At 45.6% G+C, this 60,948-nt stretch overlaps 2 protein-coding genes across 2 annotated transcripts; one reads left to right on the top strand and one right to left on the bottom strand.

The window, feature by feature from the left end:
• Positions 1-275: 275 nt before the first annotated feature.
• Positions 276-17,139, bottom strand: cep170ab (centrosomal protein 170Ab). The gene is made up of 19 exons (XM_062386931.1): positions 17,035-17,139; positions 16,703-16,792; positions 14,876-15,018; positions 14,652-14,741; positions 13,450-13,528; positions 13,172-13,230; positions 12,559-12,721; positions 11,019-11,585; positions 10,522-10,877; positions 10,311-10,436; positions 9,986-10,118; positions 7,586-9,025; positions 7,069-7,312; positions 6,122-6,230; positions 5,782-5,931; positions 4,680-4,768; positions 4,182-4,275; positions 2,194-2,245; positions 276-2,092 (listed from the first exon to the last, which is right to left on the bottom strand). The coding sequence occupies exons 3-19, from the start codon at positions 14,978-14,980 to the stop codon at positions 1,836-1,838; spliced, it is 4,113 nt and encodes a 1,370-aa protein (XP_062242915.1). The 5' UTR covers positions 14,981-15,018; positions 16,703-16,792; positions 17,035-17,139; the 3' UTR covers positions 276-1,835.
• Positions 17,140-20,049: 2,910 nt separating this feature from the next.
• On the top strand, positions 20,050-53,205 carry LOC133953157 (B-cell lymphoma/leukemia 11A-like). The gene is made up of 3 exons (XM_062386944.1): positions 20,050-20,104; positions 22,861-23,253; positions 49,958-53,205. The coding sequence occupies exons 1-3, from the start codon at positions 20,050-20,052 to the stop codon at positions 51,928-51,930; spliced, it is 2,421 nt and encodes an 806-aa protein (XP_062242928.1). The 3' UTR covers positions 51,931-53,205.
• The last annotated feature ends 7,743 nt before the right edge of the window (positions 53,206-60,948 follow it).

The following is a 60,948-nucleotide window of genomic DNA, read 5'->3' as shown; positions in this document are numbered from 1 at the left end:
CAGGCAGGATGAAGGTCAAGTTTTTAAACTTCACACTACACCACAGACTGTTAATAAAAAGATCAGCATACAACATCCAGCACACAAACAATAAAATCTGTCCTTATATTATAGAACTGGTTGAGGAGGACTCACTAATAACCAGGAATCATCATGAAGTTGCTCCAGAGCATTAACACAGACAAAGAGAACAGAACATTCGATTGTGTACAAAAAAAGCAAAGAACAAATAGTCTAAGATTATCATGCATTTTATTGGAAATGAGACACAGGTATTGCAAGGTCAACATTGTTACAAAGAAAAAGGTTAATTAAATAAAAAGGAAATCAAATTCATACAAAACATCCAAACAATATTCTCCAAAAGGCTCAAACAAGATTTTAAGACAAAGTACAATAGGCGCAGAGCACAAAATGCAGTCATTAATCTTTATTAATAAAGTCGTTTTGGCTAAAATGTTTTCAACAGTTCTGATCAGGTTACATTCATGTGTAAACATCGGTATGAGGCAAGACATTGGAAAAACCTACAGTCATCACAGTCGCCCGTCCTTCCATTGCATCGGTTGGAGATAAAATGCAGCTGCAGGAGTTGGAGGCTCAGCTCCTGTCAATGCTGGTTCAAACACCACAGTTTGTTTGTGATCAGACAGAAACTGGACAAAACGCTCGTGGACAGACGGCTGGTTTTAAACCCTGCTTTGTTTTTGGTCGAGGACACCGACATGATAAAGGAGCGTCATGGGGGCACGTCATGTCCTATTCCCTCAGAGAGGAGATTAATGTACTAAATATCAGCTTTGAAATGTGCAAAGAAACAAGTTCCGCTCTCTCTCTCTCACTCTCACTCTCTATATATATACATCTCCTGTAGCGTCTCTTCTCTCTATTCTGATTGTTTTTTTCCAGGGCACTTGTGACAAAATACATTTGGAAGAGGAAAAGCATGTTTTTCTGGGAGCTACATTTGATTTGGTATCTACACACAGGGTCTCTTTGTCTTCACTTGATTTAAATGACATCACCAAAATTAAAAAAGGCATGGATGAGAGTTTTGAATTTAACTATAAGAAACATTTACACAGGTACATACTGTACACACCCAGTTCTTTTCCAACAAGCACTATGGCTTTTTAAAAATGGAAAATCATTACTGGGAACAGCTTGGGGGACGCATTTGCAACAGGCCAACAATATATATTTTCAATAAATAATTCTATGGCAGGATTAAAGAACGTTTTTCACACGAAGCTCTGCTGAATCCATTGCATCTTTCCATGCATTGGCCCAAGGACTACTGACTGACAAACTTTGACTTTGATATGAATCCTATGCGATGATTTGAAGGTAATTAATTGGCATGACTGAGTTTCACCTTTGGCAAAAGTCAGAGATGCTTTGATATATGAAGAAAACGCGGAAACTGGATCTAAGCAGGAATTTTCACGTCAACTTTTAACATCACGTCCTGTCATCTTCTACCGTTTTCTACATCCGTTATTTTTTCAAATGAGTTCAAGGATAATAAGGACTAGCTGCAACACAAAAACACAGATTGGTTAATGTATGTTATGTCGTAGCTTAGTCATGAGCCCCCATTAATGCTGACGTGTTTTCATACTGTGCATCTCACATCCTAAGAGCTGCTATTTAGGACTTTAACAGTAACATGATTCAGTTTGGCAGACAGATGACACTCAGTCTTTACCACATGATAAGCATCACCCTCCTGTCTGTTACTGGACATGAAACCGAGACAATAACCTCACACCAAGCTAAGCTCAGTGTACTGCCTAAAATAAAGGGTGCATTCTCTGAATTATGTCCATAGTGAGTCAGTTGAAGGATCTGGGGCTCTGCTGGGGGCCTGGGTCTCGCCCTGTCACCTCAGCGTGGTCTGAGGATATACGGGCTTCAGAGGTCACTCCTTCAGGCCTGGAGGATAAGTGGGAGAAGGACAAAGCTTCAGCTCCAGGGTGCGCCGCCTCCTGCTGAGAACCAGGGCTGAGCTTCTTGTCAGCCAGAGGACTGGTGATGCCCAGGGAGGTCAGGGCGTCCAGGGTGCCGTCCGGGTCCACCATCATGTCAATGACTGTTAAATAGAAGAAAAAAATTTAAAATGGTTGTGTTTGAATATCACTTTAGCCTTTCTATGTTAGGAACCTGTGAACACTAAAGAAAAGCCTCTATTACCTAGCAGCTGTCGTTCCACTCTCTTCAGGTCCTGAAGAATGTGTGAAATCTCCTGTTAGGAGAGCAGAAATGAAAAATGAAGGTCGGTCTATGATGTGATTGAGCGAATAAATTGCCTGGATTCAGCTCCTCGTTGCTGCAGGAATAAGTTTGGCGTCGTGCGCCCTCAGCCATGCTTTATGAGCCCTTTGACTTGTGCCGTGGGTAGACATATCTTTTCAGGGGTTCAAACGAGGCCATGCTGGGTTAAAGGCACGATTTATGAGCCTGCTCCGGGGCGAGGCAGACATTTTGTGGACTCTAACTTTTTACACCCTTAACAACTGCTCATAAGTCTTTTTCTTTTTCCAGCACTCTCTGTGATTGCTCAAGTAATTAATCACATATTGTCTGGTTTGTGAAGGATTTGAAACTGTATGGTATTATTCAATTCCTTTGAAAAGCTAATGAATTACTGGTGTAGATAAACTCTAGGGCAAAATGTGCAGAAAATGCATTTCCGCCAACGATTAGGCTGTCTAGACTTTCCTGATATTCCAGTATCTGATGACTGAATACAAATGCACTGGATGAGTTTCAAAATAGTGCAGTCGAAGAGCAGTCGATACATTTTGTTGTCCTTATTCTTCCTAAAACATCAGCACATTATGGTCAAATATACAGAAGAATATTGCTTTCATTTGAGGGGGGAAAACAGATGGCTGAAAATCCTTGTACTTCCCATCTGAACAATCCCAAACACTTATACTGACAAAGTAATACAATGATATCGATGTTATATGTCTCCGAGCCAGTAGGCAATTTGAAGAGGGATAAACCAAAATGACCAAAAATTCATCCTTTAAGATGTAACGGTCTTCGACAGTCAAGCAGCATAAACTCGGTAGGTACTTTTGCTGTGTGCCACAACAAGCACATAGTTCTATACTGCAGGGGTGTCCTCCCCCCACACACATATCCACACTGATCAACTCTAAAGGGGAATCATCTGGAGAGACACTCCCAAGTAATATTCACACAAAGTTTCGTGACAATCTATTAATGCTTTGTTGAGTTATTTTGTATGCATGCACGCACATGCACACACTCACACAAGCACACAAACACTTTATTACTTTACATTGGCATTGTTATTAGTTATTTTCTTTTGCACAGGCACCGCAGGACCTTGAGATTGTTCTGGTGGAAAGTGCACAATATTGATCTATCTTGTTATTATAGAGAAACAAAGCAGATTTTGAGCCTGCAGGGAAATCATTACCACACATTTTCTGAAACAAGACAGAAAAAAAAGCTAACTAATTAGCACTAAACATGGAGTAGAGTCAAGGCTTATGGGAATGTTAATAGTATTGTGCGGACAAAAAGTGGAAAAAGTGAGATTTAGACCTGATGGTGGTCTAAGTTAAGTGATTGTATCCCACAGTTGTTGAGACATCTATCTACTATTCCAGAAATCTTTGTCTCTGTCTGTCTGAGACTCGTATATCACGCAGACTGCTAATCCTATTGGCTTCACACTTGGCAGGAGTATCGCTGAGGGCCACAGAAAGTGCAGTGTCAAGTTTGGATCAACAATAAATTCAATATTAGCCACGTTTGAATAAATAGGTGACCAGTACCCTTCAGTGGTGGCGGCGGAGGCTGAGACTCATCAATGTGACTGACAGTTGATTACGTCAACTGTGTGTTCATGGCAACGTCAACCACAACTAATTTTCTAGTCCGGAATTTGCTAAGTCGGGTTTACACTGAACTAAACAGATTCAACACTGAATTTGGGGTTAATTTAAAACCCCAAATGTCAATATCATGGGAACACTCATGAAAAACCGAGGGGACCACATAAGAACTCATCCTGAACGGAACAAACCCCAGACTACTCAAAAACATTTGCTGCTAGTGTGGATGTAAATATTGCTGTAATGTCTACTTCAGAGTCCATTACTAGATAAAAGAGACGGTGTAAGGAGTTCACTTGCTGTCACCTTGTTGGAGGTCTTCTGGAGCAAGGAGTCGTGCTCCGCCTGCAGCTTGCTCTCAATCTCTTCCCATTTCCGCTCTCTATCCTTGAAGAGGATCCTGGAGGGCAGGCAGGTACCAAAATAGATGAAAGTAAAAGATGTGAAAGAAATGTTTAATATAGCTCTTGATTGTTGACTGCTCTTGTTATTGGACTGCTAAGGTGATTTAATTCAGGCAGTGTCTGCAGATTGTAGAATGAAAAAAAGGCCTTTGAGTTGTCATCCTGTGAGTTATAATAAGATAAGTGTGCGGTTGTCAGAGTAAACCTTTGTGATGTGCCACTCAAACTCTGCTTGTTATCCTAGTTCCAACATAAAACAGACAGGGAAATTCAAACAATATACAAAATGTTCGCTTTTGGCAAATCTACCTTGCATTTGCTGTTTTCTGAGTGTGGTGTGTATTAAATTCACAATGGTTTACAGTACAATAATTCCTTGTCCTGTCTGGTGGATGCTCACCTGATTTTGCAGCCTGTTTTGTCAACAGACTGACGTATCCTTGTCGACAGTTGAGTCACAGACGCTAGGAATAAACCGTCTAGCACCGCCTGATGGTTGATATAAAGAAACACAACTCTTATTTAACAGTGTGTAATGACTGCGTAACGTAGATGTGTAACATGAGTAAGAAACCACAGAAGCTGAATAAGCCAAATAAGAGCCATATTAAAAAAACTGTTTTATATCATCTCATGCTTTGATTTTTGTCCAATCAGAAGCCGAAGAGTTTTGTCTGCTAAGGAGGGAGTGAAGTTGGCATGTAGTAAGCTCCCTCTAGTGGCAGTCTTTTGCAACAAGAGTTCAGTTGATATCTTCTAACTGTGTACTACTGTCATAAGTAACCAAAGAATGGAGGTGAATTGAATGCCGGGCTACTTTAAACACTGTGCACACATCACAGTTGTGTGAACTAGGCTAATTTGTTTCCACTTTATAATAAATACAAACAATAAACTGTATTTGTAAGGAACAGTTTAGGCCTAAATGCAAAACTAAGTACTTAATGTGAAAGCAATGATGACATTTTAATAAAACAAAATAAGGATAAAATTAAATATAAATAGCAGGGTAAGCTAACATTGGCCAGGATAAAACAGCCATTGGGTAAAACGTTTCTTTAAGGAGTATGAGATAAAGCAACAAAAAAAACCAGCATGTCAGTAGAAGGCTATTGTGAAAAAGACGTGTCTTAAGGTTTCTTTTGAATCTGTCATCACATTTAGAGTCTAAGATGTGCAGAGAAAGTGCTCCATAGTTTAGGGGAGTAATTAATAAAGTCTGGCTCGCCGTGCTTTTTAGTTCTGACATCAGATACGACAAAAAGGTTTCAGTCAGAGGATCTCAGGGACCGAGAAGGCATAAGTTTTTTTTTAACATGTCTACAGGGTTAGATGAAGCAAAGCCATTCAGTAAACACACCAGACAGAGCAGTGTTACAGCAGTCCAGCCTGCTGGAGATAAAGGCATGTACATGTATTAGCGTGTCTGTGTCTTCCTGGGAGGGAAATGGTCTCACACTTTTAAAGATAGAGCTGTGCTGAATACTGAAGCCCAGACTCACATCCTCTCTGTTCCACGTCTGTCTGCGGATGGAGCGGGAGCTCTGTCCACGAGAAGCTCGGGGCCGCAGCTCCACGGAGCGCCCGTTGGGTCCAAGATCTGCGGAGGGACCAACAAGGTCCGAGCTGTCATCGAAAACACCCTCCTCCAACTAAATCAGAATCAAGACACATCCAAAAATTATATTGTGACATAACCTCTGGTATGAGAAATGTTTGTATCAATACATTTAATATGGGTGGCACAGGGTTAAGAAAAACAAATACATTCTATAATGATCAAGTGCAGCAGATAAATAAACTTCTGCTGATCTTTGGTTTTGTAGAATGTGTTGACTTTACCAAAGGTCCTGGATCAGTGGCTGCAGGGCTGACTGAGTCGATCTCTCCTGCCACATCGTGGATTTCTCTGGCGAGCATGGCAAGGTCTTGGGCAAGGTCCTGGCTGATCCTGATGAACAAATACAAATCATTGATGATACGCATGTAGGATATCTTTCTTCCTGGCTTTCTGTAATAGTTTCTCCAAGTTTTCTCAGAGATTTTCAAATAGAAAGCAGGATACAGGAAATCTTTCCTGAATTATTACAACAGCAGAAGCAGTATATTCTAGTACAGCTATCGTGACTCATCGCTGCTCTCCAGCTACATTTGAGTTCCTCTCACTTGTGTAGGGGAGAGCGGGGTAAGGTGAGACATCGGGTAATGTGAGACACCCCCTGTATCTAGGCAAAGGAACACATTTGACCATTATATTTTTAAACCCCTCCCATCCCCCCCTTGCCATGAAGGAGAAGTTGGTGCTGGTGCTGTGGTAAGTGGGTTTTTCAAAAAAAGTGTTTTTTGCTGTAAATAAAGTACATTTTCTTGTTTGAACTTAATCAACTGTTGTGTCAAAACATATTGAATCAGGTAGAAAAACGTATATCATAGATGTTGGTGAACTTCCAACATATAAAACCATGTGATCGATGCTAGCTGAAGATTAGCCCGAATTGCTAACAGATGTTTTTTCTAAAATGGTGGCTGTGGGGTAAAGTGAGACATCAAGCACAAGTGAAGTTTAGTCTTAAAACATATTTTAGTGTTATATTACATTATATATGTTTTATTTTTAATGTCATAAACATAAGAAAAGCCAAGAAACTATACACCAGGAAGACAACCTTTCCATTGATAGGAAACATCCTCAATTAATGGGAAATGTGTACATTTTATTGATATATAATTTTAGCTCACCTAGAGGGGAGCAAATGTAAAAACTGTCTCACTACCCCGCTCTCCCCTACCTGGCTATTTCCTCGCTGTGTGCTGTCCAGTCTCTCATGTACTCGTCCTGCTCTCTGGAGTGCTGCTTCAGGCCAGTCAGGCCGGCAGGATTGGGGGTAGCTGGAGCCGAACCCCCGAGCTGGGCCACTCGAGTTGACAGAAACGGCTGTGTGCTGCCCTGCTTGGAAACGTGGCGGTTCGAGCCGTAGTCGTCCTCTGAGGTTGAGGCGTACTCAACGGGCACGCGGCGCCATCGTGTGCCAGCTGAGGGAAGAATAGCATTTTCAATAGATAGATAGATTTATTCCCTTTATTGCAAGAGTATAACTTGATCAGTTTCAGCAGAACAATTATAAAAACCAAACATGGATATTATATATAGATAAATTATTGGTGTTAGGTAGAAGTTATTGCACTGGTATGGTGCTTGCAATCTTTTCTATCCCAAAAATTGCATATTTAAAAAAGAGAGTAATTTTAGAAAGTGGAAGCTTTCATTGTAATATTGACTGAGGAGATTTTCTTATAAACACTTACATGCAGGCGTGACATGTCCATACGTGGAGCCAGCTCTACTCTTGTCAGGAAGCTTGGAGGCGCTGTTTGCCCTGGCTCTTGGTCCAGACACTGACGCCGCATTGGGTCCTCTTAGTCCTTGTCTGATATTATAATCTCCTGCCACGCTGCGGGCCCCCAGACCTCTACTCCTTGTCACAGTGGCCTCTGAGTCGCTCTGGGCTGACGGGGAGCCCACCCTCGGCCTTCTCGGCTGTGCCAAAGCCTCTATCCTGGACATTCCCCTTCTTGCCATCCCTGTCCTGGATGTGGAACTAGCGGTGGAGGCCTCAGAGGCTATTGACATCCGGTCGATATCAGCCGGCTCGGTGTCAGATGAATCCCCCATCCGGGCTCGTCTCAGTAGGGACGACCTAGTGGGCCTTGGCTTGGGGGCACTGATGGTTTTACTCGTTGTAGAAGAGGCAGGGGTTTGGGAGACCTTAGCCCGACTGGACTTGGTGCTTGCCCCCACTGTTTGTGCCCTGGGATGTGAGTTCCTGTTGGGCTGGGAGTCTGAAGGGAGGGAGTTGGAGTTGACGTCATCGTCAGTGAGGTCCAAGGAAGTCCATGGGCGACTGCGTGGCGGAGGGCCAGATGTTCTAGTCTTGACCCTCCTGTCCTGACTGTCTCTGCCTCCTGTAGGCACCTTGCTGGATGAGCACACTACTGTTTTTTCCTTCTGCTGTCCAGCAAGGATCCTGCGTCTTTGGACAACTTTCCTCGCCCCATCAGCCTGGCTGACTGTGCTGGTGGTGTCCACGTCCGACTCTGGTGACATGGAGCCTTCGATGGACTGACTTGGTGGATCACCCTGGTCTGAAATAGTGGTCTCTAAAAAGGCTGCCACGGCCTCCGAGTCCTTCTGCACTGTGCCGCCATCGATGCCAGTCTCCCTACCCTGAGTTCTGCTGCCTGTCAGTCCATCAATACGTGGAATGAGCTCGTTGGGCACATTGGTGCTTGGTTTCTCCACAGTAAAACTCTCCTGCCTAAATAACGGTTTCCCGACACTCTCCCTCGCCTTCTCCTCCTCCTTTTTCCTCTTCCTCGCCTCCTCCATTCTCCTCTCGCCGCTGGTTAATGGACGAGGGGGAAGCTTAGTCAACACGCCTGACTGAGCCGATCTCCCACCGCCACTGTCCTGTGACTTGGCTGGTGAGGAGCGACTCGGGCTCCCGCTGTGACTACCCACGCCTCCACAGGGGTGATTTTTCCCCCTGACCATCTTCTCGTCTTGGTTTTCCTTCTCCTGTAGCTCTGTGTCCTGTTTCTCTCCCATGTCTGTACGCAGGCCTGACCCCGGAGTCCTTCTTCCCAGGGTGAGCTCCTCACCGGGCGGCTGGGGTAGGGTCCTCCTCTTACGCTCTGTGTAGCCTGAGGAGGCAAAGGAAGCTGAGTGGCTGGACTCACTTATTTCAGCTGAATGGAGAGAAAATCGATTATTAGTGGATTATCCTGAAACTGAAAAATATGGTTAAGGGTCATATACAAAAGCCTCAATGGGAATGTGTTCTTTCGTTCACTAATCTCAGAGAAGCGTAACATTACCTAAGGTAGTCCAGTCATAGCACTATGTAACAATACCTTAATGTAAACCTAGTTACATAGCAATTTATCCAAAGCTTGCTAACATTGGCCACAATAATCTACTGGTCTTTTGAATGATGAGTTTTTAGCTGCAGTGTGCATGAGTTCAAATTTCCATTTTTACAAGGAAGACTGTGTTATTTCTCCTGCAAATGTCAAACTGAATGGAAAAGTGACTCAATTCAATAGAATTGGAAACTTTTAGCTGATACAGGGTTTCTGCAGGTTTCAACAAGTTAAATTCAAGACTTTTTCAGACCAAAAAGAATAGAAATGAAGACCTATATCGAGTGCGATAGAAATGAAGGAATATCAGAGTCCCAGAATCACTCACACTGCCCCATAGCAGTAATATCCGAATTAACTCAACACCCCATGTTATGTCACAAACTAGAGGCAGAGACGGAAGATGTATATAGTCTTTCCCATAATCTACTGTTGAACGTACAGTAAGAGCATGGTATTTGTAGATGACCAGTTATCAGTTTAATATCGGTCACGTTTGTAGTTTTATTACATTGTGCTTATACGTGTATCTCTGAGAACCAAATATGTATGACATACTTTTAAAGCACAACCGAAGAGGCATTATCTAAACTTTAACATAATGAAGACCAACCTAAAAGTGTTGGTATGTAATAGTTAAACATACTTAAGTACTTAAGTTAAGTCTAAAATCTGATTATTTATTTCTCAGCTTTTCAGGACCCAATGGAAACCCTGTAATATTACAAATGAGTCGACCGACCAAAAAATCCTTCCCTGCTCAGATGAGCTGACGGTCCTACACACCTCTGTCCTCTGTCATCATGACGTGACTCTCCCCTCCCGACCCCTCAGGATCTGTCCTGATGTGACTGGCAGCCAAAGTAGCCCACTGTGAGACCCAGCGAGGACCACCCACCACCAGTTCCTCAGAGAGCACCTGGACAAAGACAGCACAAAAGATACCAGAGGGAAAATGTCAGCATTTAAACAGAGAAGCAGATCCTGTTTGTTATTCTTTCAATGGTTTATCTTGTCCCACACAGATTGCAGGTATACATTCAAAATAACATGAGACATAAATACACACAGCATTTGGACCGGGCTTTAAAATCACTGGGACTATGTGCACCTCTGCCTCCATGCGTCCAGGCTTCCCTCTCTCTCCCATCCCCCCAGCCCTCTGGGAGGTGACTCTCTCTCTTTGGCCTCCCGGCCTCGACACACACACAGCCTCCTGCTGATCCACACCAAACACCTGCGATACACACACACAAATTATTCCGTGACATAACAGAGGCAAACTCAACACTTCAGCATATTGCAACTTTCCTCTTCCTCACCTTGTCGATCATTTTCCTGGCCTCCTCCTCTTCCTGATCTCCATTCTCCAAGTCAATGGTATAGGTCCCTCTGTCGCTATAATCATCTCCATGCTGATGGTTCTCGTCATGTGCGCTCTGCTGGTGTGGTGCCGAACCGCATCGCCTCTCCAGGAATCCACCTGTGGCTTTGGAGGTTGAAGACTTGCGACGGCGCGCAGGACTGTCCTCCTCCGCAAAGAGCCCCTCTGGCACGTTAGCTCGACCCTCTCTGATCTTCATCCCTGCGCCGCCCCACAGGCCCCACGGACGATCCCTCCGCTGCTCTCCCAGTGCGTTCTCTGAGTCGCTCTGTGTGCCGTCCTCATGTTTACTACCTGGTACGGGAGAGAGAGGTTCATGGGTAAGAAAGAGACTAAACCTCATAAGCAGGAAAAAATATCATCCAGGCAAGTGATGTTCGGTCGCGATGGTGAGAGATGCTGCACACACACACACACACAAACACACACACCCACCTTTAAGACTCTTTAGCTGTACAGGAACATCACTCTTCACACTTTCCCCGTCGTCCTCTGCGACCGTCTCCTTGAGAGCCAGCGGCAGCTCGTTCTGGGCCAGCCAGTCAGCGACTTTGACCTCCGCCGCAACCATGGCCGTTTGCAGTGGACTCAGCTCCTCCCCGACAGGTCGTTTAGGACGGGGCCTGGTCTCTGGCCCTACCTTTGCAACTCGATCTTTGACGGGGACTTTAGCCAACGCCCCGGGGTCGAACTCGATGGTGAAGGAGGCGTGGCCATGAACAGGCTCCGCAGCAGCAGACGAGTCAGCCTCTGGTTCTCGTGAGGGGGACCCGCCACTCACCTTACCAGCTGAGGGAGTGTCCTTGGTTGGGATTTCAAAGTAGCTCGGCTCCTGACTGGAGGTCGTTTGCGAGGCGCAGTTTGAAAAATCTGGTTTTTCTCTCTTCTGCTCAGAGGCCTTGTCCTCAGGCCTCCCTGGTTGTTGGCCATTACGGTCTCCATCTCCCCACCAGGCAGGCTGGCCATAGAGGGGGGTGCCCCTTTGCAAAGCTGAAACATCCCCTGGCAAATACAACAAGTCGGTTGGTTTTACAAGGGAATGACATAACTGCATACATTTTTTATGCATGGATTCATTATTTCATTTTTGAATTGTTCGAAAACTGAAAAGTAACAATACAAACTTTCTGTAGCTCAAATTTAGGAATTGAAATGGGTTGGCCTGTCTGACTAACAGCATAAAATCAAGAAATTCACAGAAATTTACAAAGTTTTTGTCAGTTAATCTTCTGTCAGCTAACATCGCTAAAGGTGACCCTGCTTTGGCCTGCATGAGGAGATAAGCCTCACAGATTCTGTGACTTCTTTCAAATCACTTCTGAAAACCCATTTTACAGACTTGCCTTTATGTGATGACGTTCTTTCGTTATGATATGTTTTATATATGTTATGCTTTTTATTTGTATTTACTTGCTTTTATGTGGTGTCGTCTTCTTAAGCATTACCCCTGTTTTGTCTGCCGAAGCACTTTGAAATCCCTGTTTTTAAAGGTGCTAAATGGAGCAACGCCTAGTTCAGGCAGCTAACTCGAGCTTCGCTGCTCCAAATCATGTGACATACATCATGTGACATACCTCACTCTCAACAATCATCTATAATACACAAACACCTTATAAGGCGGTCTATTTAAGCAGAGAAAATCCCCCATCCCTCCCTTTGCTTGCCCCACTGCTGCGTCAGAATTGCTGCCAGTTGCTTCAGCCCCTACACCACCCCAGCATCCACCTGTAGGCTCCGACGGGGGCTTACAAGTATTTGCTCATCACTCCCATCATATCTATGTAATCATATAGGGGGGAGTGTTTAAGTTGCAGCCTAGACGCCATGTGTACGCATATGTAAAGATTCCTGCAGCTCAAGATTGTGATGTGCATTGACGTAGCTGTGGCCTGTAAAGGAAAGGTCAACACTATACCATTCATAAGTTGATGCAGTATTGTAACCAGGGACTGTGCAACCTGTCTTGGATGATCACCTGTGGTCTTGTCCTCCGTCCTGCTGGCCTCAGGGGGCTTAGCGGCGGTCGCCTCGCACACGGGTGCTGCCGCTGCTTCAGGAGGTTTCACCTCAGGTTTAGAGGCTACACCTTTTGGGGGCCTCTTCTGGTTCAGCTGAAGCTGGCTGCTGAATTTCTCGTGCTGACGGAGGAGACAAGGGCAAGGCGAGTTTAAACTGATGGAGGCAAATGCTGGATAATGTAGAATGGCAGAGCTACAACCAAGGGATATACAGAACATTCTTTTGTTTTTCGTTTTTGATCTTAGTAACAGAATATAACTGAAGAGATGTGCTGAATATTAACACTGATCACTATGTTGAGCTACTTGAAATTCTGTGTTGGCTGCAGCTTCCTGGGCAGTTCGCTGTGATGACACGGCAGAATCATAAATCATGATATTAACTTCTCCAGTTCAGCAGAGCTCTTTGTTCTCTTTGACAAAAATCCATCTCTCTGTTATTTCCACAAGGACAGAAGATATCCAGCTGTCCTGTTGTGAGCGGACACACTGTATTTACACTGTCAGTCAAGATCTAAACTTCAGATACAGGTTTTCTCACTGCATGCACTGTGGAGTGGAGCGTCTGACCTTCAGGGCTTCTTCGGGAATATGCATCTCTCCTCGTACCACAGTGAACAGGTTGGTATGTGAGGCAGGTTAAGAAAAGTAAAAGACAGCGAGCTCTACGCAGGGGTGAGAAACATGCACTGATCGCCTCATCTATTATACAGCAGCCCACAGAGCAGTTAGCATTCACAGCCATTCAAGAACATATACGGTTACGGTGTCGTCCGTGTTCACTGACCTTACGCAGTGACACCCACTGGGTTCTGACAGAGAAAAACACGAGCACGTTCAAAGGATATCGTATCCAAACCTCAGTTTGTCGTCGGTTTTCAGCGTGACGTAGATCTGCTCCTGAATTCTCACGTCATTGACGAATGTCTGCAAGAAAAAGATGAGTGTAGTTTAAGCTCAGGGTCTGCTGATGTATCTCACTAGTGTTTGTTCCTTAATTATTTAATGGAAGCTAACACAAAGTCCTTATCTAATTTACTTTAAACAGATATTTCATGATTCGAATTATAATGAACTCCACCATGGAGGTTAGGATTTCACCTGTCGGTTTGTTTCTTTGTTAGTTAGCTATATTACACGAAAGCAACAGAATGGATTTCCATGGAACTTGGTGGAAAGATGTGGTATGAGTCAGGGAAGAATCCATTAAAATATGTGTGGATCTGGACCAGGGGGCGGATCTATGGATTTTTTAAACTTTCTTTAACATTGTCACAAAGGATGTTTAAAAAAAAATGTACACTTTATTTTGACTGATCGTAGAAGTTACACATATTAGACCAAAGAAATAAGACACACTTAGCTATTTATTTTAAAAGGATAACATAGCTCTTGCTTATGATTACACTGAGAACATGATCCATAGTGATAGAGTGAAAGTTATTATTTAAATATAGATCTATCCAGTTTTGGAACAACAGGGGGTTGTAACCACCCAGTTGTAGTCTCACATGCACATACAGACACTGAGACGGTCTTTGTCCCTCTTCACCGTACTGACCTAAAAGGATCTCTCCCTAATTTGATTTGTCTGTAAGTGCTGGAAAACAAAATCCACACTCCTCACCTTGTGTGCACAATTACATTGAAAGGTTCAGGAGAAGCTACCCTGAGGTTTTGGAAAGTCTAAGTCAAAATAACATGAGGGTATCTTTCAGAGTTACGGTTCCATTTTCCTCTTTGTGCTGCCTTCCCTTCACCACAGCTCAGCATGGAAACACTGTCGGTGGAAACACAACTTCAGCTGACTTTCAGAATCTATTTCCCAGCAGAACGAGGCCTGTGGATTCTGTTCCCCAACCCTCAACTTTGAGAAAGGGCCAGTACAGACAGGGGGAATTATGTCAGCGGCCAAAATCCATTTCGATGTACCTATGGATATGTTTGTATATTAAGAATCAGTTTAATATACGTTATGGTGTCATGCTTTCTGAGCGGTGAGTAGATAAAGCAGTAAAGACACGCGGTGGTAGATGAACAACACACTCACCCCATTCAAGCTGCCCAGGTCCTTGACTTTGTGTTCGTCTGTGTTTGGCTCGTAGTTGACGACGGCATGCTGTTTGTCAACACTGCGGGACTAAACCACACAAAATCCAGTCAATCAAGGTAATCCATGCTAATCTGCACTGCTTCAGATCATCATCCGGGCGGATGATGGATGACAGCTCCCAAGCCGTGCGTCCAGTGCTGTTACAGATTACAGTCACCTACCTGCAGCATGAGCTCGCAGTCGTCCCTCCCCACAAAGATCATCTCCCTGGGTAGACGATGGCGCGTCCCCCCGCCGCTCACCAGGAACCAGGAAGTCAGACTCATTTCTGCCTCGTGAGCTCACCTTTGACCATTAATGCATCCTGCTGGAAACAGGAAGAGCGTCAGGACTGCCTAAGACCATCCATCCATCATCCATCCATCATCCATCCATCGTTAAAAAAGATATGCAAATACAACTTGTGAATGAGGCCTATAGCTTCATACAATTAGAGCATGCACATTACTTTAACATCTGTTTAATCGGTGCATGTGTGTGTGTGTGTGAATGTATGTGTGTGTGTGTGTGTGTGAGTGTGAGTGTCTTTGTGTGTGAGTGTGTTTGTGTGGGTGTATGTGTCATATGCACTGTAGCTATTTCAGGTATGACCCGAGGACACTGACGCGCTTATCTCGGCCTGTGTTATGGCTAACAACATGAAATGGGAACCATGAGTAAAAACCCACAGCTCGCAGAATTCCACACATCATTCTCCTTAACACACAAATCGAATTAACTCAGCGGAGTAGCCCCGGTCACCAACTCCGAGAGTAAAAAAACACACACAGAAAAGAGGAGGAGGAGCTCGATATTTCACAAGAAGGAAGGAGGGAGTGAGAATGACTAAGAAGAGAGAGATCAGAACACAGATAGCATTTCTGTGTTCTGATCAGTATACCCAGATGTGGGTCGTTGTAAAGTAGCAAATGTGGCCTAAAATAAATGTGGGCCTTTTCCGACAAACTCGTGGTGCTCTCTGCAAGGTGTGGTGTTGACGTGAGCCTTACGTGTCCCAATAACATCATAGCACAAAATACATTTGGGCCATCTTTGGTCATTTTGGTTGACGTGCGGTATTGCTATGGCTTACTTGTGGCCCAGATCTGGCAAACAGGAGCGGACCGCCCAGGTGACATAATTTGACGCTGTATGTGGACCGGATGACGGTGTGGCAGTATGGGCCAGATCTATGCCAAAACAATTTTGCTGTATGGAATTGATAATAATGAATAGAACAGCTAATTTGATGGGAGGCTGTGCAGAAACAGGCCCTCGCACTTGGACCAGAAAGAGGCAGTCGGTCGGGGAAACGAACCGAGAGGATACCAAAAACAATGTATTTCCTTTTTTTCATTATCTGATTTCCATGCAGTTGTGAGGTTCCTCCCTGCACGAAAAACTAGCACAACAGCTCTTTACACTGGGACACAGGGCCAGTCATCCCTTTCTTGGAGCACCATCTGCACACAGGGCCTTGCTGACTCATGCTCTAGAAGCAGCCATATAGGTGAATTAGCAGGATTTAATTACGCACACTTTGTCATATCTCCTGTATGTGCATCAGCTCAGTTCCAATGGGACCTGACAGCAGCTCCTCTCTCTCTCTCTCTCTCTCTCTCTCTCTCTCTCTCTCTCTCTCTCTCTGTGTGTGTGTGTGTGTGTGTGTGTGTGTGTGTGTCTGCCTGTGTGCATGCATGGCTGTAGCTGTGTGCTTAACCCTTTCTGTGGCCTGGGCTTCTGCTGTGGCCCAGATTTCCTCTTGGCCGCACACGGCCCAGCAGCATCACTCTCAGACATGAATCCTCCCTCTGCAAATGACAACCCATCAACTGTGCGTGCGAGGCTGCGGAGGCTAATGATGGGTTGGAGTCGGCCAATGAGAGAGGCTGGAAATTAGCCCGTGTTAGGCCACGTCTGAGTCCATTTGCTTAATAAAGATCCACTGCTGTGATGTAATGATATGGAGGATGCAAATAAACAATGCATATGGTTGTGAGAGTCGCTACCTTCGCTACAGTGGAGCCTGTCTGCTGTGGATGCTGATTAGCGACTTGCCATCCGACGCGTATTGATCCACAGGACATTCACGCACGTCTCTGTGAGACAAAAACACACATTTACAACGATCACCATCACGTATCGTTGAGGAACCAGGTTAAGAGGCTGATGTCTGTGCTTCGCCTGTCCTCTTTATGGTCGACACACAGCCTGGGCTTGTCGCGATGCTCATTTCTCCGTCTCCGCCGTCAGAACCGAGGAGGCAGTTGATTTCACCAGCACCGGCTCGTTAGAATAAACACACAAATAAAGACAAAGGTAAACAAACACAGGAGCTTACATGTCACTCAACGGGAGATCCACGGTCAAGCAGCATCCGATCTGTGGGAGGATTGTGGACAGAGCTCCTGCTGATGCCCAGCCCAGCTCCTCCAGCACTGATGCGTCTTGGCCTCACGGTGGCGCTGTGTGCTCGTGTAGGGAGGGGTGCATGAAGTTATGTAATAATGTATCGACAGCAAAGCATTAGAAAGTGAACGAGGGTCCTTAATTAGATGAGTGCTTGTAGATTTTGGTCTATTATACAAAAAATACTAACACTGTATACATTTGTAAAGTGCAATAATATTCAGTTTTTCATCATGTGTTCAATATCGTGTGCAATATTCCACATTGCGTATTCCAATTGTCATTTATACTTATTGCCATTTTTTAATGAATCTATTTTCTCATGCCACCTAGTTTATTATAACTTCTACTGTTATTTCTAGGCTCTAGTTCTGCATTATCCATATACACTTTCTATACATTTTGTTTACTTCCCATATAATACACAATATGCTTTTATTTTATTTTCACTTTAAGTTTTTGGACCTAATACACTATTGTTTTATACACCGTGTTTTATTATATATTTGATAATATGTAATCATAGAGCAGGATTGGACAATAATGTATCATTTATTACTAAATATTAACGCTTATATTACTTTGTTTTTTAAATGTATCATGTGCAATATTTCACATTACTACAATTATAATTTGCAATCTCTCGAGGTTTAATTTCTATTGCTATTTATATCAGGCATATACACTTAATATTTTCAATTTAAATTATAAAACACCTAATATTTTATTTTATCTTTGTAGACTCTTTTTATACAGCTCATCCTATCGTATCGTATGTTTTATTTTCTTACAAATACTGCCAACATCTGGCACGATGTTGAATTATAATATTATTATTAATAATCATTTTAATGATTGTAATCGTAATAATGATAATAACTGAATACATGCTGTGCTTCCATTGTGATTCATATTTAGAGTCAATCTCAAATTGAGACATTAGATGGCGCCAGCTGCTGATTCTGATCACTTACATGGCACCAACACTATTATTAACACTTCAGTCTAAATAAAGTATCAAAAAGGCCAAAGCATACTATAAAATACAGCAGTTATATATTTATTGGTTTATAGGTTATATATGAATAATATCCTATGCCAGTAACAGTTGATTGTTATTTACGGGCCCTCATCTGTGTTAAATTAAGCTTTTTTGGCTGAAGCCTACAGTGGACCATGTGACTAATCTGATTCAGCCTCAGTGTGGTATAGTCTTCACCATATGAAACCAAACCAAACAGGAACATTGGTTTAGATTATTTTCCACATTATGTAAATCTATAATTACAACAATGGGAGCTTGTGCAGGCGATGCACAATAGAAACCTGTGCTACCTCCAGGCTACAGCTGACTCCGACTGTAGCTGCATGGACGTTCCATTACACAGCCTATCATTTAAAGTGCAGACACACTTCATTGGTGCATTAATCCTCAGTGGTGCTGCTGAACCATGGAAACATTTTTTTTTTCTCCTTTGGCTTTAATGTAAAATAAACATTATGCTTTGTAGCTGCTGCCACCAAGTCAGTGAGACCGTGAGGGAGGAATTCAGCAATCTTTAAAAAATGTTCCAATGACTGTTGTCTTAATTAGGTACATTTCTGTTGTTTTTTACTGACATTATGAAATATTTCACTGATTGTAAGTCTGCAGGAAATCAGTGTCAGTGCTCATGTAGGCCGAGTAAAGGTTTAGCACTTCACAATGCAGCTATAAAACCTCACACTCAGCAGAATAAAACAGTACGGTTACTTTTCCACAGTGTGTTTTCAATCTGCCTCTCAACTGCTCTTATCTATCACACAGGATACCTGTTGAAGATGAAAAAAAAAGATAGCAGTTAAATACAGACTCAGGTGCATTGTTCACACAGATTCATTATCTTTAACACACTGTTATATCACATCCTTAATCAGAGGAGGTATGATTACGATACAGGTTGAAATCTATTTATACATTATTATTTTTTTCATCCTTTTTCTCTATCAATAGGTGAAAATCCAAGGCTCTGATCCACTTCTCTCCCCTTTCTTGCATTTAGAACAACACTCAAGGTGGAGAGAAGCCAAAGTTAGAAAATACAATCTGCAGCCAACAAAATAGAAATGAAGGAAACAGTCACTGTTCAGGAAGATAACACCACCACAAAACAAATCAAATAAACACGTGCCACCATGGCAGTGTAACAACCCTTATTAAAGAGTGGGTTCATTCAATTGAAATAAAAGCACCAACTCTGATTATCACGTCAAAATACAACCTCCCGTGTATTATTTACATAATCACTGCATACTCAAATCAGCTCTGATGGACGTGAATGTCACTTCATCCAGCACATCCCTGCTGCGTTACACTATGTTTTTACTGCTGCTCCACTTCCTTGGATCTCTCTCTCTCTCTCTCTCTCTCTCTCTCTCTCTCTCTCCCTCTCCCTTAGCCCAGCCCCCTTGATCCCCTCTGTCCATTGGTGTCTTCGGTGTCTCACCCCCCTCCTCCTCCTCCCCCACTCCTTCCATAGGTATAGTCCATAATCAGTGTCCATTGGTCTTTATTATGGCCTGTCCCCCCTCCCACTTGCCGGCTCATGGCCCTGCCCATGTTCACTGTGTCTCGCGGCTCGTCCATCTCCTGACGTTCAAGTTCGCAGGGACGTCACGTCCGCACTTGAACTTGCAGCTCGGGGGGGGCTTCGCTTCTCTTACCCCCCATCACTTCACTCCGTCTTTGCGAGAAAAGTCATGAGGAGCTCCGCACAGCGCGCCGCGCTCTCAGCCGCAGCCTCTGTATGATCCACAGCGCGTTCTCCTTCTTTTTTCTTTTTCTTTCCTTCCTCTCCTGTTCTCTCTGGATGTCAGACGCATCAATGAAGATATTTCATTTGGAGTCTATCTCGTAGGAACGGATTTCCCAATGTGAACTCAGCCGAACGGCCGCCACTGAACCAACATGTCTCGCCGAAAGCAAGGCAAACCCCAGCACTTGAGCAAACGGGAGTTTTCGCGTAAGTGGACATAGACACGCTTTCCCCTGTGTTTTCTTTTTAACAACCTCTCCCTCTCAGAGAGCCACCTCTTCTTCCCTTCCCTCCCCGTGTGCAGGGCAACTTCCTCGGGGAGTGTTGATATGTACGAGACGGCTGCGCGCACGGAGCCGCCGCTGTCCTGAGTGAATTTACCAAACGCACGCGTAGCCAAGACCACAGATTATTTCAGAAACGATAGTCCGGTGAAAGTTTAGCAACAAGCCGACAGGGAGCTTGAACTTGCGCCGGTGGAGGTGTTGAATAACGCAGCCTTCCAGGTTTCCTTCGCCATTAAAGGGCATGCATGGGCTTTATGGCCGGAGACCTTTGCCTATAAGAAGCCAGCCCCGCTGCTGCCGCCGCTGCCGAGAAGTTTCCAGCTGTCTCCTGCTGCGTTAAACCTGCTCCGCCACTCCAGCCTACCTGCCCTGTGGCTCGTAAGAATGTATTTACAGAGTTTGGTGCGGGGCTCGGAAACAGGGAAGTGGTGTTTACATACCCACTTGTCCACAGCGCAGCGCAGAGACCTCGTGTGTGCGTTACGGACGGAATATTGTGCCTGTGCCGCACATTCCTCGCAGCTCTCTGTTTAACGTCAGCGTGTGTTTAACGTGCGGAGCGTTGTCTTTATCATAAACAGATATGCGTTGTGTTATCCACAGGAATCTCTCCGCAGAAGTCGCTGTTTGGAGACCCGGGGAGAGGGAACGCAGGGAAGTCGTTTTTACGCGCGTGTCTGATTAAATTGCGGAGCTCTGGCTGACATTGTGCGATGTGTGTGCGCGTGTATGCTTGTTTTTCCACGTTGTCGTGATACATTTATGTTTGCAGGTGGGATTATTCCCCACCACGAGTGTTCATACCAGCAGGAACTGCTTCTTTACGCGCGCCACAGAACATGGAGACGTCTCCAAATCCCCAGATTGTTTTAATCTACCCTCTAGCTGCAGATCGGGAGCTTGTGTATACGCTGCTTTAATTATTTTTTCATCCTAAATGTTATCTCTGCATGCTGCTTCCTATACGGTTGAAACCAATTATGCTCTCGCAACATGTACTGTAGCCTATGCTTTCAGGGCAATTGTGGAAAGGTCTGCCAGTGGGGGGCGCAACGCGATTGTAGTCCTGTGGGCCACTTCTGAACTTGAACTTGATCCACTTAATCCCTGTGCTGCTTGGAAAAGCGCATGCAGAGGGTCGTTTTATAGTAGGAATGAGGGATTGTGGCATGTCCCTTGCATTGCTCATAGGCCTATATTAATGTAATAATTGATTAATCAAAAATATATAAAAAAAACAATGCAGAAGGAAAGTGTTCAAAGTCGAACCTGTGTTTCCATGGAACAGTTCACAAAATCAAAGATATATCAATACATCTTTTTAAAGGACTCATTCACTCTGCATTTGTGGCGTTGAGTTCAGTTTCATTTAGTTCGGCATCATGATTTTACATATTCATATTATTTATTTATCCTGTGGTGATCTTTCCTGGTGCCAACCGACAATAAATTGCACATTTATATGTGCAGAGAAGAAATGATCGCAATGTATATATCTATATATATCTATATATAGATATATATGAGGCATTTATTTTTTCCTGTGGATTTTTATCAATGCAAAGATTAGCAAAAATTCTGATTTTGCCCTTATTCTGCAAGTGCAATTGATGAAATTATTGATCCATGGAAAGTCATAATAGTCTAAAATGGCAAAGGAAGAGGTCTAATGATTTTCCTGATAGAGGAACACACCCACTCCTCTATCCCAGTGGGAAACGTTGGCCCGAAACTACTTTAAATTCTAGCGCAGTCGGATGTCTGAAAAAGGGTTATATTTTAGTTTCTAAAGTTATTCACATCACTCTTACTTGGCATCAAAATTAGATTATTTGGTTTGAAGGAAATCTCCCCACCTAACCCAGCCTCACACACCTCGCCTGTGTCCGCGGCATAAGCTGGTTGAGATAAGCTCCGGTAAAAATAGGGGCGAATTCCCTCATCTTTAATGCAGTCGAACATACAAGTAACGGGGGCCTATCTTGCATAGTCCCTCAGCACCTTCTCATCTGACCCGACACAGAATTAAAGGTTGAACTGGCGGCAAGAATTCATCACATCTTATCTCAACATCCCAGTCGGGGCGCCCGGTGTCGTTTACCGTGTGGCTAGATTACTTCTTTTTAAAATGCTCTCTCTCCTCTCTTCTCTCCCTCTCTCTTTCCTCTCCCTCCCCTCTCCCTCTCTCTCTCTCTCGCTGTCGGTACTTCAGGGACCTACTCCACATCCAACCCCTCAATGTCTAACCTTGGTTCACGAGATCCCAGCACTTTTAACGAAATGGGGTCCAATCATCTTGAACTCAAATTAGAATCTATTTTTTGATTCTCAGAGGTGTTAGGTTCATTAAAAAAGCGAGATTGGCAGCACAATAAAGAGGGTCAAGCAACTTAATCATTTGGCTGCTGCCTGCAAGCTGAATGTGTCAGTCCTTATCGAAGTCCCCTCTCTTTCTTTCTTTCTTTCTTTCTTTCTTTCTTTCTTACTTTCTTTCTGTTATGTTCTTCAAAGTATTGACCATAAAAAGCCCACCTGACCATTTTCCTGTTGATGTCTTCAATATTCAGGATTATAAGATCAGACACTCAGTGTTCTTCTCTGTTGCCTGCCTTGTTTACAAGCTCTACCTCTCTCTGTACAGTATCTCACATTCCTCTTTCTCTCCCGTCCATCCAGCTGAGCCGCTGTCAGGTGTTTTACCAGAAGACGACTCCCACGACTCCCCCAGGCTCGGAGTGGCCCCGGGCGATCTCCTCAAAGGGGACCAGGACCTTCTGACCTGCGGCCAGTGCCACTCCCGATTCCCCCTGGCTGACATCCTGCTATTCATTGAACACAAACGGAGGCAGTGCCACGGGAGCCTCTGCACGGACAAGCCCCTAGACAGGCCGCCGTCCTCCCCGCTCGCCTCCCCCCTCTCCACGTCCTCATCGCACTCGCGGAGCCACCACCAGCACTCGCGGAGGGCGTGCCACCCCGTGGAGGTGGCTGTTCAGGTGTCATCGCAGGATGAGGATTGTTTATCGGCTCCCTTGCAAGGAATAATCCCCAAAGTGGAGAACATCACAGGTAAACACAGTTGGAGATTAAAATGGCTGCCATGCAAGAGTAAAGACATAAGCGAGAAAAAAGTTTGGGGCAGGTCTTAAGGTGTGTGGAGTCGGTCACACTTCCCAGGGTTCACAGAGAGTTTACTTCAGAACGAGAACAATCACCCTCTCTGATTTCATGTGGGGTTTTGCCTCTGGTGGTGAAGATGTATCCAATCTGCACAACCAGGGTGTGAAATATCTGCTGCAGCATTTAGGAGCTGTGAATCTCACTCAGCTGAGCCATGAACCCGCACGGAGACAGGAAAATGATTGTGAGAAAGGGAAACTTTCGCAGACAGTAAAAAAGAGAAAAAAAAAGACGCACAGAGTACAAAGACAAAGATTATAAGAGAGAGAGAGAAAAAAGAGAGAGAGAGAGAGAGAGAGAGAGAGAAATGGATTTCTTTTGGTTTGTTGCTGCATCACAGATGTGCTCCGATCCTGTGGCCTCCACATTCGCTCTCATGTGGTGCTGAGAAATGCATCTCCATCCCTCCCTTGCCTTATTACACTGTCATATCTCCCTCTCCCTTAAACATGTGCCGTGTTATGATGCTAAAATTAAAAAAAAAAGAGACAGGAAAGAATGTAATTATGCTGATCTGTCAAGGAAGAAGCGTTTATTTGAGGGACCCAACAACCACTAATTGTCCGTTTTTTTTTTCTTCTTCTTGATTTGAGTAATTAAGGACTTCTTAAGGCGGCTGTTTGGTTTGTCGGTCGTCCGCTGGGGCTAAATGAGGCTGGAGTGAAAACATGAGTTGCTGTGCAAACAAGCATGAGTCCCTTATGACCGGTTTTACAGAGTGGGGTTTGATTTTCGACCAGCCTCTTTAAATGTTTATTCATTTCCTTTAATAGATCCGATATCTTGTGCCAGACTGAGCTGATGGTCCGGGCCGTTGTGATTTAATTTGAATCCAATTCAGGCTAAACAGCGGCGCTCAACAATCTGCAGCACTGTACATGTGTTAGCCGGGGCATCGTAAAGGGACTACTGTTATCTGTGGTTGGCCAGTTAGCCTTCTGTCAAACAGAATGACCACTGTTCATTAGTTGAGCAGTGTGTTCAACATCTGCGCACACACACACACACACACTCATAACTACACACATGCACGTCCAACATGCCTCTTGGCCCTGTCAGCTGTTTGAACATGTTTTTCTTTGCTCATTTAGTTCATCGTGCAGTGAAGTTCACATGATATCATAAGGTCACTAGCATTGTGAGCAGGGTTTTATTTATAGGAGCCATGTCTCGGAGCCTTGTGTAACGGGATTTATTTGGGTTAATAATGGATAGATTAGCTTGTGTGGCAGTGCGCGGAGTGCGGTTGTTGTGGCACCTCACCTGATTGTGTTATAACCTTGTTACAGTGTTTACAATGTGTTTAAAGGCTCTCCGTCTGACGATTAGGGGAAATGAGAAAACACAAGAGTGAGGTCAAACGTGGCAGATTGGGAGAAAGCAGCGAGAGGTTTTTGGGTCAAACAGGAGCTGCGGCCACTGTGCAGGACCGACCACACATTAGTCACACATGCATAAAAGTACCCCCCCCGCCCCCCCTCCACCTCTGTGTCCAAGATTGATTGGTCCGGACTGGCAGTGCCAGCACGCCATCCCATACTCCATATGCTAGCCGCCATGTTCTCTCACACCGCTCAGTTAGAGGCTGACACTGTGTTGAGGCATCTCAATACACACGCTGCATCTCTGCCATATACCAGGCCTCACTTCATTCCAGGGGAGTGTGTCATATGTTACACCCTTAAAGACGCTCGCCGTATGCGGCCCCCTCTGCCGCCGCTGCCCTCCCCACCTTCCTGCCAAAATGTCAATCGACGCAGATGGATTTCTCTACGGAACAGCAGCTTAAACAGGCACGGGCTTAGGTGGGGGGGGGGGGATAGGTGCAAGAGAAAAGAAGCTGCTGGGGTAAAAAAAAAAGAAGAAGGGAGCTGACACCCGCGATGGTTGAAAACCATGAGATGGAGGGGGGGGGGGGGGGCAGTTGTCTGTAATACACCGAGAGCTGGAGGTGAAGCTGTTGCCCCTCAGTCTCCGTCTACACGGGACAGCTGAGGCCGTCTGGGAGTCTCATGGCTGCAGCTGGGGCTGGGGTCTGGGGTCTGGGGCCGTTAGGAGAGGGGCAGAGCAGCCTGCGCGCCGTCATTTGCATGATAAACAATTTAAGATATGCATAGGGACACCGGAGCTTGTCTCCAGATTATGGATGGCCCAGAAAAACGAGCAGATGACAGTTTCTCACACAAACTAAGTGATTTGCGGAGTTGGTGTAAAACTGGATTTATTCCACGGCATATAATTACTATTAAAGGGGGCAAGGGGGTGGAGCCGATTCATAGTTTTTATTTGAATTCCCATTCATTATTGTGCGGGCTGAATGTTATCAGTGGGATAAATGATTGTTTGCTCTTCCAACATTGAGCAAGTGGAGCAAGATGCTTTTCATCGTTATGATTTAGGATGGGCTTCATCATGTCCCACATACTATAATTACTATTTTTACAAATTGTTTTTCTTCACTACATTTTATGAGCCCGGTGCCACATTCTCGTGCTCATATCGCTGCGGTGGCGTGACTGGTATTTATCCGTCCCAGCGTTAGCACCTCTCGTATTCTCGCCCCGTGTATGGCCGCTTGTGGTAATGAGGCCATTGAAGCCGCTCGAATCGACCACCATCTCACACTTCTGCCTCCTTCCAGCGCGCCGCCTCCATTGTAACCTGGACTGTGAATCGATACTGAGTTAATTATGCCAGCCACCTTTCCTCCTCCTCCTCCTCCTCCTCCTCCTCCCCCCCCCGTTGCCTCTATGAGAAAGAAAAACATTCGCGCAGCGGAGCGGTGATTCCTGTAACACCTCTCCGTGGCTGCATGTGTGTCTTCTTGCAGCAGCTTGCCTGTCCTGTTTCTCCCTGTGCGTTGTGGAGACAAAGGTATTTAGCAGGCTCCCTATTGGCATCGTGCCACCTTTCTCCAAACCAAACCACCAGCCCCCCCCCCTTCGCTCTCATAAGCACACATATACACACTCGGTAACTGTTAGGCAGAACTGGGGGCTGGGCTGTGTGTGTGTGCGTGTGTGTGTGTGTGGGGGGGGAAAGAGGCTCCCTGGTCGGGATGTCTTCCTCCCTGTGTCCACTGTGTGTGCATGGGTTGACATGCAAGTTCACATGTGGCGTGCGCCTTTGTTTCGGTGATCACTTTAATTGATAGTGAAAAGGCACAGGCGCATGCTATTGTAATTATTGGATGCCGGCTAATATTTTCAATATAAACTCCATTGTCTGTCCAAACTGACTTTAATTTGATCCTACAGCTGCTGTGGCCTCAGATAAAATCAGTCCTATTTCTGGCTGTGGGCTCCGCTAAGTCTTAATGGAGGTGAGCAGGAGTGGGGTTTTTAGGATGAATTTTTCATAGAGGACATTTTTGTATTCCGAAGCCAAGCTCCGAACACCCAGAAATGTTGTCGGCGGAGATTCGTCAGCCCTTGTTGTCGGGTTGAGTGTTAGTGGCTTTGGCTGCATTCAAGTGCTGAAGTCTCCTGGATGTTTACATCTTGAGTGTGGATGCAGTGTTCAGCTAATGTATGTGCATACGTGTGTGTGTGTGTGTGTGTATATGAGTGTGGTTTTTGACCACTTAAACTGTTTATAGCCCTCGGTGTGCGTGTGTGAGAGAGAGAGAAAGAGTGGGTGTAGGTGAGTGTGTGTGTGTGTGTGTGTGTGTGTGTGTGTGTGTTGTGTGTGTCGGGCTGTTTGTTAAAGCTTTACTACCCTGGGTGTGCAGGCTGAACATGAAAGGGTCTTTGACTTGGCAAGCCTCGCCTGAGGACACCCCTCTGTGGACCATGCCAGGCCAGACTTGGCACAGAGCGCTGGGCCTGAGGGACGGGCTGGGCCTAAATATCTGCGTGTGTGTGTGTGTGTGTGTGTGTTAAGAGTGAGGTAGAGGAGGTATATCTGTGTGTTAAAGCAATGTTTAGTGGGTTTATAGGAAGCAGGACTTATGGTGAGGTGGCGGCTCGGTGTGTGACTGACAGCGGGAGTGTATGTGTAGTTAAGGGTAGGTATGCAGTAGACTGTGGGTCTGTGTGTCTGTGTGTGTGTCTGTGTGTCTGTGTGTGTGCGCTGTCCTCAGGGCTCCTAGCTTGGGCTTCCTGTGTCTCTGTTTGTCTTCTAACAACCCCTGTACGACAGCCTCAGGCCATTCAGGTGGAGGCTAGTTGAAGTATGCACACACACACACACACACACACACACATTACTTGCACTCACACAAACACACACACACCTACACACAAAAAGAGGCTTTGACAAATGCACGCACCCACCCACAAATGTACACACACCTGTTATGAACACAACAATGTAACCCCCCCTTTACAGACATTGTCACACACACACACACACACACACACACACACACAAACACACACACACAGTGTAAATCCCCTCCTGTGTAACTGTTTTGTCTGTAATAAATGTGTTTTGGCAGAGGCCCCATGATGTGCTGTGAGTTGATGAGATGTGTCAGAAACATATGATCCTTATTTTAGCCCCCTCCCCTCCATATCCCCCCTCTCCCATTCTCTCTGTTGCTCTCTTTCTCTCCGTCCCCCTTCTCTGCGTCTCTCTATCTGGTTCTCTCACTTACGCTCTCTCTCTCCATGATTTGCTCCAGTAGTTTGTCTCGAGGGACTGGAAACTCTAAGTTTTGGCTACATTAGCGTGTCTGCACCTCTTAAAGGCTTCCAACATCCACTCTAGACCTCATTCTCACTCTCACAAATTTGGCTGCAGAGCAAGCCAGAAGACACAAACACACACACACACACACACACACACACACACACACACACACACACACACACAAACACCCGGCCTCTTTCTATCCCCTCCACCTACTGTCAAGCAAAGCTATACGACAGAAACAGCCTTGTTTGTTCACAGCAGCGTCACGCGGCATGAAAAAGTATCCTCAGAAATAAGCATGTCCTTCCACTGTCCTGTCAATAGCGTGGCAGGCAGTCACATCACAGGGTCAGGGGTCACCTGACAGCGTCAGGGCTTGTCACGCCAGCCGCCGGCTTCACCACCTGCAGGTTAATGACTTTATTTTTAGAAAGAACAGAAACCGAAAAGAAAAAGTGTCTTTGATACAGCTGAAGCCCAGGAACTGGTGAATGAGAGCAAAAAAGGACAGAAGTGGTTTGTTAGGCAGGGTGGTTCAATGTGAGAACAGGAACAGAGATTTAACAAGGTCATTTTTATTTTCACAAAAGTGACCTGTTTTTCCTTTTAAGCCTGATTTAGGTGGCTGATTAAAACGGATCTGGATTGTATTATTTGGTACTTTGTTCTGTATATTGCATTATCACAACCTGTATCACTGCTCAGCGTGTCACCTCAACCTCTCGGGTTTCTATCATGACTGTGTTGCTTATAGATGTGGAGCTGCCGGCCTGTTGCTTTGTCTTTCTCACACCCGTGGTGATAATGCTGAGGCCATGGGAGCGCCTCATGGACGAGGGCCTCATGTTAGTTTGAACCCAGTGAGTCTGGTCACTATCTGTCTCTCGTAGTGTTTCTTCCCCCCACTATCTGTCCCGCTGCAGCTCCCAGTTCTGGGCTTGGCCCGTCAGAGTGGTCGTGTCTGTGGGTGTGTGCAAGTCCATTTGTACCTTTTGTTTGTGGGTGGGTGGTCGTCTACAGCTGTGTCTGGCCAGTCTTATCTCCGCCAGAGAGATACGGCACAGAGAGGGCCCCTGCCCCTGACGTTAAACTTTTGAAAACCCACTGCCCCTTTGTTTGTGTGTCTGTTTGAGGGAGTCTTAGGAGTGTTTTGCACATGAGCATGCAAACCATGTCTGCTGCACCACGTTTTCATGAATGTATACTAATAGGTTGCTGTATTCCTCGGGGGGGGTATTCAAAAGCTCATTGCCTCCTAATAGCTCAAGTTAACTGTACATTTGATCTTAGATTCAAATCCCATGTCTTTTAAATGATGATCAGAAGATGGGGCCTTCATTCATTTTTTAAGAGAGTGTTAATTTGGTTATTAGAAGCACTCTAGGCTCCATGGTGCTTTTGCTTCTCTGCAGCTTTGCATGCAAAATGCATGCAGGCGCAAATTTGGCACACCAGTGAGACGGACACACACCTTCATCACGGATGCGTGCACACAAATACTCGCACCTCGGCTCCATCCCCCCACACCAAACTGACCCCCAACCCTCATCGCACAGCCACATCCCGCATACACACACATTCATAAATGCACACTCCTGTCCCTGGCAGCCTTTCCTTTTGCAGGCTGAATCTCACTGATAACATGCTGGCGCCCTCATTTAAATTTGAAGCGCTTCTTTAATCTTCAAAGGCCTGATTGCTTTATGAATATGCATGAACTGAGCTGACTCTCAGTTCATTACCTTGTTGTAAATTCTAATGACCATTAGGGCCCCGCGCGGTAATTGCCAATTGTTTTGCATTTTTGATTAGCCCATTACCGGAGCGCATTCTGAACATGTCTGCCCTGCCTGCCTGCCAGGCCACAGCAAGAAGCGGAGGGAGGGAGAGAGGGAGAGATGAGGAGGAGGAGGAGAGAAAAGAAAAAAAAAGTGTGAGGTGTGCTAGTGTGCGGGCATGGGAACATAGTTAAGGTGGCGCACATTTCGAGGCCTGGCTAGAAATGTTAGGAAGTAAAAAAAAAAAGGGGGGATGAAAGACACAAGGCAAGAAACGTGGATGTTTGGATGTTCCAGATAAACAAGCTCTGTCCAGGGTTGTTTCTGCTGGAGCTTGAGTGCAAGAGCATGTACCTGGCTGCATCTACGTCAGCCTGTGTGTTGACTGTGTGTGCGTGGATGTCCGCCTCGCTGTGTGTACATGTCCAAGTTTGCGTGCAGCTCGTGGAGCGCAGGGAGGGGTGGGTGGTGGAGGGAGGCTCTGGCAGTGCCTCCCAATCCACGCCGTGCCTGGGACTTATGAAAGATTAATGGCTCCTAGCAGAATGGCATCACCCTGCTACAACTTGATAACATCTAATGGATAATTTAGCACACTAAAACCGGCAGACTGGTCCCACTCTATGGAGCAGGCAGGAGAGGACAGCAGCTGCTGGGCTTTTGGGGCCGCCGCTGTGGCTGTTTGTCGGAGAGAGTGGCATGAAAGCGGGAGGAAGAGCGGGAGTGAAAGAGGCAGGAAGAGGGATGGAAAATGTGTGTGTGTGTGCGTGTGTGACGATGACACGAGTCCTCCATGGTCCCGCTCCCTTACCAGGAGTAAGACGGTGGTTTCGGGAGTTGATGAGCCGATTAGCCAGAAAACTGTCACTGTCTCTCTCTCTGTCCCCGTGCACCTTAACTTATAACTACTCCTGGTCAGTGTTCGGTTGGAACAGGACCTGGAGCTGTTGTTTCTTTGCGTAATGAAGCCACATGCGTGCATTGCACAAAAGAACACACTGTTCACCCAAGATATAAAAAGGTACCTCCCCTAACCTTTAAGAATATGACACAAACGGTAATAATGCAAAATGAACTGTTCATTTAATATACCTTCAGTTATGTAAATGGACTGGAATAAATATTAGAAACACCTCTCAGTATAACATGTTAGAACTCAGCAGCAGATTGACCATAAAGTTGACTCTGATTCTTTATTCTCAATTAGTTCAATTAGTATAATTGAATCCATAAATGCTGCAGGATCCTTTGTGTGAAAGGGGCTTCTGTCTGTTTGTTCACCTTCTCTCTCGCTCTTTCCCTGTCTCCCATGTAACGTTGAGAATCTCCATAGCCTCTACGCAGCTTGTAGCCCTGACTGTCAGTCTCTAATTCCCACACTATTAAGCTGTTGACAGTTTGGTTAATCGTCCCACAGTTTGACTTCAGGGGGAATCGGGAGCGGGGTCAGCGGAGTCCGTCTCCGAGGTGTGGAGAGAAAGCGGCCTGTACGTGTGCGTGCTGTTCCTCACTCGGTGGCGTGCCTTCGTGCCGCAAGTCTGTCTCGTTTTAACAGGAGAAGGGGGTGCGTTGGCAGAAGAGGAGGAGGAGGAAGAGGAGGAAGAGGAGGAGGGAGGGAGGGGGGGGGGGGGGGTTCTGACTTTGCTCTTGGTCTTGAAGGGGCCAGGAGGGGCAATGAACACAATGGGGAAATTGTCCAGCTTGGGATCAGATCGAGAAAGTTGCTGGTCTGGGTTTCGCAGCCTGGCCGGATGGTCTGTGTCCAGTCTGTGTGTTCACGCTCACACACATACAGACTGAGAGGGAGCGAGAGAGAGGGAGAGAGAGAGAGAGAGAGAGAGAGAGAGAGAGAGAGAGAGCAGGAGAGAGATGTAGCAGCAGCAGCAACAGAGTCTGCTATGGCCAAAGGAGTCTCAGGCAGACAGCATGATAGATGGCTTTGTTAAAGGGTCCCAGGGTGTCCCCTGAACTTGAAGCACTCTGTTTATCTTGAATGGGAGAAGCACAGAGTGTTGGGGGGCAGCGTGAAGGAGGAGGAGGAGGAGGAGGAGGAGGAGGAGGCGGAGGAGGAGGAGGTGGAGGGGAAGGAGGAGGAGGAGGAGGAGGTGGAGGGGGAGGAGGAGGAGAAGAAGAAAGGGAATGATATAGCTTTCAGGGGAAGGGAAAGAAAGGGAGTGGAGGAGGAGGAGGCGAGAGAGGGAGAGCGAGGGCCTGTATCTGGGCAGGCCTGGCTGGGGGTTGGGGAGGTTAAGGGCGGGTCGTGAGCAGGCACGGCTGCTGGAGACACAGAGCGGAGGGAGAGAGGGGGGATGGGGCAGCTCTCCTAGTAGCTGTCCATTAACAGATGAACTTGGCAATGGTCCAGGCCTCAAAGGTCTCGGGACACACACACACATACACACACATACATGTACATACACTCACATGCATGGATGCATACGTCCCTGGTACCTGCTGCCTGTGGATGGAATGCCACCACCCTTCTTTGTCCGGTGGCGAAAGAGGACACGTCTCTGGTTCACCTATGTCAGAACCAGTTCAGACCGGTTAGCCAGCCAGGCCGAAGGAGGCTAAGGGACAGGCCTTAGTTGCCTGGCCCTCCTCTCTTTCTCTCTCTCCCTCTTCCTCTCTCTCCCACTTCTATGGCCTCCTCTCGTCCTCCTCTTCTGTTTTCCTGGCTTTAGAGGAGGAAACAGAGAGAACCTCTAACCTGGGGGCACAGGACAATGCAGAGGAGAGAAGAAAGAAGCGAGGGAGCGTGGGAACAACGTGAGAGACGAACGGATCCGGTCGTAAACAGGGTGGGAAGAGGAGGGAAAAGTGTTTGGTTGTTGTTGGTGCTCTCCGCTTGATGGGGCAACATGAGCTTAACACCGCGGCGGCTATTGTGTACTGAAAACATTACAGCAAACATGAGAGTGGTGAAAACTGGGGGAGAGAACTTGATATGGAACGTGTACATAATGGACTGTTGTACTCTGTGGGCAAGCAATCTTCTATCTGTGTCAACTTGGCATGCAAGTATATACGCTCAGATCCATATTTCATATGTGTACACGTATGTATGTGGCAGTAATGGAAATCATGTCTGTAAATGTGTTTGTGTCTGTGAACGCCATAAAATATGGACGCAGCTCCCTCTCCTAATTACGACTCGGATGTGTCCCTTGAGTTTTGAGAGCAGGCTGTTCGCCGTTCCACTTCAAATGCTTTCAGCTCGCACACAAACCCTGCCTCAAGATGGCAGATCAGAAAGCGCTGTCACATCACGAACATCTGAGGAATCCAAGAGTTTATCGGACCGAAGAATCTATTAATTTGAGTCCGTCTTTAGGCTACTGCTATCGTTTGTCCGTCATCTTGATCAAAGTGTTTCTGTGATTGATGATTTCATGTTTACAGTTTGGGGTACGCACATGGTCACAAAGTCGAGGAAAAACAAATCCCAGTCTCCGGGGTAAAAATGTGAATGCGGTTAAAGCCGATGTGAACATGACGTACTGATTTGAGATAAGCGATTTGTTATAAAGTGGGAAATTTGAGTGTGAAGGCGTGAAGTGAATGAGTGGGAGCAGGAGGATGTGGTTAGGTGTCACCTTCCCAGCAAGCCTTGCAGGTGTGTGGCTCTCTCTGTCTCTTCATAGCCCCCTTTTTCCACTGGTCAAAAAACCAACCATCACCCACTAACATCTGGCTTTTGTCTGCAATAGGACTGGATACAACTGGCATAGACATGGGTGGGGAAGTGATGGAAACACGACACCTGGGTGAACGCGGGAATTTCTTCTTCTTTATTTTGGCAGTCCAGACGCTGACAATGTCCTTTTTCTGCGTGACGTTATGACGCACATTCAACTTCTGGCGTTGGCACAGAAATAATTATGTTTTTTCGATACTTATTGTTAAGAAATCTTTAGGAACAACTTGCAACTGCAATTTTTAACATAGTTTTCTACAAAATACACCACTGGCATGACGTGGAGCAGAGACAGCTTCTCTGTTTCGGACACGTTTCTGACGTTGAGCACGAATCACCAGGGGGAAAAAACACAGAAAGTCAAACTATAAAAACCTATTTAATTAATTAAGTGTAAAAGAGGTGTAAATATCTTTCTCCCACCTGACCCTGCCTTTGACTGTCCTTGTGTTATTTGATTGTGATTAATATACACTAAAGACTTCAAGTGCAGTCAAAGAACTTGGCTCATACCTCATATCTTTATACCATTAGATTCATTCTTTAAATGTTGGTATGTTGATAATTGCGTATATTTATATAATGTCGTCATTGGTCCACTGACATGTGAGTTGTCAAGTACCCAAACTCGGCGTTGCATGCTCAGTCTTATGTGATGTGGAACGGCAATTGTGTTAGATCTTGTGTCAATTGACAGACTGGGATCTTATGTATGAATTCAGCCCATGCATGCTGCAGGGCAAACATGGTTAATGTATGTTTGCGTGTCTGTGTGCGCATGTGTTTATGTGGGTCTCCATGTAAATGCATGCAATCCCATTTGCATGTATTTCACACATGCTCACATTAATTTGTTATTTATAAAGAAGGTTCTTCGTTTCATCTTCCTTCTTTCTTCTAGCGATTCTCGCTCTTGCTCTATTTCTCAGAAATGTGTTTTCTTTTCCAGAACTCATGGGTGCCTAAGCCAACTAAATATCCCGCTTGTGTGTTTGTGTGTGTGTGTGTGTGTGCGTGTGTGTGTGTGTGTGTGTGTGTGCGTATGTGTGATGATGGCTGTTTTTATAATGCCCCCCTGCAAATTTGCATATGTATATGCGCAGATTGTATGAGAAGAGCTCTCACACTTAGAGCAGTTGGATAGGGAGGGCGATGGGGGCCATTGCAAGGGTTGTGTATAGTTTATTTGTGTCTGTGTGTGTGTGTGTGTGTGTGTGTGTGTGGGTTTAAAGGGGGGGGGGGTCGTGGTGGTGTTTTCACCCCCCCCCCAGACAAAGCCGGCCACTGCTCCCAGATGGTAGTCTGCTCTCTTCGGCCATGTGTCTGGTGTGTGTGTGTGTGCGTGTGTGTGTGTGTATTGTGTGTGTGTTTATGGATACAATGACGGAGAGAGTGAGGGAGAAATTTGCAAGCGAGAGTGTGTGTGCATGAGATGCTGTGAGAGGATGCTGATGGAGGAACATTGTGTGTGTGTGTGCGTGTGTGCGTGTGTGTGTGTGTGCGTGTGTGTTTGCACTTACTCGTGGACATATATATAAAGAAAGTGAGATTCACACAATTTAATATATCATCTCCTCAATGGGTTTTCATAGTGAAATTCAAAGCAGCACAGTGTGTTGTCTGTGCCTTGTTCTAGATGCATTAGAAGACATAATGCAAGGCAGTCAGACAAAAGGAGAGATAGATAGACTAAAAGGAGGGATGGAAAGGGGATGAGGGGGTCTCAGAGGTAGGGCTTGGTGATTCTTTGTCTGTGCGCTGTTGACCTACTGTAGAGATGTCCATAGATGTCTGGCTATTGGGGTCAGTATTAAAGACAGGCGTCAGGATTATGGTTATCTCAACTGTCTTCTGGACAGTGGGACTGGTAATTAGGTGGCTGTGACAGAGACTTTGCTCCAGGATATGTACTTGCAAAGGAAGTCATATTTGATATTAAGATCTTTTTGCATTGTGAAGGATTTACAATTGTCTTTTAGATGTCAGGGGCCAGGTCTTTGGGTATGTGTACATGTTGGCAACAGGCTGAATCTTGCACTTTGTTGTTCACGCACTTGCTTAAGCAGTGTGTGTGTTACTGGAGGATTCCAATGGAGGGCACACCACAGGACTCGAGATTTGGTTGCGGTAAACATAAACTCAATATTTGGCTAATGTTAAGATCAAGACAGAAAAAGCGACAAGACCTATCGTGCTGCCAAACGGGCTCTGCCGGATCTGTCGCTGATGAGGTTGCCCACTGACCCTGTCAAGAACTCGCTGCTGCCCCGAGCTTTATGAGGGTATTGCGTCTTGCATATGCGTCTCGTAAATTTTCGGTAATTAACAACGCACCAAACAGACCCAGGATATGTGAGGCAGCCATGATAAGTACGCATAGTTTAGAGCAAATTTATCCCCGACCTAAGAGTGTGAGGGCTCCGATACTCAATAAGAGAATCCTGGGTCCTGTCTACGTCCTGGTGTCCCTCTGAGGCCGTATGTTAAAACAGGCTGCCCTGTTCTGAGAGGGCATATCTATCGCTTGGACAGACTCCAGCTCCTCTGACCTTGATGTTTGTTTTTCTTGTATCCCGAGACATAAATACAGCTCTTGCGCACCGACACATAGACACACAGACAGACAGGAAGTCATCTCTGATGTCTTTTTCTTCCAGGCTCCTTGGTGAACACCAGGGCAGATGCTTTGGATATAAAACAGGACACAGGGTGTGTGTGCATGGGTACATATCATATGAACCTGAAAGGTGTGTGTGTGAGTTTCAGTGTGCATTTCCTCACCCTCACGCCTCCCTCCCTCCCTCCCTGGCCCCTCCCTGGTCATATACCTGTCAGACTGGTTCCCTCCCTCTCCCTCCCCGTCTCCGTTCTTTTTGACCAGGTAGTATTTTGTTATCAGACTAGAAACCAGACTTCTTTATGACAACCCTTTACCCCATAGTTCAAAGTGCCAAGTTTATTGAGGAAAGCGCTCCTCTGCCAGACCGCTCGCTGGCAGAGGAGTGCTTTCCATGCTGGACATGCCCTGTTCTCCCAAGGCTCTAGTATTGCTGTGGTCTGCCAAGTTGTGGGGCCAGATTGCCTGTAATAGGCCTGCCATTTCCCTCTCATCATCTGTCAGCACTCTGCATCCAACTGCAGGGTCCAAAGAGGGCTACCACTCTCCAATTAAAAAGGTTAATTTGCCCTCGCCCATCTCTTCCGCCTTCCCTCCTCTACAGCTTGCTACGTCTTCATTAGCACTCATTTGTGCTTCTGTGTTGCTTTTCCTCTATCGTTATTTTCTTTCTTCCTCCCTTCTTCTTTTAATTCCCTTTCGTGCCTAAACACTGTATTACATAAAAAAAGGGTGAATGTCCACTGGCATGTATAATTTTATTTCACATTTGAACTGTGCAAGTTTCTATTCTAAGCTAAGCAAATTTCCTGCTGGTTGCAACTTCATATAACCAACAGACATTGTGCTAGCTATCTTCTCTTGGTAATTGAAATTGAATAGTCTTTAAAGTTCACTTACACCCTTCAAATGTTTGCTGACATCGAGTTCATTGCCAAAAAAATTCAATAAACCACATTCACTAATCATGACAAAGCTTTTAATTCCTAACCCTAACCCTGATGGCATGTGTTGCCAATGTTCAAATACATTACCTCCATTCTAACCAGAAGAGGTAGCTTTAATAATATGTAGTAAAACTCAAAGATCCAACCACCTCTCATAACCTTTTTTGCCTTTTTCAAAGTGTCATTAAGTAAGGATGCTCAACAAGTGCCACAACCAGATTTGGCATTTCCATCATTTTAGAGCGTGAGAGAAAATCTCATGACTCTGTCCATGTATCTGGTGACCGTGCTTCATCGTCATCATCCTCACACAGTGGGGCCAGTCTCTTAATCCTGGGCCAAACCTGAGGGGATGAGCAGGTGAAACAGTGAAGTCACAATCTCCCTTTCCGTGATCTGCCCCATTCAAACAGAGGGAGAGCAGATCTTTTCTGAATGCACAGTGTTCAATTCCCTCTGTCTACATCTCTGCGTAAAGGGCCTCTTCCTCTATCAGCTCAGTTCACCTTTTCTCCCCCCCTTCCCCCCCATGCCCATAGCTCTCCTCACTCCTGTCAACTTTTTTGATCCGGGAGGTCGAAGGAAAGGGGCCTTTTGCATCACCCCTCCTTCCTCTCGGTGTATCTGAACAAAATGAGTATGGACGTATGTGGACATGTCGCTTTGTGAACCCAAAGCCCAGGAAGGAAGCCGCCTCTAACCGCTGTGTGTACTGCTGCTTTCTGTCAGTTGCCACTGCTGTCAAAACTCCATCCCAGCAGCCTGCAAACTGTTGTTGGGCTTTTTGTGTTTTCACACTTTTCAGTATCTAGGATCAGGATATTAGGTCGGCGACTGAAAGATAGAATCAGTTGGACCATTTCCACTTCTGGGATTTTGCACTTGACTTGTTAAATTATATCAGATTCTATAAGACTGTGGGGATTTTATCTAAAGCTTTGTTAAAATAATTTGGCAAAGCTTTGTACATAGTGTTCAGGGTTTTGATATTTTTCTTAAAAAAGTTATTGCCTTCAAGAAAAGGAGAAAATGGACGGAAGACTGGTGAATATGGAGACATCGATTTTTTAATTAATGATCATTGAAATCTTTTTTTTTAACAGAGATAAATTGATTTTTTTTGTTGATTTTATCTGATAGCTTGCGCTGTTGGCAGCTAATTCAAATTAGCACAAAATACAGGCTCAGTCTTATTTTACCTTAATAAATCGGCTGTAACAGCTGCGTTGTCATCTGCTGTTAAGTGTAGTGGCATACTAAATGAAATTGGGGGTCACTCTTGGTAGTTTTAGCGATTAACATAAGCTAATGACTTGGAAGGATGAACAGGAGGTGCAGATAAAGGGGGGAGAGAGGGAGGGAAAGAAGGGGGACGTTGTCTGGCTCCCTCACTGGCCATTAAAGTCCTGCCCCTGGACTGCGAGAGAGGGCCAGTTTCCCATGCACCGGCGGCACAGGCGGGCCCTCTTTGGTTACACAAAATGTCTGCCCAGTACGGCCACGCAGAGAGATATTATTAGCGTTATTTTGCCTCAGATATCTGAGAGCACGGTGCTTTTAGGCCCCTGTGTTTGAGTGGCTGACAGACACTTGAGTTTCTGCTGCAGATTAAATGAAATTTTAGCAGCTTTTTCTTGGGGCCAGGCCATAAAACCACACAAAGGAAGCAGCTGCCACTAATGTAATCTAGAATGGGTGCTGCAGTGTAAGGCTGTCCACCACTCTTTTGTTTTTCCCCATCTTCTCCGCTGCACAGCTTTTTAGCCCCATTCCTGACACCCTTCAACTCCAACCCTTCCTCTTCAGCCAATATCCTTTTTTTCTCACTGCACTTAATTCCTCTTTTCATCATTTCTTTCATGAACTGCAACATGTGATGAGACTGGACGAGAGCAATAGAGGGCCATATGTGTTAAGATCATGCATGTCTTTTTATGTCCATATGTATGTATACGGCGGTGTCAAAGGTACATGAGATACTAATCAGATTAGGTTGTTCTCCCCTCCTCTTGTTGTTTTCTGTAGGCGTGCACCATATCAGCTGGACATGTATGGAAGGAGCATATAGGATCTGTACAGTTTGACCTTGCGCAAATTCACAAAGTTCATTTCTGGGAAAGCAACACAAGCAGTTCACCGGGGTCAATGCCCCCCGCAACCCCCCGCGTCAGTCAGAGGTTGTCAGCCCCTCTCAAAATGACAGGGTGGATCTTGAGAACCTGACTTCACGTTGGCAGGGAGTGGAGCGACATTCCTGTCAGGGCTGTCATTGTCTAAGTGACACGACAAAGAGAAAGTCAAAAGGGACAGAGAAACCGCAGCGGAGCGCATGAGAAATTCCCAATAGTGGTAGCTGTTTGTTAATAACATTCTTTTATTTATTTGGATTTTGACGTTTGCATCAGCGCGGCAAGATTTCGGCATGTTGCTTCACGTAGAGACGCCGTTGCTGCCTCCTGTAAATGAAGTTTTACAGTCCGTTAGAGAAGCAATAGCACAAACATCTGGCCCATAAATCTCAGGTGGTGCGGCGAGTGCAGTCTGAGAAACCAGCTCTACTCGTCCCCTGATCAGCCATTAATCCAAATTTCCTGACTTTCACACTGACTTATTAGGGTACGGTTGGTAAGCTGGTATAAGCTCTCCAGGAGTGCAGGCATTGCATCGCATTGCATGGCTGTGCTGCTGTACTGTTTAATGCACATGAAAATAAACTCCTGTATAATACAAATTCTTTTAGCACTGTTCTGGCCCATTCAAGCAGTTGCACATTACGTTCTAGTGAGTGTCAAGCATGTGCGTTTATCCATCATCTTCAGTGTATCTGTGTACGTGTGTGTCAGTAAGTCTTGCCACTGCCTGTTGTGGAATGTCTGAGTTCATGGACCCTCTCTGTGCAGAAACGGTGGCTTGGAGCTGAACCATTCCGCCAGTCAGTCAGTCAGTCTGTACATTGGTTTGTCCTGCATGTCCTGCAGCTGTCTGTAGCATAAATCCTTCTGTCACTTATAAGCAAAACTGGCTTTCTCCACACATCCTGCTAGTCAACTCTTTCTCAAGTCTGCAAACTCGTTTAACTTTCACTCAGACATTTACCAGCAATATCTTTGACGAATTTATTATTATTGCCCTTTTGCTGATGATTCCTTGACCTTTGCTGATCCACTGGAGAAGTTTGTACCTGTTAACCCTCCTGCTCTGTCTTAAGTTATCAAGCTGTCTCCTATTAGCTCTGTTTCTTGTTATTTGCCCTTGCTTTTAACACTGCATCTTAATAAGAAACAGGAGGATTTTGTTGTGCTGTAGCACATATGCACGCTTACACACAGACGCCACACATGTTTACTTAAACCTGATGACCCAATAGAAATAGCTCATGCCCCCCTTTTGCCACCCTCCTTTTCTGCTCCTCTGCTCTGCCCTCCCTCCTTCCCTCCCTCCCCAGGGTAGGTCGCTATAGCCCCCCTTTAAACATAGTGATCTATAGGAGCCCTAGACCCAGACAGATTTTTGGCACGGCTGTGCAGGTAGCATTCCAGCACGGTTTGAGATCTTAGGGCCCTAGCCTCGTTAAAAGCCTGATTTATGCTCTACAGCTGGGCACAAAGGAACCTACAGGTTGGCTACCTTAATTAATATCACGCTCACTACTGCTTGGACCTATGCATGTTCCTGACACACCTCCAGGGAGAATAAGCGGAAGGGTCCAAATGCTGTATTTTTAACAGGCCAGTGACAGTGTGTGTGTGTGTGTGTGTGTGTGTGTGTGAGTGTGCACGCACCACATGAAACTGAAACGACACAGGTCACTGTGTTAAATATAATTTCAAATGATACGTACAAGGATTTATAGTGCCACCGAGTTAAACGTATCCCTGATACATATGCAGATTTTGTCTCCTAGTAGCCTGGGTGACTCAGCACAAGGTCCTAATGTCCACCATTTTATCTGCCTCTCATGCGTCGCTATGGTGGCTGATCGGACCACATGTCTTCAATTAGCGAGCAGGAATCTGGTACAGCGAGGCTCGGAGATGAAGAATTGTGTGGAGCGTGGCCTGACATTGCCAAGCATATGGCCAATCCATCTTATGGGCTGCTATTGATGGTAAACATTACATGTTGGTATTAGCTGGCTGCCTTCACCCCGTTCTAGCCCTGTAGTATTTTCTTCTGCGTGTACAGCACAGGCCTGTTCCACTTGGAAGGAATACTGTGCCCTGCAATGTACAATTCAATCGTGACTCATTTTGTTTGACAACCGTTCGAATGGGGTATTTGTCCGAAACAACATGTCATAAATGTGCCGGGGATTTTTTTTTACTTCTGGAACCACGCTGTTCAGCTCTGTGTCTTCAAGGGGCTGAAATAAGGCTGAACAGGAGGCCATTTTGCAATTTTAATCAGGATTTGGAAAGTGCCTGGGTTGAGAAGTGGCCCAGCACTATTTTCTCCTTGATGAATTAATAATGGAAGAGGAAATGGAGGGCTGGATGAGTGGATAGTTCAAGCATTGATGTCCCACTGTTTGGGGCCATGTCCTTATTACGGGATCAGTGAACTTGAAATCTTTGGATATAAACTTGGTTCACAAAAAAAAAGACACCGAACCAAAGTCCACACATCAGAACTGAGGTCACCACATGGGCATGCATAACTCTTTCTGTTTGCCACTTCTACGAGGAAAATGGATTCGCAAGCTGACCTGAGATACCCCTCGATCTAAAGAGTCCGGCTATTGATGCTTCCTTAACCACTCGACCACCGTGTGCACAGTCACACACACCAGATGGGACGCGTGTTAAACCCTCAGCCTCCACAGCTCCGGGCCACGGGACACTCCAACACACTGGTCCTCTTGTTCTAAAGTGCCATGTCCCCCCACAATGCCTTAAGGCTCGTATGCATAACGAGCTGCTATGGTTGGCCCGAGCTCACATGCCCTGGTCCTCTCACCCCGAGGTGGTAGGACAGGGTGAAAAATAACTGCATGTTTAAAACAGCCCTTGTTCACTGGTATCTAAATGATGACCCATGCTCAAGAGCTTCTGGGCCTACTGCGAGTGTAACAAACAACTGAGGTCAGCAGTCGTGGTAACTTAGCGTTTCCCTAACAGTTCTCCACCTCCGCTTCAGCACCAGGGCATGAAGATGTGTTGTTTTCAAGTGCATCTAGAACCCCGAGAAGCTCAGGCCCTCGACCCGCTCCTTCCGCGCTGCCGTACCACAGAGATTTAGACAACGATGAGTATCTTTGCCTGTTTCGCCTCGTCTCTCATTTTTCCTTCGCCCATATACTATTCATCTCAGCTTCTCTGGAAACATTATTCACAGTGACAGAACACCGCAGGCAAAAAAAGGTAGGAGGAGAAAAAAAACAGACTTGCACACACTGGTCTGATGGATGGATTTTGAGATCTGCCCGTCACTAAATGAGTGGGTGGAGAGGATGAGAGGTTTATGGCACAGGTGTTTTTTTTATTATTATTTACAGCCAAAGGTAGCATCCACTTGAGTTAAGGAAAATAAAGATGTTGGGAGCCTCTGTTGTGTGATTGTGGAATAACAGATCCACTTCAACCTTCCCTCAATTCTGTCATCAGAGTGTGTTAAGGAAATGGCACGATGGAGGGAGGAGTGACAAAGGAGCGTGCAGGCAGGAGGGCGAGAGAATGACTCTATCCTCCACACACGGAAGGGTTTACTCAGTCCAGACTCTCTCTCTCTCTCTCTCTTTCTCCCTTTGTGTGTGTGTGTGTGTGTGTGTGTGTGTGTGTGCGTGTGTGTGTACCTGGACTTCTCTCAGCTCAAATAGCCTGACTGCAGGTCTGTGCTTGTAGATCAGGTGAAGTCTCTATACTCTCCCTCACTGCCCACTCTTCAACTTTCCTTGTCTTTTATCTCTCACTCACTCTCTTTCTCCTCAACACCAGGTTTAATGGATATCTGTTCTGTTATTTTTGTGTAATCTTGCAAACAAACAAACCATCCAACCAAGAAACAGACAGGGGTGAAAACATTACCTTTTTGGTGGAGATAATGAGACCATTTCCCTGGAAGAGAAAGTCCTTGGTTTTTAAAAGCATTAGAAAATCAAAGTAAAAGAGAATGAATACATTTGTGTCACACTTCATGGTCCAGAACATCCTTTAAAAAGTTCAGTCATGTTTACAAGAAGAGAAAGGGAGTGTCTTTGAGAAAGAGAGTTAATTTGTACTTGATAGAAGGAGGGGAGGGCAGAGTGCAACAATTGATTTTTTTTTGAATAAATGAAGTACATAAAAGCAAAATATTCTTGTTCTTCAGTAGTGTGTAGATAAAAAACAAATGAAACCGCAACAAAGACAAATCAAAACATCTGTCAGCTCCCTTATCCTCCTCCTTATATCTTTGTACGGTGGTCTTGCATACAAGCGAGAGATAAATAAGAATCCTGGTAAATATCAGTCTTGTTAACATCCCATAATGCAGTTTTTGTTTACTGATATTACTAAAGAGCATATGTTAAATATCTATCGTGCAGAGGAGCTGATCAGTTTTGTTCAGGCTGTTTTTAAACCCTTGTTTTTAGACATTTAGCGATTGTCTTGTTAAGTTTCAGTCTTATTACTGAGTGAAATACACAATGCAACACATCTTAAACCAGCGGCATCTTGTGATTGTTGTGCATCCTGATAATCAGCTGTTTTTCCATGTTGGGCCGTAATGTGACTGCAGTGTGTTCACTTCAATTCACTGCAGTCTTTCCCATGCAGTGTTTGTGCTGCTCTGTCCATCTCCCTGCATGTCTATGAAGACCGGGGAGGAGGGGAGGGGGGTGTGGAGGTCAGATACAGAGCCCTGTATGCTCCGGTGAAGCCGAATCGCGTCCCGGCAAATGGTATGCAGGCTCATAACGCGCTCCACTCGTCCAATAGCCGGAGACGAAACAGTTTTGACAGTGTCGAATGCCCTGCCCCGGGGGCCTTATCATCCCTCGCTGCTTGCGTGCCCCTCTCCCCTGTTCCTCTCCTCCTGATGCTATCTATCTGGAGATTTATGCAGAAATGTGCAGCTATTCGACCTCCCCGGTCCCCCTCCATCCTTTCTGCAGGGACGCCAGCCTGTCATAAGCTGAGCTATGCAGAGATAGCGAAGCTCGGGCTGCTGGCCTCATGTCTCACGTAGGCTATCTTGTCTGTGCACTTCAAACAGGGATGATGCTTGTAAGGAAAGACAGCACATGCTCTCATCTGAATGCCGTATAGTGAAGTCAAAATAACCCACATTCTGTTCCATTGTACTGAATTTTACTATTTTCTGATATATTCCTCATTAGCCTATTTTACTCCTCTCTCCTCCCCCCCTAAGCTGCAGTTTATTGAGACGTATCTTTCCTTTGACAGAACAGTTTTCACTTTTCCCCTCTGAAGTGCTCAGAGCCTCCTTGCCCATCTGGGATATTGCCCGAGTCCAAAAATACTCCTGCTTGATTAAGTCTTCTTATGTACCTGGATATGTGTGCTTAAACTGACACTTGGCAGTTTGCAGCTTTGATTCCACTCCTTTATTTAATACCTACTCCACTGAGCGTTGGCTTTTGTTGACGGCGGTTTGATCCTGCGAAGCGGATCCCAACTCAATAAATAATCTCTGCGGATGCTTAAATAAGCGATGGTCCATTTAATTAGACTGGTTAGGCTTAGAACCCCAGAGGTCCTTTCACCGTACCATTAGAGCTAGGATGAGAAACAAGTGAGTGCGGCCTCCCATCGTCGCTGGTAAGCAGAGAGCAAATAATGATCTGCAGCAGAGACGCTCCTGGCCCAGCCTATTATGAGGTCTGCTGGACCAAGCCGCACCCAGGCACGAAGCTGTCCAGCTGGGCTTAGTGGGGATGGATGAACGGATGGATAGGTGGAGGAATAGAGAGATGGACGGAAGGATGGATGGGTGGGTGGACGGTCAGTTCAAATACAGGTCAACCGAGAAAAGATCAAAGGGAGTAAGGTTACGCAGGGATTAGGACAACGTAGAGCAATTCAAATTTTAAAATGATTGTGGCAAGTGTATTACATTCAAATATATATCACACTCTCACACGCTCACACAAACATGCAAATGAACATGCCCATTGAAGAAACCATCACACTACAACACGTGTATGGAAAAACACACCGACTACCCCACACGCACAGAGACACACACACGCATTTGTCTATTGTGCGGTGCATGCATTCATTGCCCTCGGTGTGGCAGCCATCTGTCCATAATGGTTTCTTAGTGTCTTAGAGACGCCTTAATTCCACTGTTGCTCTTATCAACTTTCAGGAGAAGGAGAGGGGGATAGGAAAGGTAAGAAGTGTGAAAGTCTGACTGGAGACAAAGCCACAGCCAGCAGTTTACTTTATACTGGGCACAGACCCTTAAGGAGAACCCTGCATCTTTATCCGGAGGACCCCCCCCACCCTTTACTTGCTGATACCAGCTATAGGTTTTCTTCTCCCCTCTTACTTCTCTCGTTTCCTATCTTTAGCTCTCCATTTTCTCTTTTTCTCACTACCTATACTACACCCTCTTCTCTTGTTTTCTGTCCTACCATGTGTGATGAGTTCAGTGGTCAGCTTCTCGGCCAGTGGCACAGGCCCTGGTTATATTCCCTGGCTGGCTTTTGGCTTGACAAATCGTATTTCCTGTATCCTACTTTGTCTCAGGAACAAGTGTTGGTCAAACAAGCCTTTTGTCTCTGGCCAGTGGCTCGTGCACCCCGGACAAAGAGGCGAGTGTATGAACCCAGTTGTGTGCGTGTGTGCGTGTGTGCGGCGGCGACAGAGAAACACAGAGAGACAGAGAGAGACAGAGAAGTTAGGTGGAGGACGTCAAGGATCGAGAGCATCTTTCTGGTGATAACATGGATGAGACACCCCCCCTCGCAATACCCAAAATATGAAAGGACGTGAATAATTACAGCAAAGTTTTTTCCCACAAAGCCTTGCCGGCTAAGTCAGATGAAAGTCATGCATCCAAGAGGTGAATTTATAAAGCCAAGCAAGCCAGTGAAGAAAAGCTCTAATGGGAGCCTCTGCCATCCCCCACCACCTTCTCCCTCTGCCTCACCCTTCACCCCTGTCCAATCCCTGACTGTGAATACCCTAATGACATAAACAGAGTGGTAATCACATTAACGCCAGTTATGGCTGAGGCACTCTTAAGAGGCACTGTATTGACAACAATCCGTCTTCCCGAGGCACTCACTCCAACACCTATAAACACTTATGAATATTGGCAAAGACCTACTATTAGCATAATCACTTTTCAGGTGTGTGTGAGTGCTCCCGAGCCTGGCCGACTGATAACTTTGGGACACACTGTCTTCTGTCTCGGTGGCTTCCTCCTCCTCCTCCTCTTCCTCCTTCTCCGTTTGGAAGGCCCTGCAAGCTAATCCTGTTAGCTCGTTGTTCCATTAGCTAAATGACCAATATCAGTGAGAGCTGCGTGGTCCCATCAGGATGGCCTGAGTCCGCCATCAGGGTTGGTCAAGGACAAAAGAAAGAAAATCATGGAAGATTGGCGGTCAAGCCAAGTCCGGTAACTTTTAAATGTAGAGAAAGTTTGATGGAGCAGGCTGATAATTGGTGGGCTTGATCCAGAGATGAAGTGATGAACGAGACGGACGCTGAGAGATTTTTCCCTTCATGCGTCAATAATGGTCGTGGTTGTCTCAGCGTCTGTTGTTTTGTTTGTTTGTGTTTCTGGCTATGTTTGGCCTAATAGGATAATGACGAGACGGGGTGGCATGGTCACTGTTTGTGTGCTTGTGTATGTGTGTGTGTGTGTGTGTCTGTGTGTGTGTGTGTGTGTGTCTGTGGAGATTGAGGCAGATCGTGTGAGACTGGGTTTTGGGGGTGGGGTCACTAACAATAGAGCAATCTGCATGAGTGAAATGTCTGTGGAGCGTCAGTCTGCCCGATCTGTTTGTGTGTGTTGCTTTGTATGGTCAACACTGTTGTCTGGCGTGAAGACGGTGTCGGCAGCTCACAGGCGACCGTATCTGCCATCGAAGGCGCCATAATTTCCCCTCTGCCCTTGCGTCAGTTGGTCTTGTTCTTTTTGCGCGAGCCCTGGATCATATTCTGTGCCTGATAGCAGCTCACTATGTCCGTTAGACACCGCAATGCCCCCCCACCCCCCCTCGGTCCCCCTCCCCTCTCTTCCTTTGACTGTTCTACATCTCTCCTCTGTTCTCTGCCTCTATGGCTTTTTTTTGATTATCGTTCTCCTACTTTTCTGCTCCCGATCCCCTCTCTCTCTCTCTCTCTCTCTCTCTCTCTCTCTCTCTCATACATGCTTTCCGTCTTCTCTTCCCCCAAAGTCCCCTCTTTCAGCCCCTGCCATGAAATGGCAGCTCAGGGGTTGTCAGTGTGATTTCTCCTCTCTGCTGATCCTATTTCAAAGGGACCTGGAGATCCAGCATTAGCTCCAGCTCTCCTGCTCTCCGGCCCTAACTCGCCACAGACTTACAGTTACTGGAAGGAGAGAAACAGACGGAGAGAGCGAGAGGGAGTTCTCTTTTATTCCATTAGAGGACAGACTTATTTATAAGATCATCCGTCCTCCCTTTCACTCAGTTCTCTGCTCTTATATAGGGGCAAAGAAATATTCAAGGCCATGATACGCCTTGTCAGAATGTTGTTTCTCCGTTTGAATAGACCTCCTTCCACCCCGTTGAGGACAGCTATTAAGAACAATAGTGGACTTATTTAGGTATCTGTCGTTGTGAATCTGTCGTTGTCTGGCTTTTTGATGCCCATCAATCTGTCCACATGCCAGCACGGGAATAACAATTATCATCGCTGCTTCTGGCTTGTGCACTGTCAGATGCCCATGGATGGGCTGCTGATTGCATAGCACGAGACACACTATTCTTGATAAATAAGAATGTGCATTGACTAGTGCCTTTAAAAAGCTGTGTTGAGGCTCTTGTGTCCTTCAGAAACGGAGTGGGTTGTCATTAGGGATGTCCCCTTCACGCCACACTTCTTTCCCTCCTTCACTCCCTTCCTTTTCCCCCCTATATCTCCTTACTTCATTTCTCGCTGCTTTCTTTCCTTGGACGGACGTCTTAGGAGGAGAAGACGACATTCAAGCTCACCCACCCCCCCGTCCTGCACTCCCTATCTCGTCCTTCACAAACAACAGAAAATTCATTTTTCCTCCTCATGCATATACACGGTCCACTCACACATCATGGGAGGGAAGTGTGTATAGGCAGCAAATCAAAGAGAAAAGAGCCGGAAAAGCCAGGTTATTACAACCGTTTTACAAGCGTTATGGTGCTTTCTATTTAAAGCCATAAAAACCATGCCATAATCAGGAAACATGCATATAGCCAAACCAATGTAATGGGCACATTTTATTTGTGCTTATGAGAGAGGGAGCAAAAACGTGTATGGGCAAATGGCTTTTTTATGATGGAAAATTCCATAGTGGGTCAGAGCCCCTTGCAGGTGGCAGCAATTAACTGTAATTTTAGCAGATTGTAATGATCCATAATTTACCAGTATACCCCCTTCCAACTCTTTTCAGTCAAGAGGAAAAGGTTTGCGTGTAGGTCTGATTGGGTGCACATTTTATGCCGTGTTCTGGTCTTTAAGTGAGATTGTTCAGAGGGGGCCGCGGTGGCCGTGGACACGAGATAGAAGGAAGCACTAAACACTTATCTGTTCCCTCTATTTCCCATCCACAACATCATGCTTTTCTCCGTGCAGCCGTCTTCTCTCTCTGCCTCTTCTTCTCTCCTTTGTATCTCAGCCACAGCAGGCTTAAAACATGCAAGACTGTCCATCCACCATCTTAGGAATCGCTCATAGTCGCAGTCAAATACCCTCGGCCCCGTCTTCCTTCCTCCCGCTCACTCGTTCTCCCTCTCCTGCACAGTATGGCCGTGGTTGTGGGTTCAGTGTCTGCAAATGACTTCAGAAAAATGCCCTCCAGTGAAAAATAAAAAAGAGAAGAAAGGATAAGACAGCCAAAAGATGAAAGAGGGAGCACATTTGCAAGTGGCGGATGCTTCTTATTTTGCATATCTCTCACTTCTGCTTTCCCCTTCTTCTCCTTTTCTCTTCACCTGAGAGGATTTAAATAAATCCATAAAGCATGAAATATCAGAAATAGAAAAGTAATGCATGAAATGCATTTTCATAGAAGCTTTCCCACCCACACACAAACAGGCATAATTTTTTTCCTTCGGTTCTTCCAGCTGTGGATGTGTGTTTTTTGTGATAAACGCTGGTACAATTTATTAGCATGTGACCTCTTATTTGTATTCAGCGTTAATATGCAGCATCAGATACATGTCCCACTTTAGCCTTGCTAATTCTGTAAACAAGGCATTGGAGGGGAGATGAGTGTGTTTAATGAGATTAGGCGTGCATTGTCAGGCAAAACTCAGGTCAGCGTGCAAGTGCTATTGAAAGTCAATTATTGTTTGAAATATTCCTATGTCTCTTCAACTGTGTGAATTGTGTATTTGCTGCCTGAGATATTTCCCATTATTGTTTTTATATATTCTTTTGTTAAGCACACACTCACTGGGAGAAATATGGGTTCTGTTAAAATTGTAAAATTTAATCTTTAAGCTATCGTCCAGCTTGTGATCATTTTGTAACAATTTTAAAAATGCAATTCACAGTGTTGATATTCAGTCACACTAAATCAAACTTTAAAAGCTGTTTTTTTCCTCTAGAAATTACTATTGCTGTGATCAGGATCATAATATGATATGCTTAGAAATAGTTCAGAAATGTTATTTATTTAAATAAATGATTCTATAATGATGGTGTAATATATGTTTTAGTACTAAGTTGTTGCGTATGTCCCTTTATCATTTTATCTGGTTGACTAAATTATTTTTCTCTTTGTGTGTCTCTTGTTTTTATAGATAAAGATGAGCCCAGCAGTTACATCTGCACCACGTGCAAGCACCCCTTCACCAGTGCCTGGTTCCTGCTCCAGCACGCCCAAAACACCCACGGTTTCCGCATCTATCTGGAGAGCGAGCCAGGCAGCCCCTTCACCCCCCGCGTGGCGACAGCTCCTGGGATGGGCGGTGACCGTGCCTCCTCACAGCCTCCCCTCCATGCTGTCCACTTAGCTGATGGTAGTCCTTACAGCCTCCTGCGGATGCCGGGCTCTGGGTCTGGCCGAGAATCAGCATCCACACCTCGTGAGGGTCGCTACCCCCGTACCCCACCACTGTTCAGCCCGCCACCTCGCCACCGCCTCAGTCCTGATGACTTGGCCCTGGCAACCCACCATCCCAGCGCCTTTGACAGGGTGATGAGGCTCAACTCAGTGCCATTAGAGCCCCCTCCCAGCATGGACTTCTCGAGGCGTCTACGCGAGCTGGCTGGGAATGCCACTGGGGCCTCCCCACCTCTCTCTCCTAACAGGCCCAACGCTATGCAACGGCTGCTGCAGCCATTCCAGCCAGGTTCAAAGCCTCCGTTTTCAGCGACACCTCCCCTCTCCACCGCTCAGTCACCTTCTGGTGCGCGTTCCACCCCGAATGCTGTATCCAATGCAGTGCAGCCGGGCACACCTCTCAAGGCAAAGTCTTGTGAGTTTTGCGGGAAGACCTTCAAGTTCCAGAGCAACTTAATTGTTCACCGGCGTAGCCACACAGGGGAAAAGCCATTCAAGTGTCACCTCTGTAACCATGCCTGCACCCAGGCCAGCAAACTGAAACGACACATGAAGACACACTGTCAGAGCAAGTCGTCTGTGCTTAGTTCCAAGTCAGATGATGGCTCGACGGCCAGCTCTCCTGAACCAGGAACCAGTGAGCTGATGGGCAGTGCCACGGATGCCCTCAAGTCAGTAGTGGCCAAGTTCAAGAGTGAGAACAATGGTCTGATGCCTGAAAATGGGGAAGAGGAGGAGGAGGAAGAGGAAGAGGAGGAAGAGGAAGAGGAAGAAGAAGAAGAAGAAGAAGAAGAGGAGGAGGAGGAGGAAATTGAAAGTAAGCCTGATGTGGAAGAAGATGAGGCAACGAATGACTATCGTTTCAGCCTGCGGCTAGAAGGGGCCCGCCACCACCAGAACAGTGAGGCCCTGCATCCACGCCGCCGGAGCTTGTCCCGGGAGCCTGGTGAGGAGGATTCAGCCATGGAGTCAGACCGGGCAGATTATGGAACCACCACTACCATCAACGGCGTGGGACCAATATCCATTGACAGCTTGTCCCGGAAGCTGCTGGGAGGAAGGGTCAGCCCTGGCTCCCTCAGCCCCCTGTCCAAGCGCATTAAGGTGGAGAAGGACCTTGACCCCCCCACACCCACCATCCCTAACACAGAGAATGTCTACTCCCAGTGGCTAGCTGGCTACGCTGCCTCACGACAACTCAAGGACCCCTTCATTAACTTCACAGGTGGGGACTCCAGACAATCGCCCTTCGCCTCCTCATCTGAGCACTCGTCAGAGAACGGAAGCCTGCGCTTCTCCACTCCCCCCGGCGAGCTAGATGGGGAGCGGGCCCCCTCGGGACGCAGCGGCACCGGCAGTGGGGCCAGCACGCCCCACGGCGGCAGCGGGAACGGCAGGCCGAGCTCCAAGGACGGCCGACGCAGCGACACTTGTGAATATTGTGGCAAGGTGTTCAAGAACTGCAGCAACTTGACAGTGCACCGACGCAGTCACACTGGAGAGCGGCCCTACAAGTGTGACCTGTGCAGCTATGCGTGCGCCCAGAGCTCAAAGCTCACCCGCCACATGAAGACCCACGGACAGATGGGCAAGGACGTGTACAAATGTGAAATCTGCCACATGCCTTTCAGTGTATACAGCACTCTGGAGAAACACATGAAGAAGTGGCACAATGACCGCCCTCTCTCTAATGATATTAAGACTGAGTAGGCAAAGAGCAGCATGCTGGCAACTCTCTCTCTCTCAGCTCCTCTGGCTAAAAAGCGACTCTGGCTAACTAGCCGATAAGTGAGGGGAAAGGACAACAGGGTTAGACACCAGTACACAGTACAGCCCTGTTATAATCCCCGACTGGAAAGAGCTGAATGCATGATCCATCATTGGGGCAATACTATTGCATCAAACGCAAAACTTTTTGAGCCTTTCTATTGTGCAATAATTTACACGTTTTGTATTTTTTTGTAACTGGACAGCATGCTCGGTGTGTTTTGGCTACTTAGAGAGAAAATTGTCCTCGGCTGGTGGGTTTGGTTGTACATGTGTTGCTGTTGATACTTTTGATTTCTTCAACATAAAAAAAAAACATTAGTTATGAGAACCCATGCTGCACACAGTACATACTGTTTTACATATCATGTACAGTTTTGTGTTCGAACATAGTGGACAGTGTCATATTATCAAAACATCAAGACAAGCAGGGTCACACTTAAAACGGATCTTTGTGAAAGACTTTCCATGCAAGATTGAGATAAGAGTTATATATATACAAAATTGGGCTGCCTATGAAATGCTAGGCACTAGCGCTATTAAATATTTCTTTTACAAACAGCAATGAAATTAACAATATGGTGTGAAATGACAACAATGAGTGCCTTGGATATTTTACCCGCATTAGTTAATCCTCCTTTTTGCTATAAGCTCGGAGTTTCAGCTATCGAAGATTACAGGACATTTTTGTGCACATATGGAATAAGCAGGTACTTGCATCAAGCACCTGCAAGACCCTGTCGTTTTGTGACTTAGCAGAGCATAAGGAACCAGCTGAAACAGAAAACAAAAAAACAAACAAAAAAAAGATGTGTATCTCTGGTAAATCATTTATCTGCCTGACTCATGTATATTGTTATTCTCCAGATTATGATTCTGTTTACTGGCATGTTACATGCTAAAAAGGAGTAGGAGTTTGGTGTGTAGAGTTTTGGTTTTAGGTGTTTTTATTTTCTGGTACATGTGTGCCATACTGAGAGGGAGTTGTTTTTACCAACGTAAAGCTCTTAATTTCCCAGTGTTTTTTTTTTCTTTGAAAAAATTAAAAGTTTGCAGTTTTCTTTGTGAGTAGCACAGAATTATGTTTCCTTCTGTGTCAGCCAGGCAGGCAGTGTAGCTAGCAGCCACATGAAGACCACAGAGTGGGTTTTAGTTGCTCTAAGCCAGACAGATTTTTGGGTGATGGCGAGACTGGGTCGGTTTAGGGGGGATTTCGTTTGGGTGTATGAGGGTGAAGGGTGGGTGGAGGGTCAGAGTAGAGGGTGGGGGGTAGCTTGACCAGGTGTCTCTACAATTCAAATGTTTATGTCCTCATAGTGTTTATACTCTCTACTGCATTAGATCGTAGAAACCCTTAAGTAATCTGAAAAACTTTTTTTAAATTTACTCACGTTGGGAAATGATCTTAAATGAAACGTTCAAATCAGAAGTCAAGAATTTGGATTTAGCAAAAAAAAAAGAAAAGTTTTTTTCCACAAATTACCCCTATCCACGCAAGTTTTTAAGAATAAAATGTACACATTTTGCGTTCTAGTGAGTTGACATGCTCTAGACCTCATCGTGGTAGTCGTATCTTAATCTCCATCCCCCTGTCATTGTTTATATAGCACTTGTCACTCTGCCTTGGATTCTGTATCTGTCTCTCTAATCGAAGGTACAGTTGTTGAGTATAAAACAAGGACCAGATTTCAGATCTGGGACTAAATACATGCACTGTTCAATTTTCCCAGTTTACAGTCGGACGCTCAAGGGAAAACTTGCTCTTATGCTGTCAGATTAGTGTGGTGTCATTGCTCTGCATTAAGGAAAAATGAAAAAGAAAAAAAAGAAGAGGGTTGAACTAGAAACTGTTGTCAGCCATGTCTCCTCCTGAGAACTGAATTAGTTTGGCTCTCTGGGGTATCAATGCAGGAACCGCCATAGAAATATCCTGCTTCATACCAACTATAGAAATGTACTGCTCATTACAGAAAGATAAAAAATTCTACAGATTTGATTTAAAAAAGATAAGCAAACCATGTTGTTGATTGTTTTTAAGTAACACTTCAATATCTTTAGTGGAGAATCTTATTTTCTTTTTCTGTCTTGCTGACATCCGGCACTTGATCACTATGTAATGACTTGTGACGAACATGTTTCTCATCTTTTTTGCCTTTACTATACACAAGTCTTCAGGTTGAACAAAAATTTGCATTGGGGAGAGATTTATGATATATAAATATATAGAGAGAACTTAAAACACATAGGAAAATGCACACTCATGTAAGTTCCTATGTTCAAAACACATTTATGGTCTACTTTTTTCCTGTATTTAGAATGGTATTTGAAATTAATGTTCACTTAGTGTAGGCACTTATAGTATTTATGTTGGAGCCTGTATTTTTAACTGTTTTGCCTGTACTCTTTAAAGGTTTCAATGTACCCCTTTTTTCTGTAGTGAAAAAAATCCCAACAAGCTGCCACCGTATATTTTCTTAATTTGGCAGGATAATATAGTGTGAATAATTTGTATGCTTGAAAATAAGTATGTTTTTGAAAATTGAAATGTTGTGGTGTCCCCCGAGGGTGAGAGGTCATATGATGGCCTTTTCAGGCAGTCCCGCTGGAGTGACCACAATGAGGTTAAAACAGGTGGTTGTACATATCTTTTTAGTTTGTTTTATATATTTTTCTCTCCTGCCATTTTATATGCAGTAATACAAGCTATTGTTGGGTTTTCTCGGTAGCCAACTTTTTACTGTCCTTGAACATGTACCACCTGATAACATTCCAGCCATTTTTGAAAAAGACCTTTTGTCATATGCAATCAATCCAACATCAATCTGAAAAGCGTTATTTTTTTCCTTTTTTTTTGCTACAGTTCTTTTTTTTGTTATTTTAAATTTTGTTTCATCATTGCCAAATGAACCATGGTGCTTTATAATTTAAATATGGTACATGTCATATGCAAGGCATATTCTAAATATAACTGAAATCATAGAAAGAATAACGTTTGGTACATGTTATCATTGCTGATGGTTTTGAGGTACATTTAAGTTTTCAGCCTGATTTCATCCTGTGTTCTGTATTTACTCTCAAGCTATTTGTTCTGAACTGAACTTGAAGTTGACCTGTGGCATTGGTCGACATTATTTATTATGACTATACACACACACGCATACACACGCTCTGTTCAGAACAGAGTCACTGCAAAACAAATCAGTTCATTTTTCCTCCCTCCTGATGAATTGTGATGGCTTAATTACTCTGTTTGATGACCAAAGGTCATTGACCAACCTTTATGAGTTGTTGCTCGACTTACAGATTTTGTTGTTGTTTTTCAGTTGCGGAGATGCCACTCTATTTTCAGCTGTTGTCTGCATTATTCTCTTCACTCAGCCATTTTGTCTTGAAAAAAATAAAAAGTATTACATACATTATCTGAATTTGGTGCTTTTCTTTTTCATTGTCATCTGACTAGACTATATAGAGTGTATAGAACCACCAGGACACACACACTCACACACATGCTCACACTGGACACGCACACATTACGTTGACTTACATTAATTTCCTGGAGACTTACTCTAACCATAGTTACTACTTGCCTAACCCATACCCCAATATTAACCAAACCAAAACGTAAACCCTACCTTAAAACATGTCTTCATCTTAGAATCTACTTTCTGCTTTTTGTGCCCATAAGGAAGACAAGTAGTGTTTATACTCTCTACTGCATTAGATCGTAGAAACCCTTAAGAAATCTGAAAAACTTTGGGAAATTGTCTTCCCATATGGAAGACAAGTCCCCATGATGTGACTTTTTAAAGTGCTTTAGTTGCTCGCAACATGAATTATGCCTGGACCACATACACAAATACACGTATACACACATACACACACACAAACACACAAACACACACAAATGAACATACAGGCAGTCACAGTTCAATACATACTACACTTGTACTAAAGCACATATTTGTTTGGATGTATGGCGCCCAGGTGTGTTTGCATGGTCTCAGTTTGAGTCACCCGTCATGGGGGTGGAGGTTCACCTCCATATCTCTGGTCTGTGGCCTTGTCAGGTCAGCTAAGCGTCTGTGTTATATCTCAAACAAACCTCTCACCCCTCCTCTCCTCGCTCTCTCTCCGTCCAGCCTCTAACTCCTCCTTACCCCTCTCTCAGCCTCTGCTCTTTCTCTGTCTCTTTTTCCTCCTCTTCGCTTTTATGTGTCTTTTTTTCCTCTTTCTTTTCTTAATCTAACTTCATGCATCCTCCCACCTCCGAGCGTCTCTCTCTCTCTCTCTCTTTGTGTCTTTCTCTCTTTCTCTCTCTCCGACGAAGCACTGGAGGGCAACGTGACAGACTAATCGCTCTCCTTGTCCGAGCCTGGCGCTGTTTGCCTAGCAGGGCCAGATTAAAGTTCACAGATAGAGAGAGGTTCCTGCTTAGGCCAGGTGTTGACAGTTAAGATAAAGCAGAGTTGCGAGGAAGTGGGGGTGGAGCGGGTGGGCGTTGGGAGTGAGAAATTGTTCGCCTGTGTGTGTGTTCTCGTGCATATATGCACTTCCAATGTTTTAGCAGGGTGGCTACTCCCACCCTCCTGTCTCTCCCAAGTTCAATGTCAAGAGAGCAACAATGCTCTGGCCCACAAATCCTGCCACCAAACAACCCATGCATAGCAGACATACTTTTCCCATAGCAGATTTTGGCCCTTGCCGACCGTCCCCTTCCCCCTCCTCTTCCTCCTTGTGTACACATATGTCCGTAAGTCGTAAAAGTAACAGTCATAGCTCCTTTATTGAAAGGAGAGGTTTTTGTTGTGTTCGCCGTGCGGGGGAATAAAAGGCAGTAGTCCCATTCTTCTGCAAATTTGTTTTTAATTTGCCAGACAAGATGTTGGAGAAAACGAAACATTACTCTAATTTCGGCAGAGTCTTCAGGGGATAGGCCGACTCTCATCTGAAGGGCGAGGATTTATTAGTTCATTATGCAAATCGAAAACGAGTTCACAAATACTCATGAAGAGATAAAGAACCCCCCCCCCTCCACTCACCAACCATCCAACCACCCCTCCCAGCACCTCTCTTTTTCTCTTTTCCGTTCCTCCCCTATACTTCACCTTCCTCTCTGTCCTGACTTGCCTGTCTGTTTAAAGCGAGGGAGGCCTCCCAGGCATAGCTGGGGAAATCCTGTCCATGAGAGAGTCGGCTCGTTGCATTGACTCTCTAATCCTCCTAATATGCCACTTCTCTCTGTCCGCTGCTCTCCCTCTGTTCCACTGCCTTCCTCCTCTATGTCGCTACTGTCTCCTCCTTACGTCAACTGCCAGTGGATCATCTCTCTTTATCCCTCCATATCCTCTCCCTCCTTTTTTTCCTGTCTGCTATATTATACACATTCTGTCCTGCTCCTTCTCTTTGTCCATTCCTCTTCCAGCAGCTCTCGTCTCTGTTTCGGGGCTCACTTTTTCTTGGGTCTGCGTCTGTCTCACGAGTGTCAGTAAGTAGGGGAAGGCTGAAGAGCAGAGATGGAGAGGCCGACTGCAGCTGTGCTGTGGTGCAGTGAAGAGGGGGCCTCGTCCGGGCTCCTTGGAACAATATAAAAGCACTAATCACCCAGGACAGCTGACACCCAGTGCCTCTCACACACACACACACACACGCACACACACACACAGATCTGAGGATTGCCAGTGTAGGGTGGAAGCAGAGGAGCTCTGCCCAGACAAGACTTACAGGTCTGGCCCAGCTAGAAAACAAAGTCTGTGTTTTGTCTATGGGCAGCGACGCTCCAGGGCTGAAAGTGCTTTCTCACAAACACGCACATACACACATCCAGTGCGCCTATGCAAACACACACACACTGACACCCCCTGTACAACAGACACACATGCATGCACATGAAAACTTAAAAGGCCCTTAAGCTCACAGGAGTATACATGCACAATTGTACGCAGACATGGAATCAAACACACATGCTGATGCTGGAACACAAACCACATAATGGACTGGGTTCATGCACGCTCACACACACACACACACACACACAGTACACACCACACACACACACGTGCGTATACAAAAGTGTCTTCGGGAATGTGACCTTTTCCCAAAAGCCTCCCTTTCCTGCCCCGGCTCCCCTCCCCCTCTGGCTGTGTGAAGACTGAAGGGGTCAAGGGTCAGGTTTTGGGGGGCTGGAGATTAGGTTTCACATGACTGAGCACCTTTGTTGGGGCAGGCCGACAGAAAGGAAACGTCCAGGAGGGTAGCTGTGTCTGTCTGAGGAGAGAGCGAGGGGGGGAGGGAGGGAGAAAAGAGGGGGACAGAGGGATGGATGGAGGGACGAGGCTTAAGTTGAAGTTTGGCCGGGGCAGGGGCGGCTGAAGTTGAAGTGCAAGAGCGGGCAGGAAGTTTTCAAGACGCGCAACCAGGGTGGGGGAAGAACGACAGGGGCAGAGAGCAAGAAAATGTGAGGACATCAAAATGAAAACCAGAATAACCTCACCCTGCATTCCTCACCCTACAGCTCTGCCTCCCCTCTTATACCTCCCCTTCTCTCCCTCTTCTAACTGTCTCCTCTTTCTTTCTCCGACCATGTGGCTCCTCCGTCGGGCTGCGGCCAGCCAGTGTCCTCAGTGCCTGCTGGCTGCGCCGATCTCCCTCATGACCACACAGCGAGAAGAAAGCCCCGGCCAAAATAGTAAACTGGATCACAGCAGAACCCCCCCCCCCCCCCCCCCCTCCTTTTTCTCCTTCCCTCACAACATCTGAGTCGTAGTCTGCCTGCTAGACAATATGTGCCGTAACTGGCAGTGAAAATCTTGGCAGGGACCTGGATTACCTCGCCGGTGAAGTATTGCTTTAAATGTCTCTGTGTGCGATTCATTTTTTTTTCTTTCCTACTTCTCCGACGCAGAAAGAAGGATTTTAACGACATGCAACAGTCACAGCTGAATGAGTCACAGAGGTGGGACTGGTACGGCTGATGGCTTCCAGATAAGGTGAAAACTTTGACCCCGGAGTGAGAACGAAGGACAGGGGCTGAGGAGGGGGGAGAAGAATGTCTTGAATACGGCGTTGACCATAATTGAGCGGCCTCTTTTGGTTTCGCGGTGCACAATCACATATGAGCCTTTAAGGTACTGCCTCTATTGCTGACCTCTTGGACGTCTGACATTCCTAAAATCTCCCTCTGTGGGCCCACAAGTGTTTGTACTGCTTTGTGTGTGTGTGTGTGTTTGTATGTGTGTGTGTGTACCGTGTGCGCTCTAACACATAAAGGGCCAGCCTTGAACAGGTCAACACTATTTCACTTAAAGCTGCACTGTATGGTATCAGTATGTGCTTGGTCTATCGCTGGAAGGGGTTTCCTTTGGCACGCTGCAGGGCTGGCTCATTCCAGAGCATGAGTGTTGGAGGAGAGGGGAGGAGGGTCAGTGGGTGAGGGAGGTGGGGCGGGCCAGGGGCAGTGGATTCCACAGACCGACTGATCTGACCTTGATCCGCAGGGGTGTGGAGCTCAGAGTGGCACTAACTGTTAATGCCTCGCTGCTCCACTGCTGCGACCACAACACTTGTGTTTACGCGTGTGTGTGTGTGTCATGCTCTTTTAAATGTGCATAAACCTGTGGTGTGCACTCACATGCGTGCATATGGCGGGGCGAGCGTACACTTATGCTCATATTTTGAGCGTGTGTGTTCTCCAGGTGCATGGCCGCTGGCAGAATTTATTTGGCCAGTAAAACAGGGTCATATTGTCAGTACCCTCTGACTTTGTGTGTGCTTTTCAATGCACCTGCGTGTGTGTGTATGTATGTGTGTGCAGTGGGAGACAGTAGGGCGCCTGTTTACTGTCCTGTGAATGAAGAGGCAAAGTTCATCCCCTGGCCTCTTTATGCCACCATATTTCAGTGTCAGCCGGGGCTGGACAGTAACTCAGCAAATACATAATTTATAGATTGTAAAATATGTTGCCCGTGACAGCTGGCATTCTCACAGTGATTGATTTGAGCTGATATTCAACTGCAACACTTAGGAAATGTCTCTTTTTCTGTCGGTTTATTACTTCCAGTCTTCACCTTGCAACTATTACTGTGAACCAATGGCTTAACTTTTCATTTTCCTTTTTTTTTTTTAACAGTCAGATGAGCGATATGAGGAGTTGACCTTGGAGGTGATGTTGTGATCTTCAGACAGAGCTACAACATTTTATTCCTATTTCTTTCCCTTTTCCTCACTTCGTCTGCTGCCTGTCATAAATGTACCAAGAGATGTAATGGCAAGCACATCCATCCATCCATCCATTAAGTGTGTGTGGGGGGGGGGGACAGGGCGCGTACACTCTCACATCCTGTTAGCATATCGCAGGGCTGACGTCCAGAGGAAAAAACAAGTCCCATTCACACCTACGTACAATTTAGAAACCTGCATGTCTTGGTCTGTGGGAGGAGACTGGAGGAGGAGACTGGGATACCTGGAGGAAACCCACACAGATATGGAAAGAACATACAAATTCCACACAGAGAGACCCCTGTCAAGAATGGATTCAAACCTTCTGGCTCTGATGTGACAGGGCTGACCACTGCGTAAGCATATATCCCAACATATTAAAGAATTCCTCTAAATAAGACTGTATGAGGTAATTATTACTACTATTATTTTATTAGGACAATCATATTAAAGCCTTAATCCCTCTTCTCAGAACATGCGCACAAGTTTACGAACAGATAACAAGTAAGAAAGAAACAATTTTACACATTTTTAGCTCTAATCCTAAAAGTTATTTGGTGGTGTGTGTGTTTAGGGTTTTACTGCAGTGATGATCTCAGCAGCCCAATATGAAAATGTATGCCCACATTGGACAAATTCCCATTTCACTTCCATCCTATACTTTCATCTCTTTCTTTATTCATGATCATTTCACCTGCAGCCCTCTGAGCAGCTCCACTATTGTGGCTGGAGTGAAGGGGCCTTGCT

Source organism: Platichthys flesus, chromosome 5 (genome assembly GCF_949316205.1).
Source record: "Platichthys flesus chromosome 5, fPlaFle2.1, whole genome shotgun sequence".
In the NCBI taxonomy this organism is placed as follows: Eukaryota; Metazoa; Chordata; class Actinopteri; order Pleuronectiformes; family Pleuronectidae; genus Platichthys; species Platichthys flesus.
Note: the sequence above shows the minus strand (reverse complement) of the source record. Positions and strands in the feature narration are given on the sequence as shown.

Coding starts and splice junctions, on each gene's coding strand:
- cep170ab (XM_062386931.1), bottom strand. CDS start 14,980: ATGAGTCTGACTTCCTGGTTCCTGGTGAGCGGCGGGGGGACGCGCCAT. Junction 13,231..13,449: donor CAAACTGAGGTTTGGATACG/ATATCCTTTGAA, acceptor AACCTGCCTCAC/ATACCAACCTGTTCACTGTG. Junction 6,231..7,068: donor CACAGCGAGGAAATAGCCAG/GTAGGGGAGAGC, acceptor TTTGTTCATCAG/GATCAGCCAGGACCTTGCCC.
- LOC133953157 (XM_062386944.1), top strand. CDS start 20,050: ATGTCTCGCCGAAAGCAAGGCAAACCCCAGCACTTGAGCAAACGGGAG. Junction 20,105..22,860: donor GAGCAAACGGGAGTTTTCGC/GTAAGTGGACAT, acceptor CCGTCCATCCAG/CTGAGCCGCTGTCAGGTGTT. Junction 23,254..49,957: donor CAAAGTGGAGAACATCACAG/GTAAACACAGTT, acceptor TTGTTTTTATAG/ATAAAGATGAGCCCAGCAGT.